Source organism: Lissotriton vulgaris, unplaced genomic scaffold, assembly GCF_964263255.1.
Source record: "Lissotriton vulgaris unplaced genomic scaffold, aLisVul1.2 SCAFFOLD_2997, whole genome shotgun sequence".
NCBI lineage: Eukaryota > Metazoa > Chordata > Amphibia > Caudata > Salamandridae > Lissotriton > Lissotriton vulgaris.
Window position 1 is genome coordinate 203,715 of NW_028247112.1, and position 72,089 is coordinate 275,803.

The following is a 72,089-nucleotide window of genomic DNA, read 5'->3' on the forward strand; positions in this document are numbered from 1 at the left end:
GGAGCCTCATAGGCTCTGCAGAACAAAATGTCCCCCTGAGCCTCTCAGGGCTCTAAATACACAGGTGTGGCTGCCACTGAGCCTCTCGGGGCTCGCAGAACAATTATGGCACCTTGAGCCTCTCTGGGCTCTGAAAACAACTGTGGCGCCTCACTGTGGAAGTCCCCCCCTCTGGGGGACTCGAGAATACTGGCCCGTCGTTGGAGTCCCACCTCTGGGGACTCGAGTTTGCCAAGATGCCCCTCTGAGCCTCGCTAGGCTCTCTGCACGACTGCGGCCACTGGTGGAGCCTTCAGGGCTCAAAACAACAATGCCCCCTCCTTTGGAGCGGCCTCCGCCAACCGGAGACACAGCGCAGCACTCACCGGGACTCTGGGGGGCGGGGGCTCCTCCTCGGCTCCGTCTGCTGGCGGCGTGCTGGGCGCTCTCGACGGAGACTCCGGGCTCTCCCTCTTCCAGGCCGGTCACCACGGGGCTCTCCTCCTTGCCGGGCCGCGGGCGGGGCTCTCTCACCCTCGAGAGCCTCGCCGAGGACAAGACGCTGGGCTCCTTCTTCCTCCTGGGCAGTACGTGCGGCCGGCCCCCCAGCCGCGATTAGGCCGCCATTTTCACCGACGTCCTCGAGGACGCTTCTCCCGTTGCCGGGCAACCCTCCGGCCAGGCTAAAGCTTGATAGGCTGGCGAGACAGCCTATGGCAGCGCGGCCCTGCAGACGAGCCTCCCAGGCTCCGGGTCGCGCTGCTGAGGCCGAGGGGAACTTTTTGCCGCAATCCGGGGTAGCCTCCCAGGAATTCACAAATAAAAGCGAGGTGGCACTCGCTTGGGCGGACAAAGCGCTCCTCAGCGCTAAAAGGCAATTTAAAGCGCTCCCTGCGCTAGCTGAATTTTTAAAGCGCCTCCTGCGCAAAAGTAGCAAATATAGCGCTATTAAGCGCTGGGGCCGAAATCGATACAGTACATTCCTTTGTCTGAAGGTGCAGGGTGGGGGCGGAACCAGTCGCAGCTGGTTCTTGAGTACTCTTGATGGCCCAACCACCCCTTTCATTCACTGGGGAGGCTAGGGTCGTTAGACACACCACAGGGGGGCGGAGCCAGCATTGTGTGGGGAAAACCCAGCCCATCCAGGACACAGGTACACTCCTCCCACACATCACTCATGCTAATCTCCCACTCGCCACCGGGCAGACCCATCCACCCTTCCTGGAGCCAGGCTCACCAGCCTGCTCCAGCCAATCACACGCCAGACACATTTTATATTAATATGCCAACTCCTAGAAGTGGCACTTCTAGATATGACACACTCATGCAACACACCATTGCGAAGCATTCACTCTCACGAGTTCGCACATATCAGATTCGAACCTGTACACCCCACGCATCAGGAACTACCAGGGACACATACACTCCCCATCCATTCCTATGGGAGGGCAGGCCTATCTCATCACATGCACTCAGAGTGCGCACGCACTTTCCACTGGGACACAGTGAAAGTGCGCAGAACCCAAAAATCGCCATCACCAGGTCACCATTACAAGCAAAAAGTCTAGGGGTGAACCTGCCATAAGGGCCAAGTCCAACAGTGTCCGGTTCCTCCGATTGGAACTCCAACATATGAATTATATATCAAGCACGGAGTAGGCCCTATCACATATAATGAGGTATGGATAAAATACACCCGCAAGGATGATGTCTTAAAATGGCCCCAATATGGTAGTTTTGACTCAGAAGTTTTAGATAACCTCGAGGTCAAACTGTTTCAGAAGAAAGCCCGGCCGGCGATGTTTGACTCTTTTCGCTTATGGCGCAAAGAAGCCAAACAGAAATAAATAAAATTAGCTAAGAAGAATAAAAGAGGTATGTCGATGGTGCAAGCCGCCATCGCATACAGGGATAATGAGGAAGAGCAGGAAAATGAACAAATGCTCAGAAGCAAGAAACTAACAGTAGATAAATGTTACCCGATGTTGCCCCATGATGGACAAGATTCAAAGGGAACATCCGAGAAAGATCCATTAATGTCCCATTTATTGAATTCACCACCCCCATATACATCGAGTATTACTGGACCCCCGAAGCGTTTCGTTATACCGCGCCCTGGCGCACGAAAAGCAGCTCTTGCACAAGCACCAGCTCCTCTTCAGCTGGTTCCTACTTCTCCGGCGCAGCCTTCTCAAGGGCCGCCGCCTTTGCTACATACTCCGTCTACTTCTTTTACAACCTTGCCTACTGCTCCAACTATTTATCCTGATACTACTTCTGCCACTGCCTCGACTTCTTCTGCTGTTGCTTCAACTTCCTCTTTACATCAGCCTGTCTTTTCCGGCGCATCTGCCTCTCCGCAAGCTTCTCCTTTCGTTCGACAGAGAGTGGCAAGTACTGTCACTGGTCTGTTCTCACCTTTCTTTGGGTCGCCTAAAACGACCCCCAAAACAGGACGTAGACAGTTGCGTAGTCAACTGCCTGATTATGAGGAAAGAGAAGTGCTGAATGAGTTAGCACGTAAATGGGTTACTGACACGGTTAAATACGATGTTCAGTCTGTTATGGAAGTTTTCCGACAATGGGATGCACCCACTCAGAGATACGCATTCGAAGAGATGTGTGTATATCTTTGCGAAGATTTGGAAACAAATGATCCCAAACGCAAAATGCAGGAATTATTTCGTATGCGTTTCAAATTCTATGAAGGCATGATTGTGGGTGCCGATGTTGAAAAAGCAATAGACCTGTTATTATCCTATAGGAGTAAGGGAAATGTGTCTAGATCACTGTATGAGGATGATTTGTCAGGTAGGAAAAAGGCACGACAGTACCCCATGAGAGAGGTTCCTCCAGTTTGGAGGGAAGGTGATGCGAATGCGCATCCACCTGTTCCACCGCATTTCCACGTGTATGGGTACATGTCCCCTGGAAAAGATCTGAAGTGCTAGCACTCAAGCAGACATTACCCGATCCACGTAAAAATCCCGCAGGGTATTATAAGGAGTTATCACAGACTGCCAGCTCATGTATAATGAATTTAGCAGATGTAGACATGCTGTTTGGGAACGTCGTTCCACAGCCTTTATGGAGTAAGATCCGCCATACAGATCATGATCAAGAACTAGGTGACTCTTGGGCTAATATTGCTGCTACGGATGCTAGACAAATTGGTGGTTCTAAACCTGAGCCTTTAATAGCTGAACTTCCTGGTAGAATTATCACGTACATGAAGACCTTAATGCCTGAATTGCGTGTCAATTGGGATAAGTTATCTGCGTGCAAGCAGAAGAAAGATGAGAATGTGTCTGACTTTTTCACGAGATTTGAAGAGACTTTCGTCGATCATAGTGGTCAGGCTATGGCTACCGAAGGTGGCCAAAGATTGTTCGTAGACAAATTTGTACATAATTTGCTTCCTGAACTGTGTAATAAATTGAAAGATTCAGAGTGTGCTTGGGCTGTTTCCACGTCAGCACAGATTTTAGCCACAGCCTAGTACTACGAAAATATACGCAAGGACGAGCTAGATAAGGCAGACAAAAAGACTAAAGATTTAAAGACCAAAGCTCTTCTCCAGCAAGCCTATCCGCCTCGCACACCTAGTCAGCCCAATTATCAACAACCACAGCAGTATTCGAGAAACGCGCAAGGAAACGAGTTTTCCCATCAGCGTTTACCATACGGCCCGAATCAGTGTGCCTATTGCAAAGAAGAGGGTCATTTCAAGAATAATTGTCCAGCTCTGGCACAACGTCTGAATGGTGCCTCTGGAGCTTCTGGTGCACGAGGTAGAGGTGTTCAACAGACTCCTAGGGGTAGGGGTCGTGGAAATTTCCCCCAGAATAACACTTCCTTCCCGCCTCAGAATTCCATGAATAGCCTTGATCAACAAAATAATGCGTCCTCTAGATCAGCTCAGTACTATGCTGATGACTATTACGCAGAAAACGAGAATGAGGGTAATAATTGCTAGGACAGCCATGGACAAAGAGAGGGAGTTGTTTCAGTTCCAGTAGATCAGAATGGACATTATGTCGAGGTGATTACATCAGGAGTGTCAGAGCCATTTCTGCTGGATACTGGTGCTACGAAAAGTTCTATTATGCACTCAAAACTTCCTGGCGCACCTTTGTCTGGCGAAATGAATATTTCAGTAGGTTTCTCTGGCGCCCCTGTTAGAAACCCGATCTCTAGTCCTATGGCCCTTTCTGTTGGCCCATGCGAATTAGAAGCACCCCTCATCCTTACAACAGGTTGTGGCGAAAATTTGTTAGGTTTGGATTTGTTAAAGAGATTATATGCGACTTTGTACTGTTCTCCTTCGGGAGTACAACTTACCCTTGGTAAGAAAGTGATTACCCCAATGTATTTGTCAAAGGAAGATATTCCGACTGAATTGTCATCCCTCCCGGATATACTTTGGGCTACTGGTTCTAATGATGTAGGTGGTTTAGAGATAGCACCGTATGTCATAACGTTGAAAGCCAATGTTAGGTTGCCACGTATCCCCCAATACAAGATCTCTAGCGAATGTGAAAAGGCGTTGTTAGCGATCATTTACGATCTGATTGAGAAAGATGTCATTGAGGAAACAACAGGCAACATTTGTAACAGTCCTATTTTGCCTGTCTTAAAGCGTACTGATCCTTCACAGCCTCCTGTATACAGATTCGTGATTGATCTTAGAGAAGTAAATAAGATCGTTGTACCGCAGTTTCCAGTCGTCCCCGACATTACCGCCTTATTGACAATGGTTCCAGCTTCAGCCACTTGGTTTTCGGTGATTGACCTGAAGAATGCCTTCTTCAGCATCCCGATCGCCTAGGAGAGCAGAGACATTTTTGGCTTCAATTTAGGAGGACGAAGCTTCCGCTTCAAACGCGCTCCTCAGGGCTACTGTGAGAGTCCATCCATATTCAGTCAGGCTCTGAAAACACAACTCGATACGATTGTTCTGTCTGATGGTGCGACTCTGATTCAGTATGTAGACGATCTACTGATCGCTGCAGTACTGAAGAAATTTGCAAGCAAGCCACACCGTCGTTGTTGCGTCATTTATGTGACATGAAGCACAAAGTCTCCCTTCCAAAATTACAATTTTGCCGACAAGAAGTGGCCTACTTAGGTCACATCTTATCGAAGGAGGGAAGGAGACTGACCCCAGAAAGAATACAGGTAATCGCAAGATTGAGTGCCCCAAGGACACAGAGAGAAGTTCGGGCTTTCTTGGGCATTACATCGTACTGTAGACAATGGATACCGAATTTCTCCCTATTAGCCAAACCTTTGCTGGCACTACTCTGCAAAGACAAACCCAATCCTATGCCTTGGTCTGAAGATTGTCAGACAAGTTTCCATGAGTTGCGCGAAGCATTGTGTTCGGCTCCTGTGTTGGGCAGCCCTGACTACAGTAAGCCTTTTACATAATATGTCCATGAGAAGGAAGGTTGCGCATTATCAGTCTTGACACAATACTTTGGAGATAAACAGCGCCCATGCGCGTATTTCTCCGCGACTCTAGATCATGTAGCTAAGGCATTACCAAGTTGCTTGAGGGCCACTGCTGCAGCAGCTGTCTGTATTCAACAGTCTGCTGGGTTAGTCATGAATAATACTCTGATCGTTATGGTCCCACATGCAGTAGACATTTTACTAAACAGAACGAAGACACAGCATTTAACTAGTGCTCGACTGTCCAGCTATGAGCTGACACTGTTAGCCAGCCACATACACATAAAGAGGTGTGATACACTTAACCCCGCCACGTTATTACCTATTCCGGCAGAGACAGATGAGGTTGAAAAACACGATTGCTGCTTCAGGACGGAAGAAGAGACAAAAGGGAGAGTAGACTTGCAGGACACACCCCTTCCTGAATGTAATGATAATTTATGGGTTGATGGTTCATGCTTCAAGTTGCCAAATGGTGATACGACTGCAGCATATGCTGTAACAACATTGCACACTATTGTAGAGACCGCACGCATCCCCCAGAATTCCGCGCAAGCAGCCGAGTTAATAGCACTTACAAGAGCATGTGTGTTGGCAAAAGGAAAGCGAGTGAATGTGTATACTGATAGCCAATACGCCTTTGGCGTAGCCCATAGTTTTGGACGATTGTGGCGTGAACGTGGGTTCCTGACGTCACATGGTGCAAAAATCCAACATGGTCAGCTAGTTAATGAGCTCCTCGAGTCACTGACCTTGCCGCTACAAGTTGCGATTGTAAAGTGCAGTGCACATAGAAAGATTCAAGATGATGTTGGTCGTGGGAATGCATTTGCCGACGAGGTTGCGAAAGAGACTGCAGGGAACACAATGAGTCGGATGTATGTTGTAGGTCCTGCTAGATGGATCCCCGATGTGGGTATGTGTGAGGACACTATTGAAAGTGTGAAGTCCATACAAGCGGATGCCACTGAAAGAGAGGTGAATGAATGGAGAGAAAGCAAGGGAAGATTGGATGCGAATTGTTGTTGGGTCGAATTGTCAGAGCACCAACGATGGCTGTTACCCGACGCATATGTACTCGCAGTGGTGACTATGGCCCATGGAATGGCACACTCAGTGCGAAAGGAATCTGTAAACTGTTGGCCCCAGTATGGCAGAATAGTGGTATCCCGAAATGCGCAGAGAATTTGGTCAGGAACTGTATGGTGTGTTTGAAGTACAATCCCGGTAGGGGAACCCCAACCCCTGCTGGTCATTTTGCGCCTCCAACGTACCCGTTCGAGGTATTGCAGCTCGACTTCATCCACATGGAGAGGTGCAGCAATCTGAAATACGTGCTTGTTGTTGTTTGCGCTTTTTCCAGGTGGGTGGAAGCGTACCCCCTCAAGGACAACACTGCCTTGTCAACTGCCAAAGCCCTTGTCAAGGAATTCTTCCCTAGGTTTGGGATGCCTAGAATGGTCTGGAGTGATAATGGAAGTGAATTCGTGGGACGGGTGATGAAGAGAGTGTGCGAATGTCTAGGCATCCACCAGAAATTTCACGCTGCAAACCACCCCCAATCAGCAGGTCTAGTAGAGTGCTATAACGGCACCCTAAAGCTCAAACTAGCCAAGATCCAAGCCAGCACAGGTCTTAAGTGGCCTGACGCCTTGCCTTTAGCACTCCTATCTACCAGAATGATTGTCCATTCTAGACTGGGACTTAGCCCACACGAAATCGTGTTTGGGCGCCCAGCAAATATATGGGGGGTACCGAGGCCCAGGAGGCTCAGTGAAATAGAGCACCCTGTACTGCTTGACTATTTACACAAACTGACAACTAAATTACGTGTTTTATACCAACAGGTTCACAGTTCCTCTCCGCCAGCCTCTGACGATCCAGGTCACTCCATTGAACCCGGCACCTGGGTTTTGGTGCGGAATTTTCAACGCACAAACAACGAGCAGCCCAGGTGGACCGGACCGTACCTCGTCCTTCTTTCCACAAGATCAGCCGTTCGGGTGGAAGGAAAGAAGAACTGGATCCACGGGACCCACTGTAAACGGGTCCCTCTGGAAATATGACCGATGGGTCCAGGACGGAATCGCTGACTCTGAAACCGAAGCTGTACCTCGCTTTGCACTCTTCAGCGATGCACGACTGAAAGGAACTGGTACAGAAAAGGAGAGTGATCGTATTTTGCAAGGATTTGTGCCACCGTCAATACAGTTGGACACTACAGAACCTGAAACATTGTTTAAAGACCACACCATACCTGGGAAGCAACAATATAATCTGAGGTCGAGAAAAAGGGACTAATAAAAGTGAACTTATGTAACTTTCTTTCCCCTAAGAACTATTTTTGATTTTACAGCTCTCTCGCCCAGGGAACTTGCTCATTTTTGATTTTCGAACCGCCATCCGGTTCTGCTGCTAGGGCCGCGGTTGAAGTCTGAGGAGTGCAGCTGGGGACGCCTAGGTCAACGGTTCTGGTCGGTCTGAGGGAATTACCCCGGACTGGACAGAGCGCACTTCTTGGCAGAATCAAACTCCCACCGCGGGCAGCAACTAGAGGATGGAGCTCCCGAGGGTAGAGAGACCTGCTAGACCCATGAACTTTAAAAGGCAAATATGCACCGTGATGGCCAAAAAGAGATTCTTGATAATATGTATTCTACTGTTGTGCAGCATAACGATGTTCTTGATTAGCTTTACTCTATCCACGTTCCAAGTTACCCTTGTAAATAACACTCAGCCCACACCTCCTCCTACTGTTCCCACACACTCCTTTCACCCTCTGCCTGAACACGAGTCCGCCAGAAGACTAGAATTTGTAAATAACTCATTCCTCCAGCTCCTACACCAGCACCAGTCTATAATGAACACATCGAACTGTTGGATATGTGGACTTATGCCACACACGACCGATAAGGGCATCCCGTACTTCGTCCTGCCATTCAGTTATTATGGTTCTCTGTGAGCTTTCCAGACAATGTTCCTGTTCGCCATAGAACCATATCCACCGTGTCCCATAGGGAGTAGTTCCAGCAACAAGGCACTAGTGGCAGGAGTAAGGAATATGAGCAGGGATAGACACATATCGAACGATTCCCAAAGATGAGTTTGCCCCTTACAGTAGGTGGAACATCACCAAATATGGGATTTCCTTAAGTGAGAGCCAGAAATCGAAGAAATCCTCCCCAGTTTGGGTAGTACCCCACCGAGGTCACCTATGTCTGCAAGGTATTGGTAGGGATCCGAAAGCACAGTTGGGGAAGAGCGTATGCACGGAAACGTATGTGTTCGGATCCCGAACTTCCCCTCCATTCTTAGCGGCTAAGGGTACATACTTCGTCTGCCATGACAAAGCATACACATGGTTGCCCCCTGACTTCTCGGGCACATGTTTTGTCTCGTTTCTGCTGCCACGGCCGGGGCAGATTACCATCGGACAAGGACAGTTAGGGGTGTCGTGAGTCAAGACGACACTGCGAGTCAAGAGTTTGGGGACTTCGCAAAGGGTTTTCTGCCGTTTTGGGGGCCTATGGTGAACAGCAGGAACATTCGCCAGTTAACAAGGGTAGTTGAATCCGCCGTGACTGAGACGGCCAGTGCCCTTAGTAACCTGACTGCCGAGCTTCAATCGGACCGACTTATGACCCTTCAAAATCGGGTTGCCCTAGATGTCATACTCTCAGACCGGGGTGGTGTATGTAGAGTGATCCAATCCAGTTGCTGCATTTTCATCCCTGATAATGCTCCGACGGTGTACCAAGCCATCTCCAAACTACACAAAATCTCTGATTCCCTTCACTTGGAAAAAGGGGATTGGTCCTTGCTCGGGTGGTTCTGGGAACTGATATCTGCCTGGGGATGGAAAACTCTGATCTTCATTGGGATGATCTTAGCCATTCTGTTTATGTTCTGCCTGTGTGTGCAGTGCGCTCCTGCAATATGTGGCCTCTGTGCTACTTCATGTGCAAGGAAGCCTGTGTCGAGGGACGAATTGAGCAACAGAATGATGCTACAGCAACATCTCCATGAATTCATCAATACAGATTTGGACTCAGATTAGCATGAGTTATTGCCTAATATGAGGGCAAAAGGAGGGTCTGTGGTTCTGAAATTCCGGACCTTGCTGTAATAGGGTACCGAGGTCCAACACTCGTGTCACAAAATATCATCGTACCAGGACGAATTTGGTATTGGCAGACCGGTAATGATTAGGACATTATCCCTGTGCATTTGCGTCATGATTGGGCGATGCTAACACCCTTAAATCATGGTTTCCGTTCCAAACCCTCGGACTCCATTTTGTGAACGGCATCCATCTTATGCCTTGCCCTCATATAAGTCAATTGATTAAGGTCGAGCTTGATCTGAAAGGACACGTCCACCTTAGCGGACTTCCCCATGACCTGGCCGAACTGACTCTACCGCCTCCAGCCAAACCTGTTTGGGCAGCTCCTCGCCCAGTGGCCGAGTAAGATATCATCAAAGCACAACATGCCATAAACCATTCACCACCTACAGACCATGTTTCCTGCACACATACACCTGTCCATGTACCTTGTTTATGGCCAGTTTTATGACAAGGAGGTGCCCATGTTCTATTGGGGTTTCATCGATATCTGATTGTAATTCCGGGCTGGGCTGGGTCATCTATCACAAACTGGACATCTAAAATATGGGTTGGCCGTCATGACTTCGCTCCTTGCTTTATTGTGTAAATATGTCTATGACCATATCATAAACTCAAGAATTCTTGCCTGAAGTGTAATATCGTATATAAAAGGAGAAGGCTGGTTCTGTAAAAACAAACAGTCTCCTGAGAACGTACGGCTCGTGCTGTCGTACTTCTAGGACACATGTTACTTGGTTGCAGCCAATAAAACTTGGTCTCTGACTTCACCTAGAAGACTCTTGGTTTCTGTGGTCCGGAACAGGGAGAACTCCGAGGTCTTCGGGCGTTATCCCCTGGCACCACCGGCTTCCTAAAAACCCGGCACCTCAGGAGTCCCTTAGGAACCCCCTCCGGGTCCTCCACGCCAACAGACTCAAACCGCACTTTGTCCGATCAGAACTTAGCCTCCTGATGGCTACCGACAGTGGAGCTGAAGACGACTCTGAATCCCTACCAGACCTCCTGAACGCCCTCGAAAAGGACGGCTCCGTGGAAGGAGTCAACTTTTCCTCCACCCTGACCCCAGAACAACGCCGAGATTGCCAAGAGCTATTGGGACAATTTGCTGATTTATTTTCTCTTACCCCCAGAGTCACCCCGTGGTGCGTCCATGAGGTCGACACTGGGGATAGCCCGCCTGTGCGACACCGGGCCTACCGAGTTCCCGACCGAGTACGGACCTGCATTCAGTCTGAAGTGTCCAAAATGCTGGCTCTGGGGGTGGTCGAGCCCTCCGACAGTCCATGGGCCAGCCCTGTCGTCCTGGTCCCCAAGGCCGCCGCCCCGGGCGCTGCCCCCGAACTCAGATTTTTTGTGGACTACCGGGGGCTGAACGCCGTCACCCGGACAGACTCTCACCCCATCCCCCGGGCTGATGAACTGATCGACCGCCTGGGGGCGGCCCGCTACTTAAGCACCTTCGACCTGACCTCCGGCTACTGGCAGATCGGACTGACACCAGGCGCCCAGGAGCGATCCGCTTTCTCCACCTCCGATGGCCACTACCACTTCAGGGTGATGCCCTTCGGGATGAAGAACGCCCCGCCACGTTCCAGAGACTGGTGAATAAGGTGCTGGCGGGGCTCGAGGAGTTCAGCTCCGCCTACCTGGACGATATCGCGGTGTACAGCCTCCACTGGGCTGAACACCTCCAACACCTCCGGGAGGTCTTGGCAGCCCTCCGCCGGGCCGGATTGACCATAAAAGCAAGCAAATGCCAGATCGGCCAAGGTTCCGTGACCTACCTGGGGCACCAAGTGGGGAGCGGCCAGGTGGCCCCCTTCCAACCCAAGCTCGACGCCATCCTGGCCTGGGAACCCCCGGTCACCCAGACAGAAGTCAGAGCCTTCCTGGGGCTCACTGGGTATTACCGGCGCTTCATAAAGGACTATGGCAGTATTGTGAGCCCCCTCGCGGAACTCACTTCCAAGAGACAGCCCCAGAAGGTGCACTGGACCCCCGAGTGTCAGACCGCCTTCGAGACCCTAAAGACAGCGATGTGCACCGCTCCCGTGCTCCAGGCCCCCCGATTACAGCCGGGAATTCATAGTCTAAACGGATGCCTCCGATCACGGTGTCGGAGCAGTTCTCTCCCAAGCCAAAGCCGAGGGAATTGATCAACCGGTGGCCTTCATTAGCCGACGGCTGCTGGCCCCAGAACAACGTTGGAGCACCATTGAGCGGGAGGCCTTCGCCGTGGTGTGGGCCCTCAAGAAACACAGACCCTATCTCTTCGGCACCCACTTCCGGGTGCAAACTGATCACCGACCCCTGCGGTGGCTGATGCAGATGCGAGGGGAGAACCCGAAGTTGCTGCGCTGGTCCATCTTCCTACAAGGAATGGACTTCACGGTGGAGCATCGCCCTGGCAGCGACCACGCCAACGCAGACGGCCTGTCCCGCTTCTTCCGCCTCGACGAGAGTACCCAAGAGGATGGGTGACCCTCCCTGCCTTCAGCTGGGGGGGACGTGTTGGACCCTGCCTCGTGGCATGGTCCAACTCCTCCCGCATGGCGGGCCTGGGACGACATCAACCCCTGTCCTCCGGCCGAGGGCGTCACCCTCCAACCTTCACGAGGGCCGCCCTCCGGGCGACCACCGGCTCTCCCCCTCTCTAGAGCTCGGCAACCCCTACTCGCCCCACTCTGCGGGTCCGACCCCTATCCCGGACCACCATCTCAGACCCCAAATCCATCTTGGATCCTCCACGACCAGGCCCCGTGGCCTCGGCCCGACCTCGGCCGCGGACCCAGCGAAGCCCCGACATTGAGGCACCAAGATCCGAACAGGTGGTAAAGCGGCCACTTGACGGATCAATGGGGAGAAGAGTTTCGATGGTCCTCCCGCCGTCCCGTGACGCCTGGTTTCGATCGCCCTCCGGCCTCCCTGGGCGCTCGCTCCACCCTCCTGCTGGGTGTCTGGACACTCTCATCCCGGCCCCTCTGACCCCCAGGTGCGAGGGTCCGGACATCAAAGAACGCCAGACCTATATCTGGGGCAGCTCTGGAGCAGGTCGGCAGTTGTATCCTGGAGTCGAGAGACACCGAGACAAACTCATCTACGTGGTACCCGTAACCACCTTTGGGGCCCTGCTGGCGCTGCCGCGGCCCATCTTCGCTGAAACCATCCTTGGAGCCCTGCTGGCGCTGCCGCGGCCCATCTTCGCTGAAACCATCCTTGGAGCCCTGCTTGCGCTGCCGCGGCCCATCTTCGCTGAAACCATCTTTTGGAGCCCTGCTGGCGCTGCCGCGGCCCATCTTCGCGGAAACCATCTTTTGGAGCCCTGCTGGCACTGCCGCGGCACATCCTCGCTGAAACCATCTTCGGAGCCCTGCTGGCGCTGCCGCGGCCCGACCCTGAGGAACACCCCAGCTCGAGGATTGAGAGCTGAGCGTAGGGTATCCCCGTACCAGGCTGGTACCAAGACTGTCCCGCTACCCCCTTCCCTCAGTGACTAAACCTGAAAGGATCCCTTGATCCAGTTGAACCTGTACCGCTACGATTACCTGCCTTAATTGTTGATAAAAACGTTAAGAATCTATCCTTGTGTGGTGTCCATCTGTAGTAAGGTGATTGCTCGTCTGTACGATCCTAGGGGAGGAACCTCGCCAGGAGGCCTCTCGACTTCGCTCAGCCAATTCTAAGACCCCCTTTCTAACATCAGCTGTCAACAGAATAAGTAGAATAAGGGCCCAAGTCTTGGAAACTCCTTCGAATGACCCTGTTTGGGGAGATGAGAAGTCTGGTTGGGTAACTGTCAAACAGGGCAGGTTCACATCCTAGTTTGATGAGGAAATATGTTTATCGTTACAAGGTAAGTTCTTAATTTCTGGCTGACAGCGACATACCGAATGTCTTTAGCGGACACACTCACCACATTCAAGCAGGTACCTCAGAAAATACAGAGAGGAACCATGACCTCCGTATCAGACTTTATGAAACTTGAAGCTTTAAGAAAGTATTAGGCCAACACGCCTTGTCAGGTGAACATACATGCAACATTCCACTCCATGCATCTTACTAGTTTTCCCAAATTTCAAAGACACATGCGTTCTGAATGAAGAACATATTTATTATTCAGCTGCCATTGCTCCAGTCAAGGCCTATATGAAACATTCATTGAACCACCTACATACACCATTGACTCTATGTTGGGGGGTGCACTCCAGTACGAAAGCATAGTTAATCCAAATATAACCTCTAAACCAGATTGATCACAGTTATCGTCAATGAGTTGAAGAGAATCTTAGTATAATGACACAATCTAAGGCAGTGCGTGAGCCTACATTTGAGGTGAAACACCTAAAAAAAAATTCTGATTGTGTGCACTATATAGATCATCACAGGATGTGTTTATTCACTCCCACTCATCACACAGAATATTTTCTTTCATATTTTTAGCCACGCCGGCAGGTAGATGGTGTGAAAGTCCATAGAAGATTCTTCAGTCATCGCTCTTGACATCCCACTGATACCAGGTCATGGATTAGAGCAGCAAATTGATACAAAGATTTTCAAGAGCGGGAATACACCAGGCTGTGCCAGAATGGTTCATTTAAAGCTTCTAGTAGATGAACAGGAGCTTCAAGAAACGTTCAAGGGTGTGGAAAAGGACAGTCCAAGTACTGCCTACATAGGGGGCTACAGCAGAGTCCCCAGCGATGTTAGGAAACATTCCACACACAGGGCTGTGCTCTGATCCAGACATCACATGGAAATCAAGCGTTAGTAGTGATCCCACGTCTCATCCACAGTGAGTTGGAGTACCACAGTTTGTTTAGGACACTCCGCTGAAAGAGTCATCCTTCAAGGAGAAGCCGTGAAGAGAGACCTTTTGTACAAAACCAACAGTGCGAGTTAGCTAGTAAATGCTGCACTCAGGGAAGCACGGGTGAAGTTTGGAGAGTCGTTATTTTGAAGGTAGCAGATTAAAGGATCACGCATTCTGGTAAATGAGGTGGACACGGAGAAGCCACGGTCAAGGGCTGATGTGACAGACAGACGGCAGGTTGTACAGGCAGCAGCCAGGACCGGAGTGAGCCCTCAAGCTTTGGCTGAGACTGAGGGCAAGTTGACATAACTCTTCATTGGCGGCAATGGCCTGATCTTGCGCCCTGCCCATCCGCCTTTTCTTTGCCATAGTCCGCTTGATGGGCGCTTTCCCAGCCACCGGTTCCTTCCAGCCTTTCCAATGATTCGCTTGTTGTGGTCAATGTTAGAGACCCTTCCAACGGTGGCCATGCAAGTCTCCAGAACCTGCAGAGGAGAAGATGAAATGTGTCATTGATGGGGTGACCAGCTACCACTAATGTGCAGAGTAAACACACATGTTTGAGAGAGGATTTACAAGGGATGCATAGTGAGGGCCGATTGCCCCAGCATTCTGTCTGACAATATTTGGCATATGGAATAAAGACGTATCTTCAATTAAATGAAGATAGCACAAGCCGGTCTCCAATGCTTGCCAGTCTCATCTCTTACCTGGACCTGTCGTTTAGACGGTAGCTGCACAATAGCCGTTCCATTCACCTTCCTCAATAGAATGCCACATGTCCCTGCAAAACAGAACGGGTCAAATACTTCAGCTGATGAGCTATGGCCGTATAATACAGACAAGGGACACAGGGGCGACACCCTTCCTCCTGTGTCAGACCAGTGCTCCCCATGTACCTGCCAGCATGCCCCCCAGGGCCCTTCCTCCGGTCTGGGATAAATGCTGCTCCATGTATCTGCCAGCGTGCACTCCAAGGCCCTTCCTCCTGTGTCAGACCAGTGCTCCCCGTGTACCTGCCAGTGTGCCCTCCAAGGCCCTTGCTCCTGTGTGGGATCAATGCTCCCCCATGTTATGTTATGTTATGTTATTTTATTTTATAAAGCGCAAAGGATGCCGCAGCCAAGAGGCGTCCCGGCGCTTAGGAGAAGGTAAAAAACACAACACGGAAACTAATAACCAGAGGAGAAGACTAAACAGTGGAAAATAAAAAGGTCTTCAAGGCTTTTCTGAACGGGAGCAGATCAGGAATGGAGCGAAGAGAGGCAGGCAGGGAATTCCAGAGAGCTGCTGCCATCACAGAGAAAGAGCGTCCGCCCATCCTTGCTTTTTTAAAACGTGGCACTACAGCAAGGTTTGTACCTGAGGATCGGAGGACTCTAGATGGCTCATAATGACAAATGAATTGTGACAAAATGGGGGGAGAAGCCAGCTTCAACATTTTAAAAGTTAAACAAAGGGTTTTAAATTTGATTCTTTGCCCCACGGGCAGCCAGTGAAGATCCTGAATAGTACGGCGCACAGAAACAAACTTCGGAAGACCAACCAACATCCTGGCGGCCGCATTTTGCACCCGCTGGAGACGAACTAGTTCTGCTTGATTAACGCCTAAGAACAGAGAACTGGCGTAATCTAATCTAGCCAAGACTGTGGCCTGGACAATGATCTGTCTCGTGTCAGCATCAAAAAACTTAAAAATGGGTCGCAAACACCGCAGGGCTCCAAAACAAGTTCCGGCAACCCGTTTAGTGTGAGCGGTGAATGAAAGTTTATCATCCAACCACACCCCAAGGTTCCTAACTTCAGCCACTGGGGTGGGAGCAGGGCCCAATTCAGGTGGCCACCACTGATCGCCCCAAAGCTCGCTTTCCCTACCAAAAATAATAACCTCGGTTTTAGAGGCATTCAGTTGGAGGCGATTGTTCGCCATCCAGCCCGCCACAGCTTTTAACGCGGACTGAAAAGTGGCAGCATCCATGTTGGTCTCTCCATTAAGTGCCACCGCCAGCTGCGTGTCATCGGCGTATGACACCATGGAGAGACCAAAACTATGGGCGACCTCAGCCAACGGTTGAACATATAAATTAAATAAGGTAGGGCTTAGGGCCGACCCCTGCGGGACACCCTGCAGGATCGGACGAGGAGCAGAAACAAAAGGGGGAGTGGATACTTTAAAAGTTCGATCAGTGAGAAAAGATCGAAACCACTCGAGTGCTCTCTCTCCAACTCCGGCCTCCTCAAGGCGATGGAGGAGGATCTGATGGGACACCGTGTCAAACGCGGCACTGAGATCCAATAGGATCAGTGCCGCCGTTTGACCTTGGTCCAACATCTTCCTGATGTTCTCCACCACTGCTAGAAGAGCCGTTTCGGTACTGTGATCCGCACGGAACCCATTCTGCGATTTATCCAGTATTTTCGCTTCCTGCAGAGTGCCCTCAAGGCCCTTCCTCCTGTGTGGGACCAGTGCTTCCCGTGTGCCCTCCAAGGCCCTTCCTCCTGTGTTGGACCAGTGTACCTGCAAGCGTGCCCTCAAGGCTCTTCCACCTCTGTGGGACCAATGCTCCCCCATGTACCTGCCAGCGTGCCCTCAAGGCCCTCCCTCCTGTGTGGGATCAATGCTCCCCCCGTACCTGCTGCTCGGATGTACTGGGCGCCTTTGCCCGGTGCCAGCTCCAGGTTGTTGATTAAGGTGCCAATGGGCAGAGCTCCAAGGGGATGAGAATCTCCTTCATTGGCGGACACTGCAAAGAAAGGGTTAGAGAATCAGCCGTGAGCAAACTGCTCTTTCCCTATTATTGGTTTTCTAATGTGAAGACCTCTGCCCAGGAACTTCCTCGGCACACACCCTCACCCCTCGAACTCTCTGCACACACCCCCATGCTTCGAGCCCTGCGCACACCCACACGCCTCAAGCTCTCTGCGCAATCCCACGCCTCGAGCTCTCTGCGCACACCCCCATGCCTAGAGCGCTCTGCGCACACCCCCATGCCTAGAGCGCTTTGCGCACACCCCCATGCCTAGAGCGCTCTGCACACACCCCCAAGCCTCGAGCTCTCTGCGCATACCCACACGCCTCGAGCTCTCTGCGCATACCCACACGCCTCGAGCTCTCTGCGCATACCCACACGCCTCGAGCTCTCGGCGCATACCCACACGCCTCGAGCTCTCGGCGCATACCCACACGCCTCGAGCTCTCTGCACACACCCTTTAGCTCTCTGCGCATACCCACACGCCTCGAGGTCTGCGCACACCCCCATGCCTCGAGCTCTCTGCACACACCCTTTAGCTCTCTGCGCACACCCCCACGCCTCGAGCTCTGCGCACCCTCACGCCTCGAGCACTCTGCACACACCCTTTAGCTCTCTGCACCCACCCTCACGCCTCGAGCTCTGCACACACCCCCACGCCTCGAGCTCTAGACACACCCCCACGCCTCGAGCTCTCTGCGCATACCCCCACGCCTCGAGCTCTGCACACACCCCCACGCCTCGAGCTCTAGACACACCCCCACGCCTCGAGCGCTCTGCGCATACCCACACGCCTCGAGCTCTCTGCGCATACCCACACGCCTCGAGCTCTCTGCATACACCCTTTAGCTCTCTGCACCCACCTTCACTCCTCGAGCTCTGCACACACCCCCACGCCTCAAGCTCTCTGTGCATACCCACACGCCTCGAGCTCTCTGCACACACCCTTTAGCTCTCTGCACCCACCTTCACTCCTCGAGCTCTGCACACACCCCCACGCCTCAAGCTCTCTGTGCATACCCACACGCCTCGAGCTCTCTGCGCATACCCCCACGCCTCGAGCGCTCTGCGCATACCCACACGCCTCGAGCTCTCTGCACACACCCTTTAGCTCTCTGCACCCACCCTCACGCCTCGAGCTCTGCACACACCGCCACGCCTCGAGCTCTCTGTGCATACCCACACGCCTCGAGCTCTCTGCGCATACCCACACGCCTCGAGCTCTGCGCACCCTCACGCCTCGAGCACTCTGCACACACCCTTTAGCTCTCAGCACCCACCCTCACGCTTTGAGCTCTGCACACACCCCCACGCCTCGAGCTCTCTGTGCATACCCACACGCCTCGAGCTCTCTGCGCATACCCACACCCCTCGAGATCTCTGCACATACCCACACGCCTAGAGCGCTCTGCGCACACCCCCACGCCTAGAGCGCTCTAAGCACACCCCCATGCCTAGAGCGCTCTGCGCACACCCACACGCCTCAAGCTCTCTGCGCAATCCCACGCCTCGAGCGCACTGCGCACACCCCCATGCCTAGAGCGCTCTGCGCACACCCCCATGCCTAGAGTGCTCTGCGCACACCCCCATGCCTAGAGCGCTCTGCGCACACCCCCATGCCTAGAGCGCTCTGCGCACACCCCCATGCCTAGAGCGCTCTGCGCACACCCCCATGCCTCGGAGCCCTGCGCACACCCACACGCCTCGAGCTCTCTGCGCATATCCACGCCTCGAGCTCTCTGTGCATACCCACCCACCTCAAGCTCTCTGCGCACACCCACACGCTTCGAGCTCTCTGCGCATATCCACGCCTCGAGCTCTCTGTGCATACCCACCCGCCTCAAGCTCTCTGCGCATACCCACACGCCTCGAGCTCTCTGCGCATACCCACACGCCTCGAGCTCTCTGCGCATACCCACACGCCTCGAGCTCTCTGCGCATACCCACACGCCTCGAGCTCTCTGCACATACCCCCATGCCTAGAGCGCTCTGCACATACCCCCATGCCTAGAGCGCTCTGCGCACACCCCCATGCCTAGAGCTCCCTGTGCATACCCACACGCCGAGCTCTCTGCGCATACCCACCCGCCTCAAGCTCTCTGCGCACACCCACACGCCTCGAGCTCTCTGCGCATACCCACCCGCCTCAAGCTCTCTGCGCACACCCACACGCCTCGAGCTCTCTGCGCATATCCACGCCTCGAGCTCTCTGCGCATACCCACACGCCTCGAGCTCTCTGCACATACCCACACGCCTCGAGCTCTCTGCACATACCCCCATGCCTAGAGCGCTCTGCGCACACCCCCATGCCTCGGAGCCCTGCGCACACCCCCACGCCTCGAGCTCTCTGCGCACACCCCCATGCCTAGAGCGCTCTGCGCACACCCCCATGCCTAGAGCGCTCTGCGCACACCCCCACGCCTCGAGCTCTCTGTGCATACCCACACGCCTCGAGCTCTCTGCACATACCCACACGCCTCGAGCTCTCTGCACATACCCACACGCCTCGAGCTCTCTGCACATACCCACACGCCTCGAGCGCTCTGCACATACCCACATGCCTCAAGCTCTCTGCACATACCCACACGCCTCGAGCTCTCTGCACATACCCACACGCCTCGAGCTCTCTGCACATACCCCCATGCCTAGAGCGCTCTGCGCACACCCCCATGCCTAGAGCGCTCTGCGCACACCCCCATGCCTCGGAGCACTGCGCACACCCCCACGCCTCGAGCTCTCTGCGCACACCCCCATGCCTAGAGCGCTCTGCGCACACCCCATGCCTAGAGCGCTCTGCACACACCCCCACGCCTCGAGCTCTCTGCGCATACCCACACGCCTTGAGCTCTCTGCGCATACCCACACACCTCGAGCTCTCTGCGCATACCCACACGCCTCGAGCTCTCTGCACATACCCACACGCCTCGAGCTCTCTGCACATACCCACACGCCTCGAGCTCTCTGCACATACCCACACACCTCGAGCTCTCTGCGCATACCCACACGCCTCGAGCTCTCTGCGCATACCCACACGCCTTGAGCTCTCTGCGCATACCCACACACCTCGAGCTCTCTGCGCATACCCACACACCTCGAGCTCTCTGCACATACCCACACACCTCGAGCTCTCTGCGCACACCCCCATGCCTAGAGAGCTCTGCGCACACCCCCATGCCTAGAGCGCTCTGCGCACACCCCCATGCCTAGAGCGCTCTGCGCACACCTCCATGCCTAGAGCGCTCTGCGCACACCCCCATGCCTCGGAGCCCTGCGCACACCCACACGCCTCGAGCTCTCTGCGCATATCCACGCCTCGAGCTCTCAGCGCATACCCACCCGCCTTAAGCTCTCTGCGCACACCCACACGCTTCGAGCTCTATGCGCATATCCACGCCTCGATCTCTATGCGCATACCCACCCGCCTCAAGCTCTCTGCGCATACCCACCCGCCTCAAGCTCTCTGCGCATACCCACACGCCTCGAGCTCTCTGCGCATACCCACACGCCATGAGCTCTCTGCGCATACCCACACGCCTCGAGCTCTCTGCGCATACCCACACGCCTCGAGCTCTCTGCGCATACCCACACGCCTCGAGCTCTCTGCGCATACCCACCCGCCTCAAGCTCTCTGCGCATACCCACCCGCCTCAAGCTCTCTGCGCATACCCACACGCCTCGATCTCTCTGCACATACCCACCCGCCTCAAGCTCTCTGCGCATACCCACACGCCTCGATCTCTCTGCACATACCCACACACCTCGAGCTCTCTGCGCATACCCACACGCCTCGAGCTCTCTGCTCATAACCACATGCCTCAAGCTCCCTGTGCATACCCACACGCCGAGCTCTCTGCACATACCCACACGCCTCGAGCTCTCTGCACATACCCACACGCCTCGAGCTCTCTGCACATACCCACCCGCCTCACGCTCTCTGCGCATACCCACACGCCTCGAGCTCCCTGTGCATACCCACACGCCGAGCTCTCTGCACATACTCACATGCCTCGAGCTCTCTGCGCATACCCACACGCCTCGAGCTCTCTGCACACACCCCCACGCCTCGAGCTCTCTGCGCACACACTCCGCCGAGCGCTCTGCGCACACCCCCATGCCTCGAGCGCTCTGCGCATACCCACACGCCTCGAGCTCTCTGCGCATACCCACACGCCTCAAGCTCTCTGCGCAATCCCACGCCTCGAGCTCTCTGCACACACCCCCATGCCTAGAGCGCTCTGCGCACACCCCCATGCCTAGAGCGCTTTGCGCACACCCCCATGCCTAGAGCGCTCTGCACACACCCCCAAGCCTCGAGCTCTCTGCGCATACCCACACGCCTCGAGCTCTCTGCGCATACCCACACGCATCGAGCTCTCTGCGCATACCCACACGCCTCGAGCTCTCGGCGCATACCCACACGCCTCGAGCTCTCGGCGCATACCCACACGCCTCGAGCTCTCTGCACACACCCTTTAGCTCTCTGCGCATACCCACACGCCTCGAGGTCTGCGCACACCCCCATGCCTCGAGCTCTCTGCACACACCCTTTAGCTCTCTGCGCACACCCCCACGCCTCGAGCTCTGCGCACCCTCACGCCTCGAGCACTCTGCACACACCCTTTAGCTCTCTGCACCCACCCTCACGCCTCGAGCTCTGCACACACCCCCACGCCTCGAGCTCTAGACACACCCCCACGCCTCGAGCTCTCTGCGTATACCCCCACGCCTCGAGCTCTGCACACACCCCCACGCCTCGAGCTCTAGACACACCCCCACGCCTCGAGCGCTCTGCGCATACCCACACGCCTCGAGCTCTCTGCGCATACCCACACGCCTCGAGCTCTCTGCATACACCCTTTAGCTCTCTGCACCCACCTTCACTCCTCAAGCTCTGCACACACCCCCACGCCTCAAGCTCTCTGTGCATACCCACACGCCTCGAGCTCTCTGCACACACCCTTTAGCTCTCTGCACCCACCTTCACTCCTCGAGCTCTGCACACACCCCCACGCCTCAAGCTCTCTGTGCATACCCACACGCCTCGAGCTCTCTGCGCATACCCCCACGCCTCGAGCGCTCTGCGCATACCCACACGCCTCGAGCTCTCTGCACACACCCTTTAGCTCTCTGCACCCACCCTCACGCCTCGAGCTCTGCACACACCGCCACGCCTCGAGCTCTCTGTGCATACCCACACGCCTCGAGCTCTCTGCGCATACCCACACGCCTCGAGCTCTGCGCACCCTCACGCCTCGAGCACTCTGCACACACCCTTTAGCTCTCAGCACCCACCCTCACGCTTTGAGCTCTGCACACACCCCCACGCCTCGAGCTCTCTGTGCATACCCACACGCCTCGAGCTCTCTGCGCATACCCACACCCCTCGAGATCTCTGCACATACCCACACGCCTAGAGCGCTCTGCGCACACCCCCACGCCTAGAGCGCTCTAAGCACACCCCCATGCCTAGAGCGCTCTGCGCACACCCACACGCCTCAAGCTCTCTGCGCAATCCCACGCCTCGAGCGCACTGCGCACACCCCCATGCCTAGAGCGCTCTGCGCACACCCCCATGCCTAGAGTGCTCTGCGCACACCCCCATGCCTAGAGCGCTCTGCGCACACCCCCATGCCTAGAGCGCTCTGCGCACACCCCCATGCCTCGGAGCCCTGCGCACACCCACACGCCTCGAGCTCTCTGCGCATATCCACGCCTCGAGCTCTCTGTGCATACCCACCCACCTCAAGCTCTCTGCGCACACCCACACGCTTCGAGCTCTCTGCGCATATCCACGCCTCGAGCTCTCTGTGCATACCCACCCGCCTCAAGCTCTCTGCGCATACCCACACGCCTCGAGCTCTCTGCGCATACCCACACGCCTCGAGCTCTCTGCGCATACCCACACGCCTCGAGCTCTCTGCGCATACCCACACGCCTCGAGCTCTCTGCACATACCCCCATGCCTAGAGCGCTCTGCACATACCCCCATGCCTAGAGCGCTCTGCGCACACCCCCATGCCTAGAGCTCCCTGTGCATACCCACACGCCTAGCTCTCTGCGCATACCCACCCGCCTCAAGCTCTCTGCGCACACCCACACGCCTCGAGCTCTCTGCACATACCCACACGCCTCGAGCTCTCTGCGCATACCCACCCGCCTCAAGCTCTCTGCGCACACCCACACGCCTCGAGCTCTCTGCGCATATCCACGCCTCGAGCTCTCTGCGCATACCCACACGCCTCGAGCTCTCTGCACATACCCACACGCCTCGAGCTCTCTGCACATACCCCCATGCCTAGAGCGCTCTGCGCACACCCCCATGCCTCGGAGCCCTGCGCACACCCCCACGCCTCGAGCTCTCTGCGCACACCCCCATGCCTAGAGCGCTCTGCGCACACCCCCATGCCTAGAGCGCTCTGCGCACACCCCCACGCCTCGAGCTCTCTGTGCATACCCACACGCCTCGAGCTCTCTGCACATACCCACACGCCTCGAGCTCTCTGCACATACCCACACGCCTCGAGCTCTCTGCACATACCCACACGCCTCGAGCTCTCTGCACATACCCACACGCCTCGAGCGCTCTGCACATACCCACATGCCTCGAGCTCTCTGCACATACCCACACGCCTCGAGCTCTCTGCACATACCCACACGCCTCGAGCTCTCTGCACATACCCCCATGCCTAGAGCGCTCTGCGCACACCCCCATGCCTAGAGCGCTCTGCGCACACCCCCATGCCTCGGAGCTCTGCGCACACCCCCATGCCTAGAGCGCTCTGCGCACACCCCATGCCTAGAGCGCTCTGCGCACACCCCATGCCTAGAGCGCTCTGCACACACCCCCACGCCTCGAGCTCTCTGTGCATACCCACACACACCTCGAGCTCTCTGCGCATACCCACACGCCTCGAGCTCTCTGCGCATACCCACACGCCTCGAGCTCTCTGCGCATACCCACACGCCTCGAGCTCTCTGCGCATACCCACACGCCTCGAGCTCTCTGCGCATACCCACACGCCTCGAGCTCTCTGCGCATACCCACACGCCTCGAGCTCTCTCTGCACATACCCACACACCTCGAGCTCTCTGCGAATACCCACACGCCTCGAGATCTCTGCGCATACCCACACGCCTAGAGCGCTCTGCGCACACCCCCATGCCTAGAGCGCTCTGCGCACACCCCCATGCCTAGAGCGCTCTGCGCACACCCCCATGCCTCGGAGCCCTGCGCACACCCACACGCCTCGAGCTCTCTGCGCATATCCACGCCTCGAGCTCTCTGCGCATACCCACCCGCCTCAAGCTCTCTGCGCACACCCACACGCTTCGAGCTCTCTGCGCATATCCATGCCTCGAGCTCTCTGCGCACACCCACACGCTTCGAGCTCTCTGCGCATATCCATGCCTCGAGCTCTCTGCGCATACCCACCCGCCTCAAGCTCTCTGCGCATACCCACACACCTCGAGCTCTCTGCGCATACCCACACACCTCGAGCTCTCTGCGCATACCCACACGCCTCGAGCTCTCTGCGCATACCCACACGCCTCGAGCTCTCTGCGCATACCCACACGCCTCGAGCTCTCTGCGCATACCCACACGCCTCGAGCTCTCTGCGCATACCCACACGCCTCGAGCTCTCTGCACATACCCCCATGCCTAGAGCGCTCTGCGCACACCCCCATGCCTCGGAGCCCTGCGCACACCCCCACGCCTCGAGCTCTCTGCGCACACCCCCATGCCTAGAGCACTCTGCGCACACCCCCATGCCTAGAGAGCTCTGCGCACACCCCCACGCCTCGAGCTCTCTGTGCATACCCACACGCCTCGAGCTCTCTGCACATACCCACACGCCTCGAGCTCTCTGCACATACCCACACGCCTCGAGCGCTCTGCACATACCCACATGCCTCAAGCTCTCTGCACATACCCACACGCCTCGAGCTCTCTGCACATACCCACACGCCTCGAGCTCTCTGCACATACCCCCATGCCTAGAGCGCTCTGCACACACCCCCATGCCTCGGAGCCCTGCGCACACCCCCATGCCTCGGAGCCCTGCGCACACCCACACGCCTCGAGCTCTCTGCGCATATCCACGCCTCGAGCTCTCTGCGCATACCCACCCGCCTCAAGCTCTCTGCGCACACCCACACGCTTCGAGCTCTCTGCGCATATCCATGCCTCGAGCTCTCTGCGCATACCCACCCGCCTCAAGCTCTCTGCACATACCCACACGCCTCGAGCTCTCTGCGCATACCCACACGCCTCGAGCTCTCTGCGCATACCCACACGCCTCGAGCTCTCTGCGCATACCCACACGCCTAGAGCGCTCTGCGCACACCCCCATGCCTAGAGCTCCCTGTGCATACCGACACGCCGAGCTCTCTGCGCATACCCACCCGCCTCAAGCTCTATGCGCACACCCACACGCCTCGAGCTCTCTGCGCATATCCACGCCTCGAGCTCTCAGCGCATACCCACCCGCCTCAAGCTCTCTGCGCACACCCACACGCTTCGAGCTCTCTGCGCATATCCACGCCTCGAGCTCTCTGCGCATACCCACATGCCTCGAGCTCTCTGCACATACCCACACGCCTCGAGCTCTCTGCACACACCCCCACGCCTCGAGCTCTCTGCGCACACACTCCGCCGAGCGCTCTGCGCACACCCCCATGCCTCGAGCGCTCTGCGCATACCCACACGCCTCGAGCTCTCTGCGCATACCCACACGCCTCAAGCTCTCTGCGCAATCCCACGCCTCGAGCTCTCTGCACACACCCCCATGCCTAGAGCGCTCTGCGCACACCCCCATGCCTAGAGCGCTTTGCGCACACCCCCATGCCTAGAGCGCTCTGCACACACCCCCAAGCCTCGAGCTCTCTGCGCATACCCACACGCCTCGAGCTCTCTGCGCATACCCACACGCATCGAGCTCTCTGCGCATACCCACACGCCTCGAGCTCTCGGCGCATACCCACACGCCTCGAGCTCTCGGCGCATACCCACACGCCTCGAGCTCTCTGCACACACCCTTTAGCTCTCTGCGCATACCCACACGCCTCGAGGTCTGCGCACACCCCCATGCCTCGAGCTCTCTGCACACACCCTTTAGCTCTCTGCGCACACCCCCACGCCTCGAGCTCTGCGCACCCTCACGCCTCGAGCACTCTGCACACACCCTTTAGCTCTCTGCACCCACCCTCACGCCTCGAGCTCTGCACACACCCCCACGCCTCGAGCTCTAGACACACCCCCACGCCTCGAGCTCTCTGCGTATACCCCCACGCCTCGAGCTCTGCACACACCCCCACGCCTCGAGCTCTAGACACACCCCCACGCCTCGAGCGCTCTGCGCATACCCACACGCCTCGAGCTCTCTGCGCATACCCACACGCCTCGAGCTCTCTGCATACACCCTTTAGCTCTCTGCACCCACCTTCACTCCTCAAGCTCTGCACACACCCCCACGCCTCAAGCTCTCTGTGCATACCCACACGCCTCGAGCTCTCTGCACACACCCTTTAGCTCTCTGCACCCACCTTCACTCCTCGAGCTCTGCACACACCCCCACGCCTCAAGCTCTCTGTGCATACCCACACGCCTCGAGCTCTCTGCGCATACCCCCACGCCTCGAGCGCTCTGCGCATACCCACACGCCTCGAGCTCTCTGCACACACCCTTTAGCTCTCTGCACCCACCCTCACGCCTCGAGCTCTGCACACACCGCCACGCCTCGAGCTCTCTGTGCATACCCACACGCCTCGAGCTCTCTGCGCATACCCACACGCCTCGAGCTCTGCGCACCCTCACGCCTCGAGCACTCTGCACACACCCTTTAGCTCTCAGCACCCACCCTCACGCTTTGAGCTCTGCACACACCCCCACGCCTCGAGCTCTCTGTGCATACCCACACGCCTCGAGCTCTCTGCGCATACCCACACCCCTCGAGATCTCTGCACATACCCACACGCCTAGAGCGCTCTGCGCACACCCCCACGCCTAGAGCGCTCTAAGCACACCCCCATGCCTAGAGCGCTCTGCGCACACCCACACGCCTCAAGCTCTCTGCGCAATCCCACGCCTCGAGCGCACTGCGCACACCCCCATGCCTAGAGCGCTCTGCGCACACCCCCATGCCTAGAGTGCTCTGCGCACACCCCCATGCCTAGAGCGCTCTGCGCACACCCCCATGCCTAGAGCGCTCTGCGCACACCCCCATGCCTCGGAGCCCTGCGCACACCCACACGCCTCGAGCTCTCTGCGCATATCCACGCCTCGAGCTCTCTGTGCATACCCACCCACCTCAAGCTCTCTGCGCACACCCACACGCTTCGAGCTCTCTGCGCATATCCACGCCTCGAGCTCTCTGTGCATACCCACCCGCCTCAAGCTCTCTGCGCATACCCACACGCCTCGAGCTCTCTGCGCATACCCACACGCCTCGAGCTCTCTGCGCATACCCACACGCCTCGAGCTCTCTGCGCATACCCACACGCCTCGAGCTCTCTGCACATACCCCCATGCCTAGAGCGCTCTGCACATACCCCCATGCCTAGAGCGCTCTGCGCACACCCCCATGCCTAGAGCTCCCTGTGCATACCCACACGCCTAGCTCTCTGCGCATACCCACCCGCCTCAAGCTCTCTGCGCACACCCACACGCCTCGAGCTCTCTGCACATACCCACACGCCTCGAGCTCTCTGCGCATACCCACCCGCCTCAAGCTCTCTGCGCACACCCACACGCCTCGAGCTCTCTGCGCATATCCACGCCTCGAGCTCTCTGCGCATACCCACACGCCTCGAGCTCTCTGCACATACCCACACGCCTCGAGCTCTCTGCACATACCCCCATGCCTAGAGCGCTCTGCGCACACCCCCATGCCTCGGAGCCCTGCGCACACCCCCACGCCTCGAGCTCTCTGCGCACACCCCCATGCCTAGAGCGCTCTGCGCACACCCCCATGCCTAGAGCGCTCTGCGCACACCCCCACGCCTCGAGCTCTCTGTGCATACCCACACGCCTCGAGCTCTCTGCACATACCCACACGCCTCGAGCTCTCTGCACATACCCACACGCCTCGAGCTCTCTGCACATACCCACACGCCTCGAGCTCTCTGCACATACCCACACGCCTCGAGCGCTCTGCACATACCCACATGCCTCGAGCTCTCTGCACATACCCACACGCCTCGAGCTCTCTGCACATACCCACACGCCTCGAGCTCTCTGCACATACCCCCATGCCTAGAGCGCTCTGCGCACACCCCCATGCCTAGAGCGCTCTGCGCACACCCCCATGCCTCGGAGCTCTGCGCACACCCCCATGCCTAGAGCGCTCTGCGCACACCCCATGCCTAGAGCGCTCTGCGCACACCCCATGCCTAGAGCGCTCTGCACACACCCCCACGCCTCGAGCTCTCTGTGCATACCCACACACACCTCGAGCTCTCTGCGCATACCCACACGCCTCGAGCTCTCTGCGCATACCCACACGCCTCGAGCTCTCTGCGCATACCCACACGCCTCGAGCTCTCTGCGCATACCCACACGCCTCGAGCTCTCTGCGCATACCCACACGCCTCGAGCTCTCTGCGCATACCCACACGCCTCGAGCTCTCTCTGCACATACCCACACACCTCGAGCTCTCTGCGAATACCCACACGCCTCGAGATCTCTGCGCATACCCACACGCCTAGAGCGCTCTGCGCACACCCCCATGCCTAGAGCGCTCTGCGCACACCCCCATGCCTCGGAGCCCTGCGCACACCCACACGCCTCGAGCTCTCTGCGCATATCCACGCCTCGAGCTCTCTGCGCATACCCACCCGCCTCAAGCTCTCTGCGCACACCCACACGCTTCGAGCTCTCTGCGCATATCCATGCCTCGAGCTCTCTGCGCACACCCACACGCTTCGAGCTCTCTGCGCATATCCATGCCTCGAGCTCTCTGCGCATACCCACCCGCCTCAAGCTCTCTGCGCATACCCACACACCTCGAGCTCTCTGCGCATACCCACACACCTCGAGCTCTCTGCGCATACCCACACGCCTCGAGCTCTCTGCGCATACCCACACGCCTCGAGCTCTCTGCGCATACCCACACGCCTCGAGCTCTCTGCGCATACCCACACGCCTCGAGCTCTCTGCGCATACCCACACGCCTCGAGCTCTCTGCACATACCCCCATGCCTAGAGCGCTCTGCGCACACCCCCATGCCTCGGAGCCCTGCGCACACCCCCACGCCTCGAGCTCTCTGCGCACACCCCCATGCCTAGAGCACTCTGCGCACACCCCCATGCCTAGAGAGCTCTGCGCACACCCCCACGCCTCGAGCTCTCTGTGCATACCCACACGCCTCGAGCTCTCTGCACATACCCACACGCCTCGAGCTCTCTGCACATACCCACACGCCTCGAGCGCTCTGCACATACCCACATGCCTCAAGCTCTCTGCACATACCCACACGCCTCGAGCTCTCTGCACATACCCACACGCCTCGAGCTCTCTGCACATACCCCCATGCCTAGAGCGCTCTGCACACACCCCCATGCCTCGGAGCCCTGCGCACACCCCCATGCCTCGGAGCCCTGCGCACACCCACACGCCTCGAGCTCTCTGCGCATATCCACGCCTCGAGCTCTCTGCGCATACCCACCCGCCTCAAGCTCTCTGCGCACACCCACACGCTTCGAGCTCTCTGCGCATATCCATGCCTCGAGCTCTCTGCGCATACCCACCCGCCTCAAGCTCTCTGCACATACCCACACGCCTCGAGCTCTCTGCGCATACCCACACGCCTCGAGCTCTCTGCGCATACCCACACGCCTCGAGCTCTCTGCGCATACCCACACGCCTAGAGCGCTCTGCGCACACCCCCATGCCTAGAGCTCCCTGTGCATACCGACACGCCGAGCTCTCTGCGCATACCCACCCGCCTCAAGCTCTATGCGCACACCCACACGCCTCGAGCTCTCTGCGCATATCCACGCCTCGAGCTCTCAGCGCATACCCACCCGCCTCAAGCTCTCTGCGCACACCCACACGCTTCGAGCTCTCTGCGCATATCCACGCCTCGAGCTCTCTGCGCATACCCACATGCCTCGAGCTCTCTGCACATACCCACACGCCTCGAGCTCTCTGCACATACCCACACGCCTCGAGCTCTCTGCACATACCCCCATGCCTAGAGCTCTATGCGCACACCCCCCATGCCTCGGAGCCCTGCGCACACCCCCACGCCTCGAGCTCTCTGCGCACACCCCCATGCCTAGAGCGCTCTGCGCACACCCCCATGCCTAGAGCGCTCTGCACACACCCCCACGCCTCGAGCTCTCTGCGCATACCCACACGCCTCGAGCTCTCTGCGCATACCCACACGCCTCGAGCTCTCTGCACATACCCACACGCCTCGAGCTCTCTGCACATACCCACACGCCTCGAGCTCTCTGCACATACCCACACGCCTCGAGCTCTCTGCGCACACCCCCATGCCCAGAGCGCTCTGCGCACACCCCCATGCCTCGGAGCCCTGCGCACACCCCCATGCCTCGGAGCCCTGCGCACACCTCCACGCCTCGAGCTCTCTGCGCACACCCCCATGCCTAGAGCGCTCTGCGCACACCCCCATGCCTAGAGCGCTCTGCACACACCCCCACGCCTCGAGCTCTCTGCGCATACCCACACGCCTCGAGCTCTCTGCACATACCCACACGCCTCGAGCTCTCTGCACATACCCACACGCCTCGAGCTCTCTGCACATAGCCACACGCCTCGAGCTCTCTGCACATACCCCCATGCCTAGAGCGCTCTGCGCACACCCCCATGCCCAGAGCGCTCTGCGCACACCTCCACGCCTCGAGCGCTCTGCGCACACCCCCATGCCTAGAGCGCTCTGCGCACACCCCCATGCCTAGAGCGCTCTGCACACACCCCCACGCCTCGAGCTCTCTGTGCATACCCACACGCCTCGAGCTCTCTGCACATACCCACACACCTCGAGCTCTCTGCGCATACCCACACGCCTCGAGCTCTCTGCACATACCCACACACCTCGAGCTCTCTGCATATACCCACACACCTCGAGCTCTCTGCGCATACCCACACGCCTCAAGCTCTCTGCACATACCTACACGCCTTGAGCTCTCTGCACATACCTACACGCCTTGAGCTCTCTGCGCATACCCACACGCCTCGAGCTCTCTGCGCATACCCACACGCCTCGAGCTCTCTGCGCATACCCACACACCTCGAGCTCTCTGCACATACCCACACACCTCGAGCTCTCTGCGCATACCCACACGCCTCGAGCTCTCTGCGCATACCCACACGCCTCGAGCTCTCTGCGCATACCCACACGCCTTGAGCTCTCTGCGCATACCCACACACCTCGAGCTCTCTGCGCATACCCACACACCTCGAGCTCTCTGCACATACCCACACACCTCGAGCTCTCTGCGCACACCCCCATGCCTAGAGCGCTCTGCGCACACCCCCATGCCTAGAGCGCTCTGCGCACACCCCCATGCCTAGAGCGCTCTGCGCACACCTCCATGCCTAGAGCGCTCTGCGCACACCCCCATGCCTCGGAGCCCTGCGCACACCCACACGCCTCGAGCTCTCTGCGCATATCCACGCCTCGAGCTCTCAGCGCATACCCACCCGCCTTAAGCTCTCTGCGCACACCCACACGCTTCGAGCTCTATGCGCATATCCACGCCTCGATCTCTATGCGCATACCCACCCGCCTCAAGCTCTCTGCGCATACCCACCCGCCTCAAGCTCTCTGCGCATACCCACACGCCTCGAGCTCTCTGCGCATACCCACACGCCATGAGCTCTCTGCGCATACCCACACGCCTCGAGCTCTCTGCGCATACCCAAACGCCTCAAGCTCTCTGCGCATACCCACACGCCTCGAGCTCTCTGCGCATACCCACCCGCCTCAAGCTCTCTGCGCATACCCACCCGCCTCAAGCTCTCTGCGCATACCCACACGCCTCGATCTCTCTGCACATACCCACCCGCCTCAAGCTCTCTGCGCATACCCACACGCCTCGATCTCTCTGCACATACCCACACACCTCGAGCTCTCTGCGCATACCCACACGCCTCGAGCTCTCTGCTCATAACCACATGCCTCAAGCTCCCTGTGCATACCCACACGCCGAGCTCTCTGCACATACCCACACGCCTCGAGCTCTCTGCACATACCCACACGCCTCGAGCTCTCTGCACATACCCACCCGCCTCAAGCTCTCTGCGCATACCCACACGCCTCAAGCTCTCTGCGCATACCCACACGCCTCGAGCTCCCTGTGCATACCCACACGCCGAGCTCTCTGCACATACTCACATGCCTCGAGCTCTCTGCGCATACCCACACGCCTCGAGCTCTCTGCACACACCCCCACGCCTCGAGCTCTCTGCGCACACACTCCGCCGAGCGCTCTGCGCACACCCCCATGCCTCGAGCGCTCTGCGCATACCCACACGCCTCGAGCTCTCTGCGCATACCCACGCGCCTCGAGCTCTCTGCTCTCAGATTCAGATACGCAAAGGAGTTTCAGACGGGCGACTGGCACCCCTCCCAAGGAGTGGCCTCTTCCGCAGCATCAGACGGTTTTGGAGAGGTTGTGCAATGACACACACGTCTGGATTATGGGGGTCTTAAGTATGGCATTAACCTGAGACCATGCTCACCTGCCATTCTCCCAATCTGCCCTGACGTGGTGAGGAGGTCCCCTTCCTTCATGTTTTCTGTGGCAATGATCCATCGCTTCCGTTTCCCTCCGGCCACCAGAGCAATGTCAGCTGACCTGAAAAAGAGCAGACACGTGTTGATAGGCGCGGACCAGAGTCCAGAAAAAAGCATCACTTCAAGCCTACCGCTCCAAAAGTACTTTGTATCTTGTGCTCTGGAGAAGTCTGACCCACAGAAATGTAATGCAAACCAGAAGCTAGAGTGGAATTCTTCTGGCTGAAGACACCATGCCACACACAGCACAATCTGAGGTGAATATCTTTCTGCTGGTTTTATTCTGGCGAACAATGCTTTTTTCTAAGAGTGGTGAAGACCTGTTTGGAGCAGCACCCTTCCTTCACAGAACAAACAACTGGTCCTCAGGTCTTTGTGTACCCATAGCTGTTAGGATTCTTTCAAATGGGCCGTCTTCACCTTCTGGGCAATAACCCAAGCCTGTTCTGGAAACTTGATACCAAGAAAGGTTTGGATTCAGGGTTTTCACTGTCACAACTATCCATAGTTAAATTATTTTTCTGCCGGTGACCCTATTCAGATTTCCAACTCGCTGGTAACCCTTGCAGAGCGAGTCATTAAAATATCGACAAAGAATCAAGTCTCAGACAAAGAAATGGTGCGGAGTAAGATACTTACTAGTAACACAGCATCCCTCCTATTCTTACACGTATACTTTCTGTACTCTGCTGTCATGAATCAGGACATTATCTTTCTTCAAAGAACTCTCTACACTAGAGTCTCAATTAGGAACAAGCATTTACAATGTAATGGTCTCGGCATCATTAAAGGTAGAGCTATTGGCATTGCTCATGACATTTCTTTTTTTCTTCTTTAAATCATAAATAAATGGCATTTTCATTTACATTGCCAATACACAGCACTCTGCACTCGGCACTCACTACTCTGCACTCACTGTGATGGAATTGTTGGATGAGTAAAAGGGTGGCTGGATGGACTGCATGAAAGGGTGGGAGGAAGAACGTAAGAATGGATGTGTTGAAGGATTGATGGATGAGTGAAGCGGCAGATGGACAGATAGATGGATTGATGGATAGAATGGGTGGATGGATGGTGTTGGACGTGGCCCTTCTGGCAGGTCCACCCCTGAAGTTTTGTGCTCATTATATGTGTCCGGGGAATGGTGGTTCCCCTTCTGAGTGTGTGTGGGGTGAGAGAGACCCGCCTCCCATAGGAATGCATGGGGAATGTATGTGGCTCTGGTAGTCCCTGATGCGTGGGGCGTGCCGGGTCGTGTTTGGTATGTATGCGCTCGTGAGGTTGAATGCTACAAGATGATGTATGCGGCATGTGTGTGACTAGAAGGGAAGTGCCACTTCTAGACTTTGGTGTGTGTGTGCAGTAGGTGTGCTGGCGCCTGATTGGCTGAAGCTTGCCGGGCCTTCCCCCACCAGGCTGGCTCCACCCCCCTGGGGTGCATCCAGTGTCCCTGGCCTGGCCAGTAACCTGAAACTCCTTATAACCAGTTCTGGCTGGTTCTCTCCCTGCCTGCCCCTTTGGGAGACAAAGGAAGCTCCTGTATAAAAGGAAGGTGGGCCCTCTTCTCTCTCTCTTCTTCTTCCTGCTTGGGTCCCTGCCGGGGTCGTGCTGCTGCGTGGGCTCAGGGTTGGCTGGCCTCCCTGGGCCCTGCCCTGCTCCTGAACTGCTGATGTCCCTTTTTCCCTTCTCAGAGCTGATGTGCTCCCCCTGGACTCCTGGACTTCCTATGGACCCTGCTTTCTATGGCCCTAGCGCTTGAGAGCGTTTTCCTGCTATCCTAGCGCCTTGGGGCGCTCATTCCCGCTTCTAGCGCTTGGGAGCGCTTTCCTGTTGTCCTAGCGCCTCGAGGCGCTGCCGTTCTGCCCCCCAGCGCTGGGAGCGCTCCATTCCTCCAGCCGGTGCCCACCCGGCATCTGCCTGTCGTGGGAGGGGGCCCGCGCCCCCAGCGAGTGCCTACCTCGCTTTATTTCCTAACTGGCGGCCTCATCGAGGGAGCCGGGCCCTCGTCAATTCCCCCCTGTGTTCACCGCCGCAGCCCGGGACCCCGCGTGAGGCCCGCCCCCGGGCCGCGCTCTGATTGGCTGTCGGCCCAATGACGTTTCCCCGGGCCGCGCTCTGATTGGCCGGCGGCCCGGGGAGCCTTAGGAGACGACCGGAGGAGCCGAGAAGGCAGGGGCTGGCGGGAGCCCACTCCGCGCCCCTGCGTCCCCCAAGACGACTGCCGCTTCCCCCCCGGGGCCCCCCAGGAGCGAGAGGGCGCCCCGGAGAGCGGGAGAGACCGGCGCGCTCGCCGACCGGTGAGTGATGCAGGAGGGGAGGCGGGGCATCGGGCCACATTGCCGGTGGCCGCCCCTTCCCTCCCGCGTGTGCAGTCATGTGTGTAGAGGCCCGCGGGCCCTCCAGTGATGCCGGGTCCCCCGAGGGGGACCCCGCCTGGCCATACTTTGCCCTCCCCTGAGCCCCGAGAGGCTCCCTCTACAGCTTCGGCCCTCCGAGCCCGCGAGGCTCCGTCACGTCCCCCGGGGGCGCCCATTGAAGCCGGGTCCCCCGAGGGGGGCCCCGCCTGCCCACAGTCCTCGTCCTGAGCCCGAGGAGGCTCCAACGTGTCCTGGCCCCCGAGCCCCGAGGCGGCTCCAACGTGTCCTTACGCCTGGGCCCCGAGTGGCCCCACCACGTGTCCCTGGCCTTGCCTGGGCCCCGAGTGGCCCCACCACGTGTCCCTGGCCCTGCCTGGGCCCCGAGTGGCCCCACCACGTGTCCCTGGCCCTGCCTGGGCCCCGAGTGGCCCCACCACGTGTCCCTGACCCAGCGAGAAGCTCCACCATTGCCCCCGGTCCCCCCAAGCCTCCGGGGCTATGTCCAAGTCCCCCAGCGGCCCAGCACTTAGTGGGCCGCTGCCACGTTTAGGTTTGCCCCGGGCCCCTTGCAGCCCACTCTGGACATCGAGACTCTAAGGCGCCCCTTGCCTCAGGAAGGCCATCTGGCCTAGGGGGTGCTACTGACTAACATCAAAGTGATACTGAGAACTCTTAAGTGTTGCCCTGCTGATAGGGGCCTCTGTTGTGTTGTGTACCTTGCCTCATGTAAGTCTATGCTGGTTAGAGTGAGTTCTATTGCTAGTCCTATGAGACCCCGGGGCGTGACGTGTTCTAATGCTAAGCTCCTGGTGATTATGTGTTCTAGTCCTAGTCCGAGGAAGCTCCCAGTTGTTATATGTTCTAAATGCCAACTCCATCATGTGCACCTTCCTGGCAGTGGTCCCTTGGCCCTGCACCTTTTCCCTGGTGACCCCTGCCGTGCCTCGAGCACATTGTAAAGTGTATGTTCCTATGTGTCCTTCTTAATATAAAGACTATTTTCATATATACTTTGCGTGGAGTTCCTTTTGTGGGAGGCCTGGGATGTTGCTGTTGGTGGGTGCGTGCGCAAATGCTTCACACATGTCCTCCGAGATAGGCCTGACTGCCCGCGCCGCGTTACCTAGAGGGCGAGCAGGGGTCGACTTTACATAGGAGTGGCGGTCTCTGACTGGCTGTGGCGCAAGCCCTGGCCGGCCGGGGGTCCCATTTCCTACAGATGGATGATTGAAAGTATTGATGGATGGATGATTAAAAGGATTAGTGTAAAGATAGATGAGTGAAAGAATGGATGAGTGATAAATCTCGGACTCAAACAGTGTATTCAATTATTACTTAATATTCATAGCTGTCCACTCCTAACAGTAATTAGCCCACCACGTCATTGGGACCTTTCCTAAAATAAATTGTAGAAATTGAGACCTTTAATACGATCTGATTTTCTGCACACACATCCACAGGAATTTTGGATAATATTCTTCAAGTTTCCTTCCTGCTTAAGTTAAAAAAAAAAAAATAACCTGATCTCTACAACGTGGACCCAAATTAAGTAACTGTCTTTCATAGCTCAAGTCCAAAAACAGCTGCCCCACTCTTTGACGCAGATACATTTACCTCTGGCATTACTTTGTTAAAAGTCACCATGGTGACAAATAAGTTAACTTCCCCTTCAAACGCTTTACAAGATACAGCTAATGCCTATTAAACTGCCTTTAAAAAAATCTGCGCATTTGAACATTCGCTAAGTGCAAGTCGATGACGAAAATCACAGAATACGATTCCGACAGGAAAGAGGACAACCCAATGATGTTCCAAAAACCCTCTTCTACAAACTAAAGGACGCAGCCGACCGTTGGCTGAAGCCACAAGAAGGAAAACTAGAAGAGGTGATCTAATGGCAACATATCTTTCCTTTTGTTTTGGGTGCGAGCGGAACTGGCCGAAGAGGAAGAACGCGTCAACCCAGGAACAGACGCCTACCCCTTTCCACAAAGACCTTTATGCCCTGGGGACCTAAGCTGTGATTAGGTCATCCCTGTACTTTGTTATACCAGTCAATAAACCACTTCTATAGCACTTCAGTGTGGGCTCCTTCCCTCCTTGTGAACCCTTAAGGTTAATTAAAAGAAAAGCTGCAGAGAATTAGCTTTTATTCTACTGCGAGGAGAACTATGTGTAGGGATTAACACTCCAGGCCATCCGACTTTGCTTGCTTTTAACAGAGACATTGGTAAAGCTTTACAACGCAGATATGAAAGGCTACACACCAACCCCCATCGGACCCGCCCCCTCTATAGAGAATCATTGGGGAGACGGATATGAAGAAATCTGGGCATTTGGGGGGTAAACACGAACACTGGCTGTTCGAAGGGCACATGTCAGAGTGCCAATATCATATTACACACATCAAAGCTTTCTTTCGGAGTTCTGTGGGGACAGTTATATGTTTTGACATAAAACAGTTGGGGGACATCTCTATTCATTCAACCGATAAAATACCCGTGAGGCCAATAACATATACGAGTAGGTGTTAATAAGGATTAGCCTCTTTTTTTATAGGTAGTAGGGATGCACGATGACAAATGCTTTGGGTTTTAATAGTTTTTATTTTCTCTATTACCTTCTGAAATTACCACAATAATTAGTACAATTCAATACATAAGATATAGATTCTCATTGAACATAACAAATAATGACCTCATATTGTAAAATGACAACAGCTGTGTGCGTGTAGCTGGAGGTTCACACATACAATAGGCTCGCTCAGGCAGGGAGGTCAGACTCAACATTCTGAATCTAGATGAGCCGAACATGTCACAGGGTGCGACATACATTATCCTCCTTTGGCCAAGGAGATCTAAGCGGGTGCGTTCACCAGCTTGATCAATGGACGGCACTTGGAGGGTGTGGAGCAGTGATCCTTAAAGTACGGCCCGGGGGCCGCATGCGGCCCTCCCGACCTTTACGTTCGGCCCCCCGGGCAGCATGTAAAGGGCTGCTGTTTACTCGACTCATCACTAACATGGGAAAACATTTTTAATATACAGCAGGCACTTAATTCATGGTTAATTGCAGTTAGGGAGAGGAAGTAACTAGACCCTTAACTTTAGGAACACCTTCATTTTTAAAGATAGCCACTAGATATACATGCTTTGCTTCCCCTACACCCACTTTACACCGCACGCTGGCATCAGTGTGGACCAAACTTTGTGGCCCCAAGGAAAATGTTTGTGAGTACCCTCCCAGGCCTAGCCGATGCGTGCAACATCACTAGTGACGTTGTGCACATATTAAAATGGCAGCACAAAAGTGTGCACTGGGGGCCCTCATTAAGGAGTTCACCGGCGCCCAGATATGATCGGGACATCCTTTCATAGTATTTATCAATAAGGCAGTGAAGAGTTAATGACTGAGAATGGACATGCCATTTTAATTACCGAGCCATAGTGTATCTGAATTCTTGTAAACCCTTCATCTTCTAGGATGCCACTAAGAGTGAAGGAAAACGCCAGGTATTCCACCCGAAGCCTTAAAGTTACTTTTAGAAGCTGGAACTCTCCCCTAAGAAAAGGGGAAGTACCAGAGAATACTCCGCTGCTCTGCTGGATTTATTTATTTTTCTGAAACGCTCAAGTTAAAAAGAACTGCACCAAAGATCATGCAATCCCGGTGAAGCCAGTAAATCCGACACTGGACCATTGGGATACTGGGAGACTTCAAAGGAGGCCCCTATATAAACCCTTCTCTGCCCACTCTCGCTGCTCTAAGAACGTCAAGTGTCTTAAGAGAGAAGCCTGGTTATCCAATTGTGGCCCTGGGTACCCCAGTGGGAACCCACAGTAACACACTGACAATAACCACTGACTGCCTAGGACCCCAAGAAAAGTTCATAGTGTTCCAAGGTCTTCAAAGTGCTAAATGTGCACTGCAGATTCAACCTGACTCACAAAGAGCTGGAAACCCTGCATGGGCGGCCTGAGGACCATGCAGACAGCTACCGATTCCTCCAGAGAGACTGGAGAACCAGACTATCTCTCCTTTCGCAAGCTCCTGAAAACCTTTCTGTTCCCCTGAATGCTTGGCGGTGAGGTGAGGACTCTGTTTCCAGCGCTGGGAGGCCTTCTGGTAACCATGCGCTGTATAAATGTAAATTCATTCATTCATTCAATCAGACAGCTGGAGTCTGTGCACACGACACTGAGTTCAGTCTCACCTGCAAGGGTCATAGCGCACCTGGATCACCTTCTCTTCGAAAGGGACGTTCTCCTTCCCAGGCTCGTAGTTCAGCCGCTGGAAGTCAATCATGCGGTAGCGCTGCCTGTGTCCCCCACCGATACCGTGCACGCGGATCCGTCCTAGAAAAAGGAGAGGAGGCTCATTACCAAGCACTGATCAATCCCACAGCGGATGACTATCTGAAGATTGGGCATTCACTGTTCATTTACCTCGACTGCTGCGGGCCAGCTGTCCCTACTGTTGGTGATTTGCAAACACACATTTGAGCCAAGCCACAAGGGAGCGAGCTGCGAAGGGACTGGTTATAATTAATGGAGCCCTTCATCACTTGCTCCAAAAGGCATAAAACACAGTCTCTTATTTCATAAATGCAGCTGTTGGCATTTCGTCACTACAGACTTGCAATGATCGATTAATGGCCCACCACTGAGTAAGGAAGAAAGCATGTATCACCGGGGGCCACAGATTTCTTGTATTCTGAGGGACTGCAAGATAGTTTGTTACTTGAGCGTGGTGACCGGTGCTCGGCTAGGACACACAAGGCTCGTTTCATATGTTCAGCTTAGGTGCACAAATAGTGTCATATGGAGGGGTGGGGTTGGCAAAGGTGGGCTCACCTCTCCTAACTTGGTTTTTCCACCGATTCTCCCACCCAAAGTGGAGGTCAGAACCGGTGGGAGCTAGTTGCTGGGGGCAGCAGAAGGTAGGGACAGCTTACAAAGGTGGCAGGCCCTTGAAGCTTCCCTTCTGAGGACCCAGCCCATCCTGGGGGAGGAGACATGACACCTCTGCTCAGGATGGGCTTGGTTTCTGGAGGCCCTCTACTAAGGAGTCAAGAAACCTGTTTGGTGGTGGCAAATGGCAGGCAGCCATTCAGGAACCACACCAGGGCTGGTCGTTTTTCAGGGAACATCCCTAAGATGCCCAATGTGTGCATTTTACATTCAATCCCACATCTCCTTCAGTGTGGGTTTGATGTGCCAAGACGTTTGCTACCAAACGTCACAGATTCAGTAAAGCCATTATCGAGCTGTGGAGTTTGTAAATGTCAAAATAACGAATAAAAAACAAATGTAAACAAAAAAAAAAAATGGAGCTCCCAGACCATATACTCTTTATGGATTTACTGCACTTACAATGCCTAAGAATTGACTTAGACACTGCGGGTGTACAGTGCTCATGCTACTGAACCCTCACCTGGGGGAATAGTACACCCTGCCAGAGACGTGGCTTACCTAGGCTCCAGGAAGTGGGTTGCTGGCATAGGAAACAAGGATGTGTGCTATGCCGTCTCTGCACCAAAACATGCACTCTAGGTCCCTGGTTGATATGAGGTAACTGTGCGCTGGCAGCAGCACTGAATGAATTACATCGCTTGATCACCAGCTACTATAGGCGGTCGCTGTGCGCTGGCAGCAGCACTGGAGACCAAGGTTAACAGACCCTCTCCTACGCTCCGGCTCACCTGTGTGGTCTCTTCCACCTGTTTTCTTCATCCCGATGGGTCGGATAGTGTATTTTCTCTCGATTTTCCATACAACATTTTTTTCATGAGATGGTGATGTGTGGAATCCTCTCCATGGGGTGGTACTATGGATGCCCACCTGTATTCTGAGTGGCGAGGCGCTGGCAGGTCGGCATAGAACTGCGTTTCCGTTTGCCTGGAGAGAAAGCAATAGTAACAGATTGAGACACAACAAAAGAGCAAAAATGACTTTGCGGGGGCAGGAACAAGTCAGAGAAACAGTGCGATGGAGCATGAGTTCAGCATCTCAGTGGAGCGAGTGCGTGCAGCGAACCTAGTGACACCTACTTCTAGCAATGTAGGGGGAACTCTTAGGCAACAAAAGTGCTCAAGGTGAGCAAGACTTCTCCCTTCCTTCAAATGTTAAATATGGAATATGCATAACCCATGGGGCAGAGCAATGAAAAGCTTGCGGTGGGGTTAAAAAAAGCACAAAGATTGGCTCTACACTATGATCAAGATGGAAAAGTTAGTGGCAGCCCAATCCTTTCCAGGCCACCACGCCGGCTCTCCCACACCCAACAACGCAGCTGCCGACCAAGGTATGGACTAGATACAGCCCTGCTGGGCCTCTGGAGAGGTCTTGGAGTTGATAATGAACAACATGTGTTTCTGGGCCTTTGGATCTCCTGGCTGTTGTCAAACAGTGGACCGCTCTGTTCTTCGTGGTATAGTAAACCATGGTTTCTAGCGCATCGGTGAACACTTTAGCGTTGTTTACCTCATTCTTTTCTAACAAGGAACAACTGGGCCCCTACAGACTAACACCAATGTAAATCATGCATGGAGTCCATACAGGTACCCCGATGACTCTGACAGTAATGTCCACCTGGCCCAGCCATTTGAGATACCTAGTAAACTCAAAGTTGGGATACAGCCATTAGCCAACACCACGCAGGGACACATTATAATAACATCATATCTTGAAGTCTTGAAGAAACTACAGGAAGGTCTGATCGCACCAAGGACTGGGCAGCATCCAGCTGTAGAAAGTTAAGAGTCCGAAGACTCAGATCTCCTTTTGTGGACAAAGTGCACGGCCACTGTTTTAAAATATCATCATGACCAAGACTTAGTGGGGGAAATACTCAGTCCTGACTCCTAAGTCGAACATTTGGGGTTTTAATTAACTCAAATATTACTCCCAATGATAAAAACTAGAATCTCAGCAAACCAAAAAACACAAAGGCTGCTTTTTGGAACTTAAAAACTGCACAACATCTGGCCTTCGCTCGCCACCATCGGAGGATTAATAGGAGTAGCAAAACATTATACACAGGTTTACCAACCAAAGTAGCCAGCAGATGTCAACTAGTACAAAATACTGCAGACAGACAGACATGCGGTTTGATGAAAAAAGATCACCAGAAAGATACTCCCTACACTGGATGCCTGTAAACTTCTCCACACTCTGCTGCCTGCATAGTCTGGTCCCAACGTACATGATGGATGTACTAGCCCTATATAGACAAGCTCACTGGTTTAGGAGTTCCAGGAGTTTTGTTGGTAGAGCTTCCTCATAAGCTCTCCTCCAGTTGGTTCTCAGTTTTAGGAGAAAAAGCAAGAACAGGCTTCCCAATAGCAAACTGTGAGAATTTTTTTTAGAAAGATTTAAACAATTAAAAAATGCATCCATTTTAAACATTGCCCAATTCGACCTCGTGCTGCATTGGGCCACAGTTAGAATGTTTAGATCAAAAAGTTGAGGGAGAAAGAAGCAGAAGTACAGTCTTTAGGCCTACAACTTAAATATGCATTTAATTTGCATCATGGTGTGGAGAAATGTAGGACAGGGGTTTAGGCTGGGCTTTAAACCGTCCTGCGCAGTGCTTCTGCATGCATCTCTCCCCAACCAGGGGGTTTAAAGCAAAAGAAATGCATATTTAAGTTATAGGCATAAAGACTGTACCTATAACCATGTTCTGTCTAGAGCAAAGTGTGCTCACTGACGAAGATGGGTGAGTGCTTCCACTCAATTATAACACACTATCTGGGAAGCCCTGAAGTATACGGCCTCTAAATATATTCCTTTGTTCCTGACGAAGGCCATAGACCCGTAGGGGCTGTTCCAAGCCGAAACATATCGACCCAACCACTAGGTGTCGTGGACCAGTGACTAGTTCACTAAACATCGCTTTGTTTTTAGATTTATCTCTACCCTACTCTTTTCCCCCCAATAAAGATACACCTCAAGGATAGGAGATCATTTTAATCCACTCACTACTGTCAACCTCCAGACAGTCTCCTTCCTGGTGGAGGTTTTGATGTCACTTGTAGAACGGGACACTCAAGTGAAAGACCCGATGAGGATGCTATCCACCAAACCACACTAAGCAGAGATCACATACAAAGCAGTCTGTGAACGTGTGATTGTGATTCTTCCCAATCCATGAGGTCTTGTGACCAACTAGGTGCGGTCCGTGAATGTATTTCAGAATGCCACAGGTGCTTAACCTCACGGACTTGCTTTTAAAGATGACACTGGGCATGTTAAGGTCAAAATGAACAACTGATAGTTGGTTTGCTTCATCAATTGAGGCAATACCCGGGACTGCTTTAATTTTCAGTGCTGGAGACTCGTGTCAGCCCTTTCTGCAGGCAGCTTTTGAAATCAGATAATCGGGCTGCACGGGCTACATTTTGGACTATATTAAATTCCCATCACATTTTATATCTGCTGCACTCATGTCAGCTGAGAAGCTTTCACTTGAAGCTGAGCTGGTGTTCACTAAGTTTCCTAGCGTGTGAAGACAAGGAGAGAAGAGAGAGTAAGGGTCTCTTACCTGTGAGAAGATCGGAGGAGCAGATCCCAGCGCTGAACAGGAGGAGAGTGCAGGAGTTAAGCGCAGGCACCTTAAGGCACGGCTCAGCCCAGACAGGGCCATTCTTAACTGCAGTGAAGAAAAAAACACCCACTCAGAAACACAGCAACTGAGAAATTGAACTAATCACAGCAGTCCCTGGAAAGTGCACCAACCAACCCCGTCAAATCACCCAAGAACCTCCTGTTTACCTATGTAGGACACACCTTTAAAATTTATTTATTTATTTTCGAGATTTTTATTGCGCATACGAGTACCCTGGGGTGTCTCGGCGCATGAAGAGCTAATAGAGATCAGTCATCAATTTACTGGTTAAACAACCACGTTTTTAAGAGCCTGCGGAAACTCATCAGGTTAGGGGCAGTTTTAATCGCCAGTGGCAACAGATTCCAAAGTTTCGGAGTAGCCACCAGAAAGCGCCTATCTCCCCAGGTGGCAGTTCTCGTGCGCGGTACTGAAAGGAGACAGGTATTAGCAGATCTAAGTTGCCTCTTGGGGGTATACAGCTGAAAGGCTTCTGTGAGAAACCTGGGTCCGACGCCATTCACTGCCTTATAGGCAATACAGAGGGCCTTAAATTTAATTTGGCTCTCTACTCTCAGCCAGTGAAGGTGACGAATGGCGGGAGTGGTAGGCTGGCGGCGGGGGATATCAAGAAGAATCCTTGCAGCCGCATTCTGAATAGACTGTAGCTTCGTTAAGACGCGCTTCTGAGTGTTTAAGAAGAGGGCGTTCCCGTAGTCTATTTTTGAGAATACTAAAGTGGAGACCAAAGTCTTCCCAGCTGAAATAGGGAGGTAAGGCAGTAACTTCTTGATTTTTTTTAAGATAAAGAATGCTGATGACACAACCTTGTTGACGTGAAGGCTAAATGATAGTTTACTGTCAAAAATAACTCCCAGGTTTCTGGCCTTTTCTACCGGGACAGGAGGAGGGCCCAGCTGTGCAGGCCACCAGATAGTAGACCATTCCGGGGAAAGCCTGCCGAAGGTCATGATCTCGGTCTTGTCAGAGTTAAGCCTCAGACAGTTAGAGGCCATCCAAGTACTGACCGCGAGCATGGCTTTTTGGAAGTTGGCTGCCACCACTGGGCCGTCTCTATGGATTGCCAGAACCAGCTGGGTATCATCTGCGCAAGATGTAAGCCGTACCCCATGGGCCTTTATTACCCTCGCTAAGTCCGCTACGTAGATGTTAAATAACGTGGGACTTAGCGAGGAGCCCTGTGGGACTCCACAAGGGAGTGCAGAGAAAGGGGAGTAGAAATCACGCAGCCTCACTGTCTGGGTGCCGTTTTCCAGGAAAGATGAGATAAGATCCCTGGCCATACCGTTTATCCCCAGGGCTGTGACACGGTCGACCAAAATAGCATGGTCGACCGTGTCAAAGGCTGCAGACAAGTCCAGAAGGATCAGGACGGCCGCACCTCCCTGATCCATAATAGCTCTGATCTCGTCTGAGGCCTTTATTAAGGCGGTCTCCGTTCCATGCCCTTTCCTGAAACCAAACTGCGTTTCGTCGAGAAGTTGGCGAGTATCGACGAACTCTGAGAGTTGCTTATTCATCAGAGATTCGCATATTTTGGCAGGAAAGGGGAGACACACAATGGGTCTATAGCTGGCCACAGCTGTAGGATCCAAGGAGGGTTTTTTCAAAAGAGGTTTAATCACAGCCTTCTTCCATGACCTAGGATATTGACCGGTCTGAAATACAGTATTGCAGATTTCCATGAGTGGCCGTGAGATCACTTCCGTAAGATTTGCCATCACAGATGGAGGACAAGGGTCCAAGGGGGAACCAGACTTAATGGTGGAAATGAGTCTGCTAATATGGTCTTGCGTGATGGGAGCTTGGCCAATAAATCTGGCAGCTACCTGTTATAAAGCTGGGCATGCACTATCTGGACCAAGTAAATATACATAGAGAATGTACCGCTAAGCACACACAAACCATAATGTTCAGCTTGAAGCATGAGTTGAAAAAAGGCACCATGTTGAATGGATAGTCACCAAGTTTACAAGCAATTCAAAAGATGACATAATCAGAATGTTAAATCAGATAAGATTCTGATGTTTTGCACCTGGAAATGGCTCAGCAAACCTATATACTCCTTCAAGGGTTACCAACAAGCCCTTTGAAGGGAAATTTTAAAAGAGACAAAAGCTTCATGATGGAAATAAGGATCCTTGCTCCTGATCTGGTCAACAACCAGACACTTGCCAAGAGTTGCAGGTGGGATGAAGAATTCGCCATTTTCTTCTTCTTCAAGGAACCCACTTCAGACTGTTGGGTTCTAACACAGGAGAGGATACAAGGCAAAACTTGATTCTCTGGTATCTTCAGAAATATTGGTCACAGAAGTCCCTGTTAGAAGAAGTAGTGGTTCCATTCACGACTAAATCAAACAACTCCCTCCAGTGGAGTTTGTGCCTAGAGAACATGTCAAAAGGAACTAGGAACACAGGCTGTTTGCAGAAAGGTTCTGGTTTAAGTGGGTGGTAACATCTGCAAGAGCTCAGCAGTGGAGGGAGAGCACAGGGCAGCAACACAGTCAGGGGTAGGCTACCCCGAGAAAAAAAAACTAATATAAAGGACTGAAAGGCAAAGTGGGGTGAGAGACAGCGATGACCGTCTACAGCCCCAGTCCTAGGCCTTTCAACATTGGCGTGTTCCATCTATGCTTCGCCACATACGCATCTAATGTTTGACTGCCTTCTCATGCTCTGGCAAGAGGTTTGCAAAAGAGGTAGTTGGAAATTTAGCGGCATGGAGGAGCCACGCATCGTGCAGTACTCATTTCGGTCTTCTGACAGTTACTCGTGCTAGCACATATCTAGCATGTGTGGTCTGATGGTTGTCACTGCGCTCCTATAGGAAGTCTACTGTTCAGGACAGAGTTACAAAGTTTCGAGAAGGGATAGTTGTTTTACACTTGCTTCCCAGGCGTTCATTCTGTATTTACTTGGATCGCCAGATAACCCTCGTTCCTTAAGTGTTTTTTTTTTTTTTGATGGCCACTGAATTGCCAAAAAGTCCGGATTTTACGGAGGTAAACTTTGGACACAATGCTAAAGTGAGTCTTAAAGAAAGATTGTATTGTATTGCATTTGCATTTGTATAGTGCTTACTACCCCAGACGAGGCGTCAAATTGCTTTTTCAGACAGACAGTTAAAAAGCAGTCTGTACGCAAGATCTAATTAGGCTGTATCCAACATTAGAGGTGGGCTAACCAAAAGAGAACAAGCATTTGCAATGCAATCGGTCTCGCCTCTGGGACCTTATAAGAATTTACCTATGCTGGATATTACCTCACATTACTGTGTATTCTCTGTTGTGTGCAGTGACCACTGCACGGATAAGAGGTCTTAGCCCTCTACGGGAGTTCACATTACAGCCTCTCACTGTCAGTCTGTTGTTCCTTCGGGAAACTTCCAGATAACTCAAGAAAGACCCGCAGATTGTAGACGGACTACAGAGTGAACTGCAACATCTAGGCTGATTGCAGTAGGGACATGGCTGCTTCTTGGCTTTGCAGCGCCTTTATGCTGCCACTCTGCAACAAGAGCTGCAGTTTTTAAGCCCCCTCCTCCCCCTGCAGCAGGAGAGGCATCCATTATACTGTATGCAGCCGTTACGTGAAGCAAGAACTGCAGCGTCTATCCTAAGTGCTGTGTGACCTGCTGCCACTGACTGTTCTAGACGGTTCTAGGACAAGCTCTAGAGCGGCTGTTACAGAAAACTCATATTCGAGCCCAGCTAGAGTAGATCTTTAATGTTTCGCATTCACTACAGATGCTGCATTTCCCGAAGTTGAGCATGCATGCGCGAGCCTGCTGCAGAACGCCTCTGGACACAATACCTGGAGGTGCGCAGCTGCCTTCAGGTTCTCGACTAACTGCATTAATACTGTGGTTGTGGATGCCGACTCTGTAATAATTTTTCAGCAGGGGGCGAAAGTGCTGGACTAAATGTTGGTAGGTCTGCCCCGGACTGTTAAAGGCCTTTGCCGTTAGCGGTCTCTGCACTTCACGCCATCTGAAAGGGGCTATCAGCTTTGCAAAAATGCAATTTCTGTCTCACATACCATCCCACTCCACTTACCACCCACGCCACCTTTCAGGATAGGCAGTGGCCACTCTCTCCCGTCCGTTACACGGTCGCAGCCGTGACAGGAACAGAGTATGCAGGCACTCAATATTGCTATATGAATTATTTTCACAAATGCTTAAATCTGCTGCAACGTCTTATGGAATGACATATGCCCTATACAGCGTTTTGGGTTTGTGTTTCATACCTACCACTACCCGCGCACAAAGTGTTTTACCCTGCCTCCCCAGCGTACACAATGCGCTGTAACAGAAAAGGCAATATATTAACTGCACCATGCAAGGTGGGCTTGGATGATGTATTGGTCTTGTAAAGTCCTGTCCTCCATGCAGTTCCACGAGGTACGCTGAGGGTACCTCTACGCGCCATGCTTGTGATAGGTTGCAGTTAATGTGACGCAGCTCCAGAGTCCTTGAGGAACGGGTACTGCGCTGCCCTCCTGCAGCTGTTGTAGATACTCTGCACGCCCTTCCCAGCTGCAGGTCGCTCAGCTCACAGACTCTGCGAGACCCATGCACAGCAGCTCTATGCGCTTCACACCTTCTGCACTTGGCCTGACAGACCACTGGGTTTTACATGATTTTATGTACTTCTTTGTTAGAGGTTTAGACTCGTTCCCATTTGTTTGGGCACTGTACTCCGATGGCAGCCAGTGCATATGGCGATGCAGTTCTCAAGAGCACATCTTGGCCACACACAAGTTAGGTGCCGCGGGGAGCCCGTGTTTAAGTAGCTTTGCCTCCATGTCTTTCCTATTGTTTCCCAATGAAGAAAACGCACATTTTATAAAATTATATCGACGACGTTTCACAGCAGCAATTATTCCGTTCTTAGACGAACTAAATGGGACGGTTTAAGGTGAATGAGGCTCACGAAGAGGATGTCTTTTGCCCAGGATCACACAAGCTTCCACTTAGGGAATCCACAAACATAGCGCAGTTCTTCAGAATTCGGAGGGGACGAGGCACGTACTAGGACACATCTTCATGTCACGTGCACATGAACTTTCATTCTGCTAAAAAAAAAAAACACAAAAAAAACACAGATGGCTTTATGAGTGCATGGTGCAGGCCGTTCCCTTCACTTGACACCTTAATGGGAGGAAGTGTGCCATAGTTTGCTGTCCCTTCACGCACCTGATGTGTTCCCCTGTCTTCGGAATACTTCTCACATCTGTGTCGGATGTCTAAGCCTATATGTATTTTCACGGCAGCTTTACGGCTATCATAATGCAATATAAAACACATTTGCGGGTTTAGATAACTGCCTGTGGGAGCGGTTTCCTTTTCACCACTGCTTGTGTCTTTGTGCAAGGGAGGGGCTCTGAAAATCTGTCGCAGCACTAAGCTATGAGTATTATTTTGCCACGTCGTGGTCGCAGGTGACCTGTATTCTTATTAACTAAAATGCACACAGGACTCTTACACGAGCGCAGGCATGTACGATAACTCTACTCGCCTCCTAACATGCATTTATGAGCCTGACAGTGCCTGTATATTATTTTACAGTTTTATATAGTGCAAACTTGGCCCAAGGTATCACAGCATGCTTGTTGTCCTCACTAATTTTATGGGTAGAATTGTTTGAGGAGAGTAAAGGCACAAGCAATTGCGTTTCAAAGAAGCAGCTGCGGACGTCCCAGTGGCTTTAGAAGAGAAAGCAGGCATTGCATGCTAAATGTAAGCAGAGTACGTCGTGCCTGCAGTAAGAGAAGCTCAATAAAGACAAGCAAACAAATCCCCCCCGGCCCTCACTTACCACATGTCGTCTACCTCCAGCCCCCAAGCCCGTTGGTACCATGCTGCAGTAAATGGACCACAGAAACGCTGGAGCACGCACACCGCAAGTCGGCCTGGAGCGTGCCTCGGAAGAGATGCGGGAGGACAGGAACGTGACGCCGTGAGCGTGCACGTTGGCGTTCCCGCGCGTTCACAGACCGGTGTCTGCTCGTGCACCGCTCTGTGCCACCTGGGAGGCCTTCACAACGACAATAAGGCTCGCCAGCGGCAGCACGCTTCGTGCTGCAACGCAGGCGTGCCCAAATAATTATCACAGCATGCCGAGAGGCGCCCGCGCTGCTGGAGCCCTCAACTGCGCATTAATTATAGTGGAGTGCTCCAGCAGCCTGGGGCGCCTGTTGACATGCTGTGATAAGTGGGGTCTCATGCTGTGATAATTGTTACTTGGGCGCCTGACGTGCACCGCATTAATTAACGCGCACAAGCCGATCTACTGTGAAGCGCGTTCACAGACCTGAATCAGCTCGTGCCCATACTAGAATCGGCTCGTGCACAGGTCTGTCTCCAGGTCTGTCTCCCTTGAAGGCAAACACGGCAGCTATAAGTCTCGTTGGCGGCAGCGTTCGCGCTGCAACGCCAGCGAGACCTAAAAAAAAGGGTGTTCCCTCGTAGCACTGTGCAGCTGGAAACCTATGGTATATTTAGCACTACCCTCATTATTTCAAAGTCAGAAATTATGAATTAGCTCTAGTTTTCCAATGCAGTGAGGTGGTCAGAGCAGAAGGGCAGCCTAGCCCCAGAAGCACAATCGGGGTGTGCAAACCCGAAGAAAGAAAAACACATGACTGACAGAGGAATCAACTTCCCTATTGGAGTGCGCCTGTTTTTTTGTAATCTGTTTTGCCTCACTGGTGGGAAGTGAAAGATAATAGGTGTAAAACATGTTTCTGCACCACATGCATGATAGCACATACAGTTATAAACTTTCACAATTGCTAGTAGAACATCATAACGACTGTCAAGAAACCCACTGTCATAATGTTCACGGTCATAGACCCCCAGGTACATTCACGAACAGTAGTTTGGTTTCTGGGACTTGCAGTTTTACTTTTCCAGCTGTATGAACTAGATGATGTGTTGTAGGATAACGTTCAAGGACCAGTGGGCATACTACTTTTTGGGGTGGGAATGCGCCTGCTTATACCTTAAATGGATTAAGTACTTTGTCTGTATTAAAAAAGCTACAGTGGGTATGTGTACATTATGGGGGAGTAGCTCTTAAACTGGGTGTGGGTGTAAACCAGCGGTTCTCTTACTACTTTAAAGCATGCACCTCTTATAGAATCATGAATTGCTGGACAGCCTTTTTAGGTCTCACCTATGCTGCACGCATGCGTTGCATAGGAGACCTTTAGCCCTCGTGCAGCATACGCCTTGAGGGAGTGCGCAGCGACGTGCCACAAGCACGAGTATGTGCTTTGAAAAAGAGCACACTGTGCGATCACCTTCCCAGCCGCGTGGTCCCGTCACTTTCACGGCCGCACGTCCAATGCTTGTTCTTGCTTACTTTTCTGCAGACCGTCTCTGTCTCTTTTAAATGCACTCTAGAAGAGTGCATGTGTCTGCTGTCTGTAGGAGGCTTAATTGGTTAGTCCAGATGTCTTTCATTTGTTTATTTTTCACTTCATGTCAAAACCACCTCTGTAACGGGGCACTACCAAGCCCCATTCCCGATTTATCACGGTTCATAGTTTAGTCTTTTTACACGAGGAAACATTCCCTATGCAATCAGTGTCCCTTACGAACATCAGCTGTAACTTCAAAACTAAACAAGTTCACGCATCTGAGATGGAGCATGAAAGCAAGTGTTCACCTCTGATGCTTATGTATAGGTTTGTTCTATTAAACAAGTCATTAAACAAGACCTTGCAGGTTGCTCCCCTTCCCTCTGCTATCTCAGACTCCCCTGGTTTCGTTCTGCTCTCTCCTCACAGCTCGCTCTCCTCCCCCCCCCCCTGCTATCTTAGGCTCCCCTGGTCCTGGGGCAGCCCCTCTCCCCTGCCTTTGGAATCTCATTCTTGTGCGATCTGTTCAGTTTCTGTGGACGCCCATGGATGAGGATGTATCCTGAGTAAGTTGGTTACATTCGTTTTGATAGGGACACATGTTGGGGGAAGAAAGTATTATTCTAGAAGTTTTCTTTTACTTCTTGTTCAGCCCGTCCCATCCTCCTGCTTGCGTTTCAAGGTCTCCTCTGTGCGCCACCATTGTCCAAGTTAACTTTGCTCCCACCCCCTCCCGTTGTCTGTGTGCACCACCTCCCTTGCCCCCCCTCTCCTCGCCATTTTCTGAGCGTGTGGTGTTATATATGATGTGGAGCCCTACACCAATACTGCATGCTGCACCCGCACCAGGGCAATAAGCACACCGACTTTCATTGCCCATCGGCTTCCATACACCTCACTCTTCCAAAGAAAATCATCTGTGATCGGCACAAACTTTTAAGAATGGCTGAAATGCAGCATGAATTTGAAGAGTCTAAGATTAATCCCGGCATCCCTGCTTCACTAATGTGTGTGATCCTGGGCAAAATCTTTTTCACCAAGCCGCCTTTGTGTACATCACATATGACAGCACCTTCAAATGTGTGAGTTCGGGGTGTTCGCTGTTTGATTCCCTCCTAAGGCACTAACAGCATTGTCATCAAGGCAGGAACGTTTCTCAGTTAATGTTTAAAAAAATACTTCTCAACGCAGACGTAATCTGATGTACTATTCTGAAAAGCTTCTGCATTTAGAAATATTTTTTGTTAACTTGAAAAGACATTTTAGCCTGTTTTTTGGAGTGATTAACATGCGGAATATTGTCACAGGCTGGGCTCTTACACAAAGACTGGGAGGCGGAGCGGACGTTTGCCTCGGCTCTCCCTGTTAATTTGTGGACTCGCCTACCTCCTAGATGCCACACTAGTTTGTGGCCAAGCAAAGCACTAGCTGGTTTCCAGCTGAATTACTATATGGGGTTTTGTGAGCCAAAATAGAGCCCTGCCAGCTGCTACATTACCGCCTTCCTATTTTAGCCAGGGCGAAGTATTGCTATTTTAAGACAAAGCACTAGAAGTTGAAGTTGAGCACACAATCTAAAGTGTTTTTTTTTCTGCATCCGAGCTTGTAGTGTAGTTCCTATTTTCCCTATAGGCTCTGCGCATTGGAATAACATAAACAGCAGTGTAGACGTAGGACTGAGGTCATCTAGGTCTCTACTGACTATGTTAGACTTAATTTAGGTTTGCGCCAGCTAGCTCAGAGGTCACTGGAAACTTTCTTGACTGAATAGGAAGGGATCAGCTCCCCTGGCTCAGACAAGACGGGATTCAGCTTCCGACAACCGCATAAACATGACAACTTTGCTCCCTCAGAATAAGAGTCAATCTCTAGAGTCGTGAAAACAATAGAAAGCTATTTCACTCAGTCAGATGTGCGTTCTTAGTTTCACCAGAGTGCAGAGAAGAGAGAGACGGGCGTTTTCAATAAAAGGTATTATTTATTGAGCAGTCTTCCTTCTCATGCAAGAGAAATGAATTGCCACAATTGCAATACTTAATATAAAGTAAAGTACGTACAGTAAAAGGAGTATTATAAAATAATACTGTAAAAGCATTGATATGGTTTCTTAGCCATAAGACACTTTAAAATGGATAAAATATATACATACATATATATATAGGCTAATGTCCTCAACTGGTGCTTCTAAACTACGCCTACCCCGGTGTACCTGACCTAAGCCTAATACGTGGGAAGGAGTAAGTAAGTAGCAGTTTAAGTTAAGTAGGTTTGTTGCCAAGGATCTGTTCAAGAATTCTCTCTAAGGGTTTAGTCAGCACTGTACCTTGGGAATAGAATGTTGGAGGTCTGGTATCTCCCTCTCAGGACTCGATATCCCAGTCACCCGCAAGGGTAGGCTGGAAACGCCGGAGCTGGATTTTCTCGGCATGAGAAAAGACAGCGTCTTTCTCAGCGCGTCAAAGAGGCAGCGTCCGTGGGCTTCTCGCGTCTGCTGGGCTCTCGGAAAGTAGATTAGCTGCTCTGCTCCAAAACCACCACCGTGTGTTTGCTTAAGGCAACGTTGGTATATTTATACCTGAAATGTGCCGAGTTTGACGTAAGGTTTGGACATAAGACGTCAATAAAGATGTCACTAAGAACTGGCAGTTCTTACAGTGCTCGCAGAAGTTCTATTACAAATCAAAACAAAGCAAGTGGGGATTTCCCAGGTTGCTGGAGGTTTGGTGTGTCGAAAGAACTCGGTGTGCTCTCTAGGAATCCAAGGAAGTAGCTTTTGCTGTGCCTTGGACTGCAAGGGCGATCTACTGAAATATGGATCTGATTCTTATGCCATTATAGGGATATTATTGATTATAGCCGTACAGGGGTATAAAAGTCACAATATTGAATCGGGTTCCTAGATAAAACACATCAAGCTGAGCTGCAACACACAATTAATGGCTGTTTTCCTAAGGGTTGCAATGCAGATGTCATGGCTGCTGCTACAACACCACCCGATTTAATTTAAGAGGATGCATGCTTTTATTCGTTGTACTCTTACACAGGCCTCCTACTGGACAGTTCAGTTCAGTGGCGACGAAAAAGGCCATTGCTGGCTTTCTGTGAAGAGTTTCTGTATATAGGAGATTGGCAGGAAACAATGTTCCGTTTTTATTGAAGGTGCATCAGGTTAAAACACGTTATAAAGAAAATGCTAAGTCAAGCCTTACACAAGTTTAAGCCGATCGCTGTTCGACATCCTCTTTTAAATAGTATTGTAATGGTTGAAAGGTTTTCTAGAGATGTATTTTTTATATTATTTCCAGCACTTTTCCATATATATCTAAACATTTTTTATAGTAAAGCGCATGTAGCGGTCTTTCTAGCAAGCAACAGCAGCCCATTCTTTACACCAAGAAGTGAAAAAATAACAATATTGGTATTCCTGCTCCAAGCTCTTCTGTAACAGGCTTGTAAATCATGTTCCTATCCGAGAGGCCTGTTTACTTTCATTCTCTGACTTCAAAACGAGACTTGTGTGCAAGCTTTTGTGCCATTTGAACAGCAGACCCTTAAATGGCAATACTTTTTTAAATGTCTTTAAAAGTTTAAAGGCAATTACAAGTTTATAAAAAATAAATAATTAAATAATAAAATATGCATTTTTGCTAGTGGCAACTCTTCAATACCTGATGGCACAGCACCCAGGATAATGTGCTGCATGGTTAAACACTTACAAGGTCTGAAAGGCGAGACCCATTGGCTATGCCAATGTTTGTTGTACAGATGAACTGGTACACGATGTGCCAAACTATGGTTAATTTGTGTTTATTGGGTACTTGAGAAACATTTGAATGAACGGCACAATCTAAAACCACACTGTATTGCGTGTGCATTGGAAACATGTTGAACGAAATGCTGATCCCTTGTTGAAGATAGTAAAACCACGGTGGGAATTTATCTGGTTTGGGGTGCTTGCTCACAGTGGTTATACTGCTCACTCATCAGCATCTCTGAGGCCTGCAAGATGGAGGGAGGAAACTCCTTCAGGAACCCCTGAAACCCCATATTGTAAACAAGAAAACTCCAACAAACAGTAAATCCGGAGAAAAGGAAGAGAGCATTATTCTCTCCGTTTTTAATGAATGTTAGTTCAATGTCAAGCCCTTTCGACTCGGAAACAGTTTGCTATTTTTATTTTAACCGTAAAACCCAGACCAAGGAAGACAAATGCTTTGTTTTACCGGAGTTTGACTAGCAAATTATGTAACACAAGGATACATTCGTTTTTTTTTGGTATGCTCGGGAGATTAGGTAATTTACCCAGAATCACAGGATATTGAGCCTACTAAAGGATCCATCAACTCCTGATTACGGTTACTAAAGGACTTGTAATGCAGTCTGTTCTCTAGGAACGTTTACCTTGCCATCAAGTCCAATGGAACAGTATTTGAAATGTGCGGCAGTGGCCGACTCGGAAACAGTTTGCTATTTTTATTTTAACCGTAAAACCCAGACCAAGGAAGACAAATGCTTTGTTTTACCGGAGTTTGATTAGATGAACTTCGATAAAAAAAAGTAGTGGGATGAGCTGTTTGTTGACCGTTGTGTCATTCTCAAGGAGCTTTATGTGCTCTTTGCGATGGGGGGGCAGGGGGAGGATTTCAGTCAGGAGGCAGCAAAGTGGGAATGCACTGGGAAACACATGCACTTTCATAGAGTGCTCAACATAAAAGAACAAGCATTAAAAATGCAATAGGTCTCGCCTTTAATTAGCAAATGGCTTTAACGTAATAAAAGGTGAGACCTATTGCATTTTCAATGCAGATTTATATAGCGCGAACTCGACCCGAAGGTATTGGAGCACATTACACAAGCACCAGTTACCTTACACAAGGACACGTTCAGGCACGGGGAGATTAAGTGATTTGCCCAGAATTACAGGATGTGGACCTTGGTTTCCAGCTCCAAAGTCAGCAATCTAACCGTCAGACAACATCCTCTCCCAACTGCTTATACCTACTGAGGGTATAATGAGTGCTAAAATATATGAAGAGAAACACTCATTCAAACAAGCATTTGCAATACAATAGGTCTCGCATTAGGAAAGTTAGAACTATTGGTCTTGTAAATAACACATTTTTAGGTTTCACCTATTATCATTCGCTTGCAAATGTAATAGGCGAGAATTCAAGTGCTCCATCGACTCGTCAAACCACTGCGGTTTTTTCACAGTGCATGTGAGTCACATGACCACAAAAGCGGGTCACGTGACCACACAAGCACGCGCATCTCCCTAATCCGCCTGCCACAATTCTCCTCCCCTCGCTCGCATTCCCGCCCCCCACCAGGCTCTCCCGCCCCCATCCGGCTTCCCTCCGCGCATCTCCCTAATCCGCCTGCCACACTTCTCCTCCCCTCGCTCGCATTCCCGCCCCCCCACCAGGCTCTCCCGCCCCCATCCGCCTTCCCTCCGGCCATTTGCCAGCATTGCGAGGCCATTTGCCTTCCCTCCGCGCATCTCCCTAATCCGCCTGCCACACTTCTCCTCCCCTCGCTCGCATTCCTGCCCCCCACCAGGCTCTCCCGCCCCCATCCGGCTTCCCTCCGGCCATTTGCCAGCATTACGAGGCCATTTGCAAGGAGCTCTCCCCCGCCCGCAGCTTGACAATGTAAACTCCTATCGCTACAATACGTATCAGTTTGCAGTTAGTAATCTCTCTTAAACTGCCTATGCACTCCCACCCACACAGAAATAGTACTGCGACTTCCTCATTTCTATCTATGTTTGCATCTATTTCTCACTAGAGCTAGGGGTTGCACACGCTTCCCCTGGCACAGTCGTACTCCGTTAACATATTGGATTCTACGCATGCCCGCCCAGTGAAGCCCACCCTCTCGCAGATGCGGGACTGCACACATGGACCTTGGAATGCCAGGGAGTGCACACGCGCCTTTTACGCTGAATAAGAAAGCCGCTGCACGGCTCGCCTACCCCGCCTGCCCCGAGTGGAATCCCTTTCTGAAAAAAAAAATGCACCATAGAAACATTAACCCTGACAACACCTTGCAAGAGGCTGACATGCGGAGAAAACGCTGCAATCGGCCGCCCATCGCTCTCTACCTGTCAGACACACCATAGCCTTGGAGCCACGAGAGGCACTTGGAAAAGGGCTGGTCGAATACGATGGCTCCTGCTGTAGGTTTGTTTTTTTGTTGCAATTTTATATAGCGCGAAATCGACTCGAATGTAATGGAACACTTTACACGACCACCAATTATGTAACACAAGGATACATTCGTTTTTTTTTTTTGGTATGCTCGGGAGATTAGGTAATTTACCCAGAATCACAGGATATTGAGCCTACTAAAGGATCCATCAACTCCTGATTACGGTTACTAAAGGACTTGTAATGCAGTCTGTTCTCTAGGAACGTTTACCTTGCCATCAAGTCCAATGGAACAGTATTTGAAATGTGCGGCAGTGGCCGACTGCATCACCACATGCCGCCGGAGCTGAACGCAGGAACTTTTAACCACAGCATGCAGCACCTCATCTGTTTACTTGTTATGTAGTGAAATGTGCGACAAGGTGCGTGGCAAAATTAAGAGTGGGTTTGTGACAAAATCTTAATTGAGGGCAGTCGCTCTACACGCATGACGCTGACATTCTAAGCATTGACTCTTGAGGCTAGAACCAAAATCGTTCATTGTGATGATATGAAAGTCCCGGGTTCAAATCCAGGCACGGCCATCCCACCCCTTCATCCAGTCAAGGTCAACCAAAAAATAACAGGCAGTCCCGTATGAGCTCACCAGAGAGGGGAATCATGTACTAGATGCTAATCAACAACCAGTCAAATATCACTCGCTAAGGTTTCATCATCGGGGCGGCCCCAGAAAGCAGGCACATAATTATATTACTGACATTTCACGGGCAGGGCCTTGCAGTACGCTTTACACACTAGAAACACCACTCCCCTCGGCCCCTCCCCTACAGGAAGGCTCTGACACGCACCACACCCCCTCCCGGGAGCTCCTGCCCGGCCTGTGGTGCAGGCGAGAGGCAGTCTTGACTTCTTCGCCAGTCTCTGGGCCACTTAGATTTCTGTGGGAATCCAAAAAGGTGGTCTTGTAAATAACACATTTTTTATTTATGTGTTATACCGAAATTAATAGCTTTGTCATTTACAATGCCAATAGTTATAACTTTCGCAAATGTGACACCTATAGCATTTGTAATGCAACATGTTTTGTATTTACGTGACTTAGATGTATTGATATTACAAATAACAATGGCTTTTAATTTTTTTAAATAATTAATACTTAAATAAAAGTGATTGTAATTTATAATGGCAATAGCTTAAACTTTTGTAAATAACTTTTGTGAAGATTATGTTCAGTGTATTTTATTGTGACGAAAATCCAAGAACAGAAGTGAAATATTAACATCTTTTTGTGACATTTGTAATAAAGCTTGAAACATTGAGAGAATAGATTTTAACCAGTTGTTGTTGAATGGTTGCACAGATTGATGCTGTGGTGGCGACGAGTGATGTTGTGGTGGCGACGAGTGATGTTGTGGTGGCGACGAGTGATTCTGTGGCGTTCAGTGATGCTGTGGTAGCGCATAGTGATGCTGTGGTGGCCCGGAGTGATGCTGCCGAGTGATGCTGAGGTGGAGCTGTGGTGGTGCCGAGTGGTGCTGCCGAGTGGTGCTGCAGAGTGATGCTGTGGTGGTGCTGAGTGATAAAGCGGTGGTGCTGAGTGATAATGTGGTGCTGCCGAGTGATGCTGTGGTGGTGCCGAGTGATGCTGTGGTGGTGCCGAGTGATGCTGTGGTGGTGCTGAGTGATGCTGTGGTGGTGCTGAGTGATGCTGTGGTGGTGCTGAGTGATGCTGTGTGATGCTGTGATGGTGCTGATTGGTGATGTGGTGGTGCTGAGTGGTGATGTGGTGGTGCTGAGTGATGCTGTGGTGGTGCTGAGTGATGCTGTGGTGGTGCTGAGTGATGCTGTGGTGGTGCTGAGTGATGCTGTGGTGGTGCTGAGTGATGCTGTGTGATGCTGTGATGCTGTGGTGGTGCTGATTGGTGATGTGGTGGTGCAGAGTGGTGATGTGGTGGTGCAGAGTGGTGATGTGGTGGTGCAGAGTGGTGATGTGGTGGTGCAGAGTGGTGATGCAGAGTGGTGATGTGGTGGTGCAGAGTGGTGATGTGGTGGTGCAGAGTGGTGATGTGGTGGTGCAGAGTGGTGATGTGGTGGTGCAGAGTGGTGATGTGGTGGTGCTGAGTGGTGATGTGGTGGTGCTGAGTGGTGATGTGGTGGTGCTGAGTGGTGCTGCCAGACATGAAAAGCTGATAAAGAAGCGAGAAGGCTTGATACTTGGGCCTCCTGCAAGTCATTGCGCCAAGATGCCTATGGGTGAACGTGTGCTTTACAAATACACATGTTATGTAGCTATGTTATCTCTTCAGGGAAAGCGATGAAAGGGAAAGCAACAGGACTGATGACTGACCAAAACATACAAGTTTCCAGCTGCCTGCCCCATAGGTGTACCTGCTCTTTCATTTGTTTACTCATTAAGCACTAATGCAGATGGAATTCGGCTCCTTGGTGTTTGTAAAACAAAATGGCTCGCTGAAATGGCTTTGCTACGCGGGCGCAAAAATAGAAAAGATGAGGGGTTCTTTCTGGAGAAATAAACTTGCTGAATTTAGGAAACTGCTTACCTTTTCCCATTTAAAACAAGTTTCCGGATAAGATAATTTACTCTAAGATTAACAATGCATACATCATTAAATCTATGCAACATAACCCCAGACTATGGTTCTTTAGGCGTCATGCAACCAGTAAGGTGTTAAATAAACAAGCTGAAGTAATGTCTGCATGTTAAAAACAAGCCCAAGCCTGACTGATCATTTTCATTGCGGCATACATAATGTGCGTAGGTGGGTGTGTAGCAGCTGCTTCTCAAGTGCTAGTTGAAGCATAAAATAATGATCCTCTGAAGTTGTATTGTATTAACTTAAATATTTACATTTTAGCACATTAAAAAAAAAGTCAGTAAACTTGTGTTTGGATATTTGACAGCTGCACTGCACCACTGCTCCCTGGTTCTCGGTTGTGTTGTCTGCAACTTGGGCACTAACTGAGAATTTTGGAGTTGCATATGTGCCTTTTCGCAATGTCCTACTAGCAGGCACCACGCTCTGCACCTGTGCACCCAAACATGTATGTTTTAATAGGTTGTTAAGAGGTATTTCTTACTGTGGAGGAAACCTTTGACATGCATCCCCCCCCCCTATAAATAAATATTAAAAACGCGCACGCACAAAGCGATATGGGACAGGTTGAGACAGGCAGGGTGGGATCGAAAAGTTGTTACTCAGAGACCCTAAGACACAACGTAGATCAAAGTGTTTGCAGAGTGAGAAGAGGATCTGAAAGCCTGTGAAGCCGTGGCGTGTGTTAGAGTTGGGACAGGGGAGGCCTGGGATGAAGGAATGAGAGCAACTCAAGTGATGGAGAGCGAAAGGGACAGTGTGAGAGAGTAAGAGCGGGCTCGAGCATGCATGCATTGTTGCGAGAGGGAGTACGACAGGGGAGCGGAGGTCTGCATGTGTCACCTGTCCAAAGCCTTAAATCGCCCAATTAAGGATATATGAAAAGGTCGAGTGAAGTAATTGGATTTCCTTTATGTTGAATCTAAAAGAAATATACATGTATTGAAACCTAATGCGGTAAGAGGTTAAAGTGCTAATAACAAACATCTAAATGCCATGAATATATACCTGTAACCCAGTCACATCCGATATCTAATATAATCAGTCAAGGCGATGAGACGCTTGAGCCCAAGACGTCTATAGGTCAGAATTCACAATGAGAAATGGTGTATTACTCTTGTGGTAAACAGGAAGCGGACAACTGTCCCACTTGAGGCTGCAATACAGAAGTAGAGTAGAGTGTAACTCGCCTTATGCAATAAAAGAGTGAACGAATTTGACATGCAATAAGCCAAGAAGTTACCTGATATCTCTACAATTGGAGATACGTGGTACTAGTCCTCAAATGACAATAAAATATGCGGAGGGTGTAAGGACGCAAAGAACGATATAAAGCCGCAAAAAAATGCACCAAGCGCGATTCTGAAATGAAAAAATTATCAAGTGTGCTAAACAGGAATATCAAGAGATTCCTATAAAGAGCATGTTCAAAACCACAAGCTTATGTCACACATCTAATTTTGGAAATACTCGCATATTATCCAGGTTCCTAACTTAATAGAACATGGTTGATACATTAAGGTGGGCAGATCATGTAAATAACACCCTAGTCCTTAAACTAGATAGGAGGAGGATACATGTGAGGGGGGCTCAGACTGAAACCCACCAATACAGTTACTAAGTCACAGCTGTACCTAAATGGCTAAGCCTAAGTTATAGAGTGCAGGGCTCTATGTTAAAAATGATGCGTCCTCCACACCAATAAGTGCAGCTAGATCATATACTCGAATACAGCGGAGATAGGGTGTTAACGAATAGCGGGTAATTTAACTCAGTGATGCGGTATCGCACTATGTCCTCAAAGTAAAATGGAGATTAGCACGCTGGACAATCTGGAGGGTTACTTACATGGCGCTGGTACCAAAAGTGTCCGCCTGCTTCCCTCGATGTGTACACGGGCTTGTCTTGGCCGATTATTTTTAAATAGGTAAGCCAGAGCGCGCCAAACCAGATTGCTCAGTATTTCCGGGTCACGTGATCAGGGCATTCAAGTCTACGCAGTGCCAGACTCTATGGTGCGTGCGTGCTGGTACAGCAGGCAACACTAGAATGCTGACCCTTAAAAACAAATCAGAGGGCGCTTCGCAAAATCGGCGACACAGTAATCTTCGGCACGATAGTAAAAGCAAGCACCAGTAGAGGCGTGTTTGGAAACCCGAAGACTGGGTAAGGGGAGAGATGCATGGATTGGAGAGAGGCAGGCACATTAACGATCCCGCCCAAGCAACCATTTTGTATTGATTTACCTGGACAGCCGCAGTGGCGGACTGGGGAACGCTCACGATATTTACATGCAGCGCTACTGGATATGGAGCCTGCGTGTAGAAAGAATTGGAAAAAACAACACAATGGTCAATGCATGTCACCGTCATCAGGTTCTATAACAACTCCCTCTCGTCCCCGTATGTGGTACTTGATGTCTACATCTACGTGAAGCAATTTGGTCATCTTCAATACTAAACAAGAGCAAAAGACACGCAGGATACCTAAAAGCGACCGCGAAATAAACTGAAAAGCGGCCACGAAATGAAATTAAAAGCGGCCGGGAAATGCTCTCGGCATTGCGGGGGCGGGGGGCGCATTCTTTTGTGTGAAGCAGGGGGCGGGTCTGATGCAATTATGCGAGGCAGGCGGTTGGGGAGCAAATGGCAAGCGCGTGCACGGGCACATGCACTCGGCACAATCAGCGATGGTTTCAGACCTTGGTTTGGCCTCTATACTCTCGTCCTATTATCGCTTGCGGGATTAATAGGACGAGACCTAAAAATTGAAGTGGACTACCCGACACAAAGTATTTTCACACACCAAGTCATTGCCCCCAAAGAGATAATTTAGCACAATCTTCAGATAAGATTAGTGTGACTGTTCAAGTACTGATTCCAGTATTCAGCACTTTGTTAGCGCTCATTGTCGCTAACAAAGAACGTCAGCAGGATTCAACAGTCTACTGAATAATTAAGACTTTCCTAGGAGAGAAATAAAATAGACTTTTGAAATGTAAAACCGACCCGGTGCAACTCGGGGCAAGCACTCAACAGGAACCGGATGGGCCAGTCAACAGCATGGAGGTAAGTACTTCATCCCCACCCGTTGCCAAGTTCATCCCACTGCAAGAGATTCATACCCGTTATCTCATTTTCAACCATGAAAGTCTGCCAATACCCTGCAGCTTCCATCAGAGTAAGTATGCTGGCATCAGTAACAGCCACTGCACATTTATATACATTTTCAAAGTCTACCTGAGATCAACAGGCCGGAATTCACACTGCACAACTGCAAGATGAGTTTCAGTACCTTTAGTACCCTCACGCCTGGGTGTGGTGAGCTTCATTCAGCCTCTAGGTACATGTGAGGCTTAAATATGTATTTGTTCACACTAATTACTTAACTATTTATGCAGGTTTTCCGGTCCGGCTAGCACTCATGTGGTTGGCCACATAACATAATTAATGAAGAGGAGTAAATGAAAGCAAATGGAAAAGCCACAACACAGGTACAAGCAAACGGCTGCGATGCTTTTTTGACTACAACTTCACAATCTAAACAAGGGGTATTTGATACCAATTTTGAGCACCTCTTTTTTATCGTAAAGGAACTGTATGGTTTATTGCATCCTTGTAAAGGAGGACACTTCTGCACAAGAAGAGTCATAAACTCTTGGAGATCCCATTCATAACTCTACAGTACATGGAAACAGGATAGGATTAAGACAAACAAGCACTGGCAAATCCAATATGTTGCACCTATGCATGAACTATAGACTTGCCAATGTGTTTTAGCCTTGTTGTACACGAGTACTGCTGTTCAGAATGGCTAAAAGTTGAGGTGGAGTAGAGTAGCCCTCACAAAGCCGTCCCGAGTTAGCCCACAGACAAAATTTAACCTGCCCAGCTGCCGTTAACCAATGAAGAAAAAAGAAGTGAGATTGCCAAAGATGCCAACCAGTGCTAAGTAATGGCCCCTTTTTAGTTTTAAGACACAATAGATCTTGAAGAGATAGCACATGTGCACTTCCTCAGGTGAGACCTTCAACTGAGTAGAGCAAAATTGAGACAATTGAACAAGTGAAAAATTGTCACTGTTCATTAAGAAGCAGTTTAGAAAAATAAAGTACTCTGGCATTTATGAACACATGCAATGATATATCAATCATGAAGCGGGCAGAAGAAAGTATTCAAGAAAACCAGATCACCTTCCCGGAGACTAAACTTTCAATATATTAGATAAGCCCACTATCTCTGCAGACAGCAGGGTAGAATTTCTATGCGATCATAGCTGCATTGACCGCCCTGTTTAAAAGACCTACAGATGTGTCATTGCAGGGTAATTATGATAGCGTAGGAATTCTACCTTACTGAGAGCACATGCGATATTCTTCTTAGAGCTTTCTCTTTGCGCCTAGGCATCGCGTCATTTAGCAGTTTTTAAAATCCACAATAAGACTGAGCCCAAGAATTGGTGCAGGAGGCTTAGACCTCACAGTTCAAAAAGCACCAACTCACAGGCCAACTTTGCACTTTTGGAGCTTAGATCAAGAATGGTCATAAAGCCTATTCAAGCGGAAAACCAGCATGGATGAGCACTTTATGTCACTGCAGTTCTGAGATTTCGCATGACAACCTAACGCATTCTCTTTATTGAATTGACATGGTTAAATTACTCCACCCAAAATGGAAAAAAGCCTTGCGTACCAAGGTTATGAGGTTACAACTGGAAGATGCAATCAAGACAACTTTGCACCGAAGGTCTTACTGGCGAGGATCAGGTTTCACTCATCAAAACATATGCATTGTAGATGAGAGCAAGATCGCCACGAGATGTGCGCTTAAACATGGTGAAGAAGTGCATGATGTTCATTTAGGCTTTATAACCAAAAAGCAGCTCCCGAGAGCTCGAGCATCCGTCCTCAGAGCAGAGACTGCCCCGTTGAGAGAAAGAGCAGCGCACGCAGATATGGAGATTTAGTCTTTACAAGCAAAAAGCAGCCACCGGAACTCGTGCCTCCGTCCACAGAGCAGAGACTGACCCCATTGACAGAAAAGCAGCGGGCGCAGATGAGGGATTCTTAATTGCGGCCTTTTTCATTGCGACAAAAACAAGTAACATGACCGCTCACTTCTGGCCGAGGGCAGTAATGGCCATGGAGCAGTGTTCCCTCGAGCGTGCGCGCCTGTGCACGCGCGCACCTCAGTGCCCCCGAGCGCGCAGTGCTTTGTATTGGCGCCCACACATCCCTGAGAGCATTCGAGCCACCACTGCAGTGTGAAAAACGGGCATTTCGATCTTGCATATGAAAAGGGATTTAGCAAGTGCTCCAGGGAGGGAGCACTTGCTAAATGTCTTCTGTTTTTTAGAGTGCGGATCTGGGGGTCATTGTGTGCTTATGTTTGAGTATTCGTGTTAATTGCAGAGCCCATAAGGAGCTGCAATTAACATGAATGCTTTAAAAAAAAGGCACACAATCGGCCCTGCAGCCACACTAGAGAAAACAAAAGAAATGCAGCACCAAACACAGCGTGTGCTTTTAGAATCACCAAAAAGCACACGCTGTGTCTGTTGAGTGGCTGCATTTCTTCTCTTACTAGTGCTGGGCTGCGGGGTGATTGTGTGCCTTTTTGGTAAAGGTTTCAGGTTAATTGCAGGTCATGATGGGCGCTGCCATTAACACTAAAACAACACACAACCACCCTGCAGCTGTGCTCTATTAAGGGAAGAAATACAGCCAGCATACAAACGCGTTGTTTTGGCTGAAAACGGGGCAACCCAAGGGCAGGATGTTGCATGCCATCATAATAAGGACATTAGCAACTTACCGAGGACTAAAGCTTCTTTAGTTTATTGGGAGATACTTAAAATTAGCTGTAGCCTATAAAACAAGATATACTCTTATGACAAAAAAATGGATTCAGTCTTGACTAGGGAAATTTAGGATTTCAAAATGTACTCTTGGAATATTATTTCCACATTTTTAAGGACAAATTGAAGGTGAGGCGGCATGTGTAGGGGAGGGGCATTCTGACTGCACAAGTGAGATCACACGTTCTGCGTTTAACAACAGCGAACTATCGTTTTACTTTTTCAGTAGTTAGCTGCCCTCGGACTTTTTTCATGTAGCCCGATTTTCCATCTAGCACCACCCTTTCACCTGATTTAGTTTATTTGCATGTATTTAAAACGTGCATTTCTCCAGTTATAGCAAATTGTACCACATAAGTTTGGATCATGCATGTGTCTGTGTGTTCCCTTGTACGCTCTCCAGTCATGTGTATGTGGGGTATTTCTACAAAGCGAGCCTAGCTACTTTGTAGCGGAGCGCTGTACACACTCATTCTGGCAGTAAGTGATATGGTACTAGAGTTGGACAGTGTGAGAGGCCCCCTTCAAGCTTAATACTTTGATGTCACTGATTTTGGCAGCGTATGAGGCACCCAGGGCTGAGAGATATATCCATAAGAAACCATTTAGATTGCGTGCACTTCTAAAACAAGCTGCAAGGGAGGGTGCCGGATCGCAGAGCAGGCCTCTGGGTTTGTAAAGGTGGGTTGTTTTAGAATGTCGAAACATGTGTCGTTTTTCTTACCATTGTTTGCCACATATATGTGTCAATATTTTTGTGGATGTCTGTATGTTTGTGCACATTAATATTATAGCTATGTGTACATGTAGATATATATATGGTTTGTCCTCATCTCAGGTGCACATCTTGGCGGGTCCATTCAGCCTCTCATCCTTCCAAGGTCGATACAATTATGAGTATTGAGTAACTTAACAGTAAACCATTGAGTAGAGTTAGCAGTAAAAAGTAACAGGAACAAAATATCCCACAGGGTCTCAGAAGCTTTACAGATGTATGTATTATGTTTTGTTAAGTTGTTATATGATTTATGTTACATTACGTTTCATGGGCTAAAGCAGGAATGTACTGTATGGCTAAATACTTATAAAGTCCTAAAGGTGAGACCAACTGCATTGCAAATGCTTGTTTTTACTTCCTCCCCTTACCTCTAAAGGCTCAGAATCCTTCCATGTCAGAAGGGAAGGGAGGCATCCAGCGAGCAGAAGATATGCATTCTCTAACCTTAACTTGCACTTCTGAGGGGTAGCCATCAGCGTGGACTCCAAATTCCTGCCGCCCAACTGTTCCTCTGAGGGCCTACACAACAACAACCCTTCCCAACACACCACAGGCATTGTACTTGACTGGAGTAGAGCTGCAACTTTGGGGCCTCTATGTGCGTGCAGGGTGAATACAGAATAATGTGACTGTATGCATGCAGGGTGAGTGAAGTGCCTGTGTGACAGCAAAGTAAGATATGTGACTGTACGAGTGCAGGGTGAGTGGTGTGCTTTTGTGCCTGCAAAGTGATTTATGCAAGTCCACTGTATGAGCGCAAGGCGAAGGATGTGCCTGAGTGAGTGAGTGTGTGAAGGTTCATTAGTGTGCTACTGTAAGCGATGGGGTGAGTGATTGGGGTGCATGGGGAGCGATGTGTCTGTGTGAGCGTACAGTGAGTTGTGTGACAATGAGTTTACTGGATGAGAGGTGTGAATGCACTCAGCGAGTGGTGTGCACTAGTGAGAGCAGGGAGAAGGGTATGCTTATGTGAGTGTAGGCTGAGCAAAGCGGTGTGCATCTGTGAACACAGGGTGAGAAGAGCGATGTGGCTGCATGAGTATAGGGAGAGTGGCGAGTCTTTGTGAGGTCATTTGCCTATGTTCAATACATTCCTGCAAGTTTTTGTGAACTATATGGTGGAAATACACCATTTGCACCATTTTTTTTCTTGTGATTTAGTACCAAACTAATAATTAGTCTCATAGTAACCCCGTCTCCATGGTTGATTCTCTCGCGCTTTCTCGCACTTTAAATTCACCTCAACGTTTTCTGCCTCACCACTTTTTAAAAACACCAGCCACCACGACATAAGCTTAAAAGAGGAAGCACCAACCATTTGTTTCCGAGCCATAGATTTTCTGTCATCAGCACTTGTTCTCCATTTTTCAACAAGAGCAGTTCAAGCACGAATGGCAAAATGTCCTAGTTTGCAAATGTTTTCTACACAATTCTGGTTCTGCAATATTCACCGCATAATGCATCAGCTGCTGCATAAATTGACGATTTTAACAAAAAAAAAGTTTGTAGCTCAAACGGAACATATCAAGTTACAAAAAAATTTGACTAGTGTATTTGCGAAGTGGACGGCCCTTTGCAAAGGTTGACTGATCACCTTGTCACTGCTGGATTCGTATGTCATTGTTGTAGCTACCGCCCACCGGTGTGTCCAATCTTCGAAGCATGTGTGTACGTCTGGTCACCAAAAGGGTGGTGTGATTGTGGGAAAACAGCAGGCAAGACCCGCTCCATGGATCACTCACATGATGGCTGGTACCCCCAGAGTAGACTCACAGAAAGGCTGGTTGGAGCATGGCTAATTGATCTGTTAAATTCTGGCCTGCTAGCTCAGCGCTGTACATGAATATTCTATCTCTGATGCATAGCATTTTAAATGTGATGGCGCAGTTGCATGCTCATATATATTAGACAATTTTAGCTTGCTGAATGGTGCTGCCTCATTGGCAGTGTACCTCAATTGCAGTATTGTCAGAGGGGCGCTAGAATACGTGACTAATGCATTTTAATGCGGTGATGCGGACACTAGCATTAAAATGCGTTAGTGGAAAGCCTGATGCGGCCCTACCCTAACCCAGCCCTGAAACTGCGAAAACTAAAATTATAATACCAATGTTATTATAACTTTATTTTTCCTGCTCAAAGAGAGCATTTGTTAAAGTTTTCATGTTAATCGCAGTGCTCGTCATGAGCTGAAATTACCATGAACACTTGAACTAATGCACACAATCACCCGCAGCCTAGCTCAACTAAGAAAAGAAATGCAGCAACATACCTGCTAAGGTTTCAAATTGCTATGTGGGGTGGTTTCAAACCTGCCTTGCCCTTAACACCATTCATGTGGATCTGTATGTGTGGAAATGCAGTCTTTTCACTTTTTTTACCAAAAGTTTGGAGTGATATTTGGCGCTCTACCCACACACAAGTCCGGTTACTGGCGCACATAGCCTTGGTTGCAGCGCACATAGACCTTACACTGCCGCACACAGAGGAAAGAAATTAGGGGGAACATTGCCAAGGAGTTCTAGTAGATGAGAGTTTTTGGTGGGCCAGAAGTAGTGTGTAAGTGTATGTTTTAAAATTAATTAATCATACCGGGGAAGACCGCCAATGTAGCAGCATAGGCACCGTTGCGCGTTGCCGGGCAACAGGGAGGAAGCAGCTTTGAGTTCAGATGAAGCGCCTGGTACCTTCTAACGACCGGGGCTTCCCTACGCCCGCGAAGAAGATCAGAGTGCGCCGCCGGAAAGGAAGCTGCTTCGTTGAAGGAGTGTGGACAGCCCAACATCATATTTGTCCCTCCGTGCGAGTGAAAGAGAAAGCACGCCGCCATGCGCGGGCGGACATCATACGCAAAGAGGTGCCATGACAGTGGCACGCTTAGCACAAGACTGAATTGGACTGTCCACAGTCCGTAGGGGCACGCTCATGCTGTCTGCACTGGACAGATGGCGAGAGCAGCCATCTTTGTCCATGCAGGCGTGTGCATGCAAGCGTTGGGGAGAATAGAGTACAAAAGGTTCTCAGGCGAGACCTAAAAAGGAAGTTCCTTAAAAGGAGAGCAGCAGCCTATGAAAGGGATGGTGCAGAGGCTCTTGCTTCAAAGGAGGGACAGACAGAAGACAGACAAGGTGGGAGAAAAAAAAAAGACAGCCAAGAGGAAGCAAGCCAATGAGAGAGACAATAAAGCCAACCAATGGCGACAGTGGGCGGGCTGACCCTGTAAGTGGTTGGTGAGGGCACAGCCCCAGTGTCCCCAGGTCTCAAAGTCAAGCCTGACCCCAGCACCTCCTCTACGGTTGCAGAGAAGGGACACGCTGCTGCGGCGCCGCAAATGACCCCGCCCTGACCTCTGCACACCCCTGCAGCTCCTGTACCTAAGGAGGGGGGCACTTCTATGTCAGTCCACGGAGGCTCAAATTATGCTTCTCAAACTTTACTACAGAAACAGCAGCAAAGGGTTAAACTTTAAACAGCATGCCCCGGAAGGACAACCCCCTCCAGGTCTGCTCCAATCAACACACAATGTCATCAATAAAAGTCTTAGAAGCTCTTGTCACTTCCTCTTTCTTTGCTGCTGCAGCAGCGAGATAAGTGACTATCTTTCTTGTTTCATATGTGCTTATTTAATTACTGTTTGTATTATTTTATATTGCGAGCGGTTTTGCCTTTGTTGCGCTTTTGTTCAAGCACTGTTTTACCGGGATTTGAGGCTATAATGCCCTCCAGACAAGCGCGCATTCTAATTTTCCAATTTTTGCTGCCTGACGCGCATTGCCCGGTAATTCTTGCTTTTGTGCAGGCGCGTAATGTTGACAAGGTAGTGAGGCTTCAGTGCCACTCCGACGTGTTTCAATTCATTTAGGGGCGGTGGCGAGGGAGCGGAGCTTCACACTTTGGCTTGCGAGGAGAGCAAGCTTTTTCAATGCCCCACGTTCTATAAACTTGTGCTCATGCGCGGAGAGCCGGTTTCGTTTTCAGTCACCGGCTCTTCGCGCATGTTGATTTATTGCCTGTCAAATCTCCAGCTCAGTTTGAACGCTAACCGGAGCGCATTCCGGAGCAGTGCTTTGCACTAGGGGAGTTTTAGGGCGTGCTCCTGCCACCAGTTTTTCTATAGACCTCTTTTTCCTTCATATATTTTTAGGTCTCGGCGTCAACGCGCGGAAGCGCGTCTCCGCCGAGATCTTTTGTCAGCGACTATCATTCCCAGGAGACAGTCCTGGCCACGCGCATCCTTCCAGGCGATTTGTAACTGGAACGCGCGCTGTGGCCAGGCGCTGTCTCCTGGAAAGCGCAAGCACCACACACGCATGCGCATACACACACACACGCGCCCATGCACGCACGCACATACATACAGAGACACCACCCCTGACTCATACACACACGCGCGCACACACACAAGTGCACCGAGGCCCCCACTCCCCCTCCCCCGCCGTCACCGTCGCACACATACATACACACACACACACGAGCATACACACACACAAGTGCACCAATCGCGCTCCAGAACTTACCTTACCTCAGCACACGGCGCCCAACCTCCTGCTGGCGCGGCCCCGGGGCTCTACACCGCTCACAGGAGCCCCGGGCCGCGAGACGCTACGACTCCGCCTGCCTCTTCTTCCGGTGTGAACGTGGCCCCGCCCCCGTCACAGGCGACCGTGCCTGACTTCCGGGGCGGCCGCGAGTTCAATGAAATGCAACAAATACCATAAATGCAATTGTATTCAATAGCTGATTAATAGGTTTTACAAGCTCTCACCTAACGGTGTTTAAACAGGATTTAAATTAATGCTTACAATTCTGCCCGGAGCATCCTGCTCCTACTTCATTCTAAGAACAAAGTTACCATAACTCCTTGCTAAGCAAAGCACAGCAGTTGTATGCACCCGTGTTTCATCGGCCAACAATGTACATGTTTAAATTATGAATGGTTGAGTATGCAATCATCCCCTTTTGCACAACACAAATACAACACAGGCAACGTTCCAGGGATTCGCTGTTAGTTCTCAAAATGGACACTGATGAAAGACGCTTTGTTTACATCACCCATTGATTGAACTCATGCAAGAAAATCGCTTGCCGTACTGCCAAATTCTGTCTCTCTCTCGTTGAACCCGCATCAACATTTTGGATTAAAGCATACAGTGAATTCCAACAGCCCTCAAGCCAACGTGCGATAGAATGTGAACGTTTATATTCAAACATATTCAGAAGGACGCGACCACAGAGTTAAAAACAAGCATTGGAAAAGCCAATAGGTTTCGTCTACATAAGGTATTGGGTTTGTCAATGCTTGGTGGTGGTGAGTGGTGAGTGCAGAGTGGTGAGTGCAGAGTGGTGAGGGCAGAGTGGTGAGGGCAGAGTGGTGAGTGCAGAGTGGTGGTGAGGGCAGAGTGGTGGTGAGGGCAGAGTGGTGGTGAGTGCAGAGTGGTGGTGAGTGCAGAGTGGT

General features: G+C 51.6%; 1 protein-coding gene across 1 annotated transcript; it reads right to left on the minus strand.

Annotated features, from left to right (window-relative positions):
- Window positions 1–13,649: 13,649 nt before the first annotated feature.
- Window positions 13,650–43,893, minus strand: LOC147665632 (large ribosomal subunit protein uL2m-like). Its single transcript, XM_086949633.1, has 7 exons — window positions 43,786–43,893; window positions 40,943–41,138; window positions 39,455–39,596; window positions 32,830–32,945; window positions 17,003–17,113; window positions 15,080–15,153; window positions 13,650–14,854 (listed from the first exon to the last, which is right to left on the minus strand). Exons 1-7 carry the CDS (start codon window positions 43,885–43,887, stop codon window positions 14,642–14,644), a joined length of 954 nt encoding a protein of 317 aa, XP_086805759.1. The 5' UTR covers window positions 43,888–43,893; the 3' UTR covers window positions 13,650–14,641.
- Window positions 43,894–72,089: the final 28,196 nt, after the last annotated feature.

Coding starts and splice junctions, on each gene's coding strand:
- LOC147665632 (XM_086949633.1), bottom strand. CDS start 43,887: ATGGCCCTGTCTGGGCTGAGCCGTGCCTTAAGGTGCCTGCGCTTAACT. Junction 17,114..32,829: donor GCAGATTGGGAGAATGGCAG/GTGAGCATGGTC, acceptor CTTTCTTTGCAG/TGTCCGCCAATGAAGGAGAT. Junction 15,154..17,002: donor CCAGTACATCCGAGCAGCAG/GTACGGGGGGAG, acceptor TCTGTTTTGCAG/GGACATGTGGCATTCTATTG.